Source organism: Triticum urartu, chromosome 3A, assembly GCF_056163025.1.
Source record: "Triticum urartu cultivar PI428250 chromosome 3A, HENAU_Tu73, whole genome shotgun sequence".
Taxonomy (NCBI): Eukaryota; Viridiplantae; Streptophyta; class Magnoliopsida; order Poales; family Poaceae; genus Triticum; species Triticum urartu.
Genome location: NC_141875.1, coordinates 697889580 through 697961668, shown reverse-complemented (window position 1 = coordinate 697961668; position 72089 = coordinate 697889580).

Here is a 72089-nt window from a genome sequence, read left to right as displayed (position 1 = left end):
TGGTTTTGGAGTATTGACGACAAACCTAGTTGAGGGACTAATGTGTTTGTGAGAATTGCAGGATAACACAGGTAGAAGTCCCTCATTGATTCGGTTTTCCTACCAGAGATGACCCCTAAAAATGTATGAAGACATTGATGTCAAAGGTGGTATGTGAAGACATTCACATTGAAGACTATGACAAGAGAAGACATCGCGTGAAGACTATGGAGCGCGAAGACTTAGCAGTTTCGTCGTTCTGTGTTTTTCTTTGTTGAGTCATAGGAACCACCGTACTGTTAAGTGGGGTCCAAGAGAACCAGTCAGAATGACTGAAGTGATGCTTAACCAAAATCCTATGTCTTCGAGTGAAGACTTTGATAGCAAATCTTGTCCAGAGTTGGATAAGTCAGCTTTGCTTGTAGCCCAAGTAAAGTTGTCGTGTGTGTTTGAAATCTGACCGTTGGAACACGTGTCAGTTCCTTAGTGACCCAGGGTCATTTCGGACAAATCAGGTCGGGTTGCCTAGTGGCTATAAATAGCCCACCCCTACAACCATAAACGGTTGGCTGCTCAGAGTTAGAGTACGGCTTTTGTCGTTTGAGAGCAACCCACCTCGAAGTCTTTGAGAGAGAATTCCTTGCGAGGATAAAGCCCTAACCACCTAGAGCCAAAGAGTGTTAGGCATCACTGAAGTCTTCCTGTCTGTGTTATCTGAAGACTTATTACACTTGAGGACTGTGAATCCTCCAGCCGGCTAGGCGTCGCGTTCTGAGCATCTGTAACGCCCTCGATGCGGCTATATCTCCCACGTGTCGAAGCACAACTTAGAGGCATAACCGCATTGAAAGCAATGTCGCAAGTGAGGTAATCTTCACACAACCCATGTAATACAATAGGGGAAAAAGATACATAGTTGGCTTACAATCGCCAGTTCAAACAATTACATGAATAAAGCATTACATCAACCAGATACACACAAGGTCCGACTACGGAACCAAAATAAAAGAAGAACCCCAAATGCGACAAAGGTCCCCGATCGACCCCAACTGGGCTCCACTACTGATCAACTAGAACGAAACATCACAAAGGACAAGATCTTCATAGAGCTCCTCCTGAGCTTGGTTGCGTCATCTGCACGGACTCATCGGCACCTGCAAGCTGGTTTTGGAAGTATCTGTGAGCCACGGGGACTCAGCAATCTCGCACCCTCGCGATCAAGACTATTTAAGCTTATGGGTAAGGTAAAGGTATGAGGTGGAGCTGCAGCAAGCGACTAGCATATATGGTGGCTAACATACGCAAATGAGAGCGAGAAGAGAAGGCAAAGCACGGTCGATAAAAGTATGATCAAGAAGTGATCCTAAAACAACCTACGTCAAGCATAACTCCAACAACCGTGTTCACTTCCCGGACTCCGCCGGAAAGAGACCATCACGGTTACACACGCGGTTGATTCATTTTAATTAAGGTTAAGTTTAGGTTTTCTACAACCGGACGTTAACAAATTTCCATCTGCCCATAACCGCGGGCACGGCTTTCGAAAGTTCAAATCCCTGCAGGGATGTCCCAACTTAGCCCATCACAAGCTCTCACGGTCAACGAAGGAATAGACCTCCTCCCAAGATATTCCGATCAGACTCGGTAACCCCGTACAACAAGACATCCTCGAAAATGGTAAAACAAATCCAACAAGACCGCCCGATGCGCCGACATCCTGATAGGAGCTGCACATATCTCGTTCTCAGGGCAACACCGGATGAACACTACGTACAGCTAAAACCAGTCCTCATGTTTCCCCGAGGTGGCGCCGCAAGTGGCTCTAGTTTGGACCAACACTTAGACAAGCACTGGCCCGGGGGGGTTAAAATAAAGATGACCCTCGGGATGTGCGACTCCCATGGGAAAAAGGCTAGGGGGCGAATGGTAAAACCAAGGTTGGGTCTTGCTGGAGGAGTTTTATTCAAAGCGAACTGTCAAGGGGTTCCCATTATAACCCAACCGCGTGAGGAACGCAAAATTCGGGAACATAACACCGATATGACGGAAACTAGGGCGGCAAGAGTGGAACAAAACACCAGGCATAAGGCCGAGCCTTCCACCCTTTACCAAGTATATAGATGCATTAATTAAATAAGGTATATTGTGATATCCCAACAAGTAAACATGGTGCAACAAGGAACAACATCTCCATGTTCCAACAAGGAACAAAACTTCAATCTTCACCTGCAACTAACAACGCTATAAGGGGGGCTGAGCAAAGCAGTAACATAGCCAAACAACGGTTTGCTAGGACAAGGTGGGTTAGAGGCTTGGTTCAACAATATGGGAGGCATGATAAGCAAGTGGTAGGTATCGCAGCATAGGCATAGTAAAAGAGCGAGCAACTAAGCCAGCAAAGATAGAAGTGATTTCGAGGGTATGGTCATCTTGCCTGAAATCCCGCAAGGAAGAAGAACGAGTCCATGAAGAAGGCAAGCGGAACGTAGACGAACGGTTCCTCACAAACACGACGTTATCGGAACCAACCCGAAGAAGCAACACCGGAAAGAAACAAACAACATAGTAAACAACCACCACATAGACATGGTATGATATGCGGGATGCGGTATGCGATGCATATGCATGATTGGACAAGGAATGCATGAACCTGGCCTCAACTTGGAAAACCAAGTGTACCACTAGAAAGATGAGATGAAATCGCTTGAAAACGATATAAAGAACGCCGGAATCGGAGTTACGGTTTGGAAATGGCAAGCGATTCAAATATGACCGCGATCTGCAATTTATAGCAAGTAGTCATCTAAATGCAGCGAAATGAACATGCTACAGCACTCAAACATGACAACAAAATACATGGCAGGGATGCATTCAAGATGCTTAACAAAAGTCTAGCACTGAGTCTCGGCCAAAACATCCCTTAACAGATTCAAACAAGCATGGCAAAAATGCAAATGGCAAACAGATCTCAGACTTAGTGAAATTAACACTTGTCTGGAATTTCAGACCAAGTAGCTCTCTTCAGAGCAACAAAACAACATGCTACAGGATCTGAACATGACAAAGTAAAACATGGCATGGAGCTAATCAAATAGCTTAACAAAATTCCCTTAGTGACCTTGAGCCAAAAGGAATCAAAAAATATACTAACAAGCACACGAACATAGCAAAAACATAATCAGTTTTCAGACTTAGTGAAAACTGACACATTCTAAAATATAACTCAAGTAGGCATGTTTACGAGCTCGATGCACTCACTACGGTGCAAGTCATGGCAAAAAAAGCATACATCCATTAAGAAGGCACAAAATGCAAGCTAGACATGGCAAGAACAATAGCATAGCATGCACGGATCAACTACAACAACAACGGCAAAATCGCAAACAAGTTGACGATCTGCCCAGATTCACAAAGTAGCAAAAGTAGAGCTCGATTGACTTAAGCTAGGATGCTCCATAATTGCAAACAAAGGCATGGATGGATAGAGCACTACAATATTAACAAAACTCCTTTACTGATCATCCTCAAAAGAGGCACGGATCACTAGGAAACAACATGAACATATGATAACATGAGATAAACAGGACAAGGACTTAGTGGAAATGCTAAGTCCCTGAAAACAGAATTAGCAAGTGCACCACTTTGCAAGCTTGCAATAGGCACCACACACCTCACAAAAATACATGGGTTGCACCTCTGGAAAGATGACAAAACTCTTAACAAAACATATGTAGAGCATCAGGGCATATCATGCACACAATAATCATGGCAAAAATGACAAAAGTCTAAGATGGAGTAGCAGATCTGACAATTAACTCAAGTAACCCTCTTATAACAGCATTTCGGGCATCAAGATGAACTCAAATGAAAATGATGCAATGGAATGAAATGATGTGCTCTCTGAGACGAACATTTTGATATGCTATATGCATGAATCGGAGCTATGGATGCAAAGTTACGATGCGATGAATAGAGGCACATGGATCTGGGATTTTTGGGACTTAGTGAAATTTTACCTCCGCGAAAGTCAACGCGGGACGGAGGTATCCGGGACGAGGTGGATCCGGACGAGGGGAGGCGTTTGGATCGAGGACCGGTGGATCTGGTCCCGATCCAGATCGGATCTGGCCGAAGCTCTGGCGAGGCGGGCGGCGACTCCGGCGAGGCGCGGTGGAGATCCGGCGGCTCGGTGGCCGGGAGACGGAAAGGACGGCGGCGAGGCGAGCTAACCGCGGCGGGGTGGCGAAGCCGCGCCGGCGTGAAGGATGGTGGTGCCGGACGGCGGCCGTGGAGACGAGGTGGCGGTGACGGCGAGGCGGACCGTGGCGGCGCCGGCGAGGGAGAAGGGCGGCACGGTGGTTGGCAGGCGGCGGGGTGAGGTGCGGGCTCGGCGGCGTGGCGTCGACGAGAAGAGCGCGCGGCGGCGGGAAGAGGCGGGGCTGGCGCGGGCGCGTGAAGCTCGCCGGCGGCGTCGGGCGGCCGCGCTAGGGCGGTGGTGGTGAAGTCCGGCGAGCAGCGGTGCCGGTCGGCGTTGGAGAAGGCGACGGAGCAACGCGGGTCGGGCGGCGGCGAGATCCGGGCTCGCGCGGGCCCCGGATGGGCTCTGCGGGCCGCGGCGGCGGTGGGGCGGCGGCGTGACAGGTGGCGCGACGCGATTGGTGCGGACGGCGGCGGAGGTCGAAACGGACATGTCCGCCGGCGATGTTTTTGTCCGGCGCGCGAGGAGAGAGAAGGATCTAGGGTTTTATCCGAAATTTCGGAGGGGAAGGTGTTTATATAGGTAGAGGGAGCTAGGAGAGTCCAAATTGAGCACGGTTTGCGGCCACGCGATCGTGATCGAACGCTCTAGATGATGGAGCAGGCTTAGGTGGGTTTTGGGCTGAATTGGAAGGGTGTTGGGCTGCAACACACACGAGGCCTTTTCGGTCCCTCGGTTAACCGTTGGAGTATCAAACGAAGTCCAAATGGCACGAAACTTGACAGGCGGTATACCGGTAGTAAACCAAGGCCTCTTGGCAAGTCTCGGTCCAATCCGGAAATGTTTAATCCCCACACATGAAATGACCACCGGGGGAGAACGAAGCGCCGGAATGCAAAACGGACAACGGGGAAAATGCTCGGGTTCAAGAGATGAACACGTATGCAAATGAAATGCACATGATGACATGATATGCAATTCATGACCCACAAGCAATGAAAATGCAACAACAGCGAATAACTGGACGACACCTGGCACATCGGTCTCGGGGCGTTACAGCATCCAAGAGTCATTGTGGATCGCCGGTGAACGAAGTCTGTGAAGGTTTGGAAGTCTACCTTGAAGACTTACCAGAGTGATTGGGCGAGGACTGGGTGTCCTTAGCTCAAGGGGAATAAGGTGAAGACGAGGTCTTCTGAGTTGAATCTTAGCCTCCCTAACCAGACGTACAGTTGTCACAGCAACTGGAACTGGTCCAACAAATCATTGTCTTCAATGAGTCACTGGTTTCATCCTTCCCTTCCCTTTACTTACTGTTGGTCCTTGTGAAGTCATTATACGATCGCATCACCATTTGGCTTCACTGAGTGATTACTTGTTCTGATTGACTTCACAATATCTTCCTACCTGATCCTTACTGCCTAGCTGCTATTAGTCATCGTGCTTTCACTTCATTGAATACTTGACTATGGTTTGCCTAGTGTAGTCTACCTTCCGCTGCATGGTAATAGGTTTATTTCTATCGTTTGTCTTCGAAGCTTACATGTTTTGAAGACTTCAATAAAAATCGCCTATTCACCCCCCCTCTAGTCGATCACTAGCACTTTCAATTGGTATCAGAGCAAGGTACTCCCTTGTTCCGTGTGATTCGGTTTAACCACCTGGAGTTTTAGCTGTGTCGACTGCAGGGATAATTAAAGTCTCCACTGCGTGCCCCGTCTTCGATGGAACTGAATATCCCTACTGGAAGAAGAAGATGCGCATGCATCTTGAAGACATTGATGTCGACTTATGGTATGTCGTCAAGAATGGCGTTCCCAAGACTGGAGAAGGTGTCACTGTTTCTGATGTCAAGAAGTTCGTTCAATTGGACTCTACTGCAAAGAATATCATCTGTGGTCATCTGACCAAAGGGCAGTATGGCCGCGTGAGTGCTTTGGAAACATCTAAGCTAGTCTGGGACTGGCTCTCCAAGGTCAACGAAGGCATCTCAACCCAGAGAGATCAGAGAATCAGTGTCCTTCGCAACCTCTTCAACCGCTTCAAGAGAAATGACAATGAGAATGTCCAGTTCACATTTGATTGACTCACTGACATCACAAATGAGCTTCAAGCCCTCGGCGCTACTGAGATCACCAAGCATGAAGTCGTCAAGACACTCCTGAGATCACTTGACAGTTCGTTTGACACCCTAGCCCTGATGATTCAAGAACGTCCTGATTTCAAGACACTCGATCCGTCTGACATACTTGAGAGGCTCAACACACACGAGTTTCAGCTTTCTAAGAAAAGAGACATCTACGGTCCCAACTATGGGCGAACTCGTGCCTTGAAGGCAAAGGTTGTCTCCTCATCTGAAGAAGAATCTGACAGCAGTTCTGATGATCCTGAAGACATTGGAAAGGAGCTTGCTATGCTTGTGAAGAAGTTCCAAAAATTCACCAAGAAGAAAGGCTTCAGAAAGTCTTCATGATCAAGCTCAAGGAATGATGAAGCTTCTGCTCATGACTACAAGAAGAGAACATGTCACAAGTGCAAGAAACATGGCCACTACATCTCTGAGTGTCCACAGTGGGACAATGAGAACAACAAGAAGAAGAAGAGAAAGGAGTATGACTCTGATGACAAGAAGAAGAAGAAATACTCAAAGTCTTCTTCCAAGTCTTCCTCCAAGTCTTCATCACACAAGAAGAGCTCATCTGGCAAGGCACGTGCGTTTGTTGGCATGGAAATGGATTCCGAGGAGGAGTCCGCTTCTGAGGAGGCGGAGGTGGAGTCTGAGGAGGAGTCTGATTCTGGCGTTGCGAATCTGGCTACAACATACGTTGCCAAGTCCATCTTTAACACTGAAGACAATGACTTCATCACCGACACCGATGCAAATGACAAGGACTACTCCGCTCCTTCCTACTGCTTCATGGCATGCGGTGCCAAGGTAAACACACGCACTACTCACTATCAAACATCTAGTGACGATGACTCTGATTGTGGTTCCAAACCCAGCTACAAAACACTTGCTAAAATTGCAACCGAACAACAGAAAGCTATGGAACATATTCAAAAACTGTTAGACAAAAGCGATGATCTGTTAGACGCTGAAATGACTCGATCTCAGTCCTTAATTGAAGACATAAAAAATCTTCACGGTAAGTATGAGGAACTTGAAAGTTGTCATGAAACGCTCTCAACAACTCATGAAAGGCTTTCCTATGATTATCTTCAAAGGAAGCAAGATCTTGAGAAATTGAGAGAGGCTCATGAAGATCTTCAAGAGGAAAATGAGTCACTTCGCGCCGAACAGATCAGTTCAGCTCAGGAAGGATTTGAACCACCATGTCTTAAATGCATTGAGCGTGATAACGCTACTTATGTTGCTGAATGTTCTACTGCTGCTACTATTGCAATATCTTCAACTGTTGATGTGGTAACTAACCCCTCTGCCGAGGATACCACTGCTATTGCTGATGAGAATGCTAGGTTGAAGACACTGCTTGAAACAGGGATGTACAAAAGTCTCAAAGGGCATCAGACACTATGTGATGTCCTCAAAAGGCAGATCCTGAACCGAAACCCTAGGAAAGAGGGTGTTGGGTTCGAAAGGAAAATGAATGATGATGGCTCTTACTGGAAACCTGAGCAGTACCCCAAAACCACATGGGTTGCTGCAAAGGAACCTTCAGCGGATCCATCCACCCTATCTGGCTTCACTTGTGCTAATCCCATTGTTATTGATGAATCCTTTGATGCAAACTATAAACTGTTTAAGAATCAGAATGGTGAAGTGTTTGCCAGGTATATTGGTACTAACTGCAGGAATGGACCGCCTATGAAGAAGATCTGGGTGCCGAAAAGGTGTTTGGAGAATCTTCCTGTGAATGTCATCATGACACCACAGGTGAAGAAGACAAACCCCAGACCACAGGCTTCATACGGTCCAAAGGCTTCATACAGACAGAGGACTCACCTGAGTCGCACTAACGCAAATGTTTTGCAGGGAAACCATACTCAGGCCTATGAATATGAGCGCGTTTCATCAAACCGCCATGTTCATAAGACCAAGAACTATTCTGCTTATTCTTATGAGTTCTATTGTCCACCTGCAAGACTTTTTGCTAGGGCTCCAAAGCCAAAGTTCTCAGATGCTGCACTTAGACTCATTGCTTCGAAGCCACCCTTGAAGATGTGGGTGGCTAAGAAAGCTTAACTCTCTTTTGCAGGGAAAGGTCTCCAGCCGAAAACCAAAATCGTCTGACACTATTGCTGGGGACCTTAAACATCTTGTAGGGCGCAAGATCAAATGCCCAAATGGTCTTATTATGTACTTTGTTTCTGAGTCGCTTGCTACTTGCCCTATCAATCCTAATCTCGATCTAAGCTTTAATAATCCACTGGTTCGTCAAATGTTTTTGCTTCACAATTCTCTTCGTGAAGCCTATCCCCTAACTGCACTATAGGGTACAACACCAGCTGCTTCAGAGTGGATTATTGATAGTGGGTGTACAAATCACATGACTGGCAAGTGAAGCCTTCTCATGGACTCAACTTTACCTCCATCTGACAAAAGTCACATCACATTTGCTGACACTGGTAAAAGCAAGGTATTGGGTCTAGGTAGAGTTGCAATCTCAAAGGATCAACACATGGATAAAGTCATGCTTGTTGAATCCCTTGGCTTCAACTTAATGTCTGTCTCAATGCTTTGCGATTTAAACATGATTGTGATGTTTGGAAAATATCGTTGCCTTGTTCTAATGGAATCTGACAAGTCTCTAGTGTTTGAAGGGTGTCGGAAAGATGATTTGTATGTGGTAGATTTCTCAGTAGGACCACAACTTGCAGTATGTCTTCTAGCAAAAGCTTCTGAATGCTGGCTCTGGCATCGGAGGCTAGGGCATGCTGGCATGAGGAACCTCCACACCCTTGCAAGGAAGAAGCATGTCATAGGCATCGAGGGCGTCAAGTTCAAGAAGGATCACTTATGCGGTGCCTGTGAAGCAGGAAAGATGACGAGGGCCAAGCATCCCTCAAAGACAATCATGACAACGACTCAACCCTTCGAACTGCTCCACATGGATCTTTTCGGCCCCACTCATTACTCAACTCTTACTACTACTGCTTATCTCTATGGCTTTGTCATTGTTGATGATTATTCAAGATATACTTGGGTGCATATAATCCTCTACAAGACTGAAGTGCAGGATGTCTTCAGACGCTTCGCCAATCGAGCAATGAACAACTATGGCGCCAAGATAAAGCACATCAGAAGTGACAATGGCACTGAATTCAAGAACACCGGCCTAGATACATATCTTGATACCTTAGGCATCACACATGAATTCTCAGCTCCGTACACGCCATAGCAGAATGGCATCGTCGAACGCAAGAATAGAACACTTATTGAGATGGCCCGGACGATGCTTGATGAATACAAGACTCCAAGAAAATTCTGGCCAGAAGCCATTGATACTGCATGTCATATCATCAACCGTGTTTATCTTCACAAGCTTCTGAACAAGACATCCTATGAGCTTCTTACTGGCAAGAAGCCAAATGTCAGTTACTTCAGAGTATTTGGCGCCAGGTGCTGGATCAAGGATCCACATCACACTTCAAAATTTGCACCAAAAGCACATGAGGGTTTTATGCTTGGATATGGAAAGGATTCGCACTCCTACAGAGTCTTCAACCTTTTTCACTATAAAGTGGTTGAAATAGTGGATGTACGGTTTGATGAGACGAACGACTCACAAAGAGAGCACCTGCCAAATGTGCTAGATGAAGTTCCGTCCAGTGAATCAATCAAACTTATGGGAACTGGAGAAATCATACCGTCTGAAGCTCAGCCTAAAGAGGAACTTATCATCTCCGCACTTGATCAACCTGAAGACAATGCTCAGCCTGAAGACAATCCCTCTAACAATGATAATGATCAGCAAGAGCAAAATCTTCGTCCTGTACATCCTCGTGTTGCAAATGAAGTACAGATTGAGAGAATAATTGATAGCATCAATGCACCAAGTCCACTCACTCGTTCAAGGGCAACACGGCTAGCAAATTTATGTGGGAACTTCGCATTCATCTCAATATCTGAACCCAAGAAAGTTGAAGAAGCCTTCATGGAACCTGAATGGATTCAAGCTATGCAGGAAGAGCTTCAACAGTTTGAGCTGAATAATGTATGGGAACTGGTTAAGCGTCCTGATCCTCGCAAGCACAATATAATAGGCACCAAATGGATATATCGCAACAAGCAAGATGAGCATGGTCAAGTTGTTAGAAACAAAGCTCGTCTCGTTGCTCAAGGGTACACTCAAGTTGAAGGGATTGACTTCGATGAAACATTTGCTCCTGTGGCTAGACTTGAAGCCATGAGCATACTGCTGGCCTATGCGAATCATCATAACATACTTCTATATCAAATGGATGTGAAGAGCGCTTTTCTCAATGGCAAGATTGAAGAAGAAGTGTATGTTGCACAACCGCCTGGCTTTGAAGATCCAAAACATCCTGACATGGTGTACAAGCTCAACAAGGCACTGTATGGCCTCAAACAAGCCCCTCGGGCTTGGTATGACACACTCAAAGACTTCCTGAAGAGCAAAGGCTTCAAATCTGGTTCCCTCGACCCCACTCTCTTCACGAAGACATATGATGGTGAACTGTTTGTGTGCCAAATATATGTGGATGACATTATCTTCGGCTGCACCAATCAGAAATACAGTGAAGAGTTTGGATATATGATGCAAGAGCAATATCAGATATCCATGATGGGTGAGCTGAAGTTCTTCCTTAGTCTTCAAATACGTCAGCAACGCAACAGCATCTTCATATCTCAAGAGAAGTACCTCAAAGATTGCCTGAAGAAATTTGGTATGCAAGACTGCAAATGCTTCACGACGCCAATGCCAGCCAAACATCATCTGGGTCCCGACGACAATGGTAAAGAGTTCGATCAAAAGACTTCTTACAGCATCATATAAATTCTCCCGAAGCCAGTTCCTGTTTGTCCAGCAAGCGAAAGCCTTTGAAACCTTTGAACGTGTTGAAGCCATTCAGTTTGAAGTTCATGGCTGCAGAGAAATCAGTAAGGAAGGGTGGCAGACAGCGTCCTGGGGGAACGTCAAGAGATTTGCCCGATGACCTCTCAGAGCTTTACAAGACAGATCCTGAAGAGGATTACAATCAGCGCAAGACCCAAATCTAATGGATTCGAAGATATTGGGCTGAACAATGGTTCAAGTACAGGTTTGTGACACAGGAATATGCTGAGAAAAACGCCATCAAGCGACCATGGGGAGACATCCTATACAAAAATCTTCAACCCAGGTCCAGAGATGAAGCCATTGAACAAGACTTCTATCCTTGCATGGTCCGTGGACCACAGCCTGCGGATGCACACCCATCGTCATTGCTATGGTGTCGTGATGACAATCTGTTCAAACGCAACTTCCAATTTGCCAAGAATTCGTCTAAGCAAAACAAGAAGTCATTGGGACTAGACTTCAACCCTGGCCCTTCTGCTCCCCGTGCCGATGGCACCCACGAAGCTGAACCCAATCTTGTTGGGCCCTTCTACAACCTGGAAGGTCTCATCACTCATATCATGGTTCAAGGGACAGCCGTGGATGAGCCTGCAGATGACGCTGAATCTGATGAAGCGCCTGCACCGCCGAAGCCACAGAAACTGAAGAAGCCTAAAGCTTCAATGCCTGCCTCAGCACCAAAAATCTCACGGGCAAAGCCACTGGCTACCGCACCTCCTGAAGACAGTGTGCAGTCTGAAGATTTGTCACGCATCTCCAAGCCCTCGAGAGTCAAGATGCCTTTGCAACACGCCAGCCAAGAACTGACTGCTACTGCTATTCTGCGCAACGACGCCATTGATCTGTCCAGCGATGAAGATCTTGCAGATGACGCTCTTGAGCAACTGATCAAGAGCAAAGAAGAAGCAGAAATCTTCAATGATTTGCCTCTCTTTGACGTGGCAATTATCCACAACTTCATTGATGAGTGGTTTGACACGCCCAACCTCAGCTTTGAAGATCTGCAACTTCCAATTGGCCTCAGTGTCGCCTTCCATGGCGCCATTGCTTCAGAGCTAGCTCTAGCTCAGCGCATCGTTGAACTGAAGCAAAAGATTGACTTTGAGAAAGCTCAGTTCAAGAAGCACATGGCCAAGCTCAGCGTGCAAGAGGTCAAAATTTCAAGATCATGCTGCACGAGCTCAAAGAAGCCTTTCTCAAGAAGCGTGAAGAAGCTCAAGGTTCTTGTGAGCGCATGAAGAGCCTGGCTGACAAGTGTGTGCAACCCTACAATGAGGGTGAGAAGCACAAGGCCCTTGGTCGTCCTGGCATCGATCCCAGGATGGCTGCAAAGAAGAAGAAGAAGCCAGCTGTGGCCGAACCCGACGCACAAAGGCAGGAAGCACATCCCATTGTCTTCCCAGCCAACATGACTGGCTTGAAGCCAAAGGTCAGGTCAACCGCTTCAGAACTGAAGAAGACGAGGACTGCTGAGGCTGAAGCCAGAAAGAGGAAACATCCTGAAGCCTCTGATGCTGCTCCCTCCAAGAAGAAGCGCAAGACCAAGAAGGATCGGCTGCTCCCACAGAGCCCTTAGTTGTTGAACCTATCTCAATGGTTCGCCCTGCATCTACACACCAAGAGCGCCAATTGATTTTCCATGACCCCGCTTCCACAGAGGCTCATGCAGCTGAAGACATTCTAGCAGTTGATCCCACCGCTGCTGAAGACATTGGTCACCATGACAATGTTGAAGATGATGTAGTTCTTCCTCAGATCGAGCACCAACAGGTATCATCGCCTGTGCTTACGCACAGCGAACTCATCAGTATTGGTCGTCCTCTGATGCCAATTACCCAGGATGCATCATGGGCTGACCACCCACAACAACAAGTCACACCACCCCGGCAAGAAGAAGAAGATGACTTTGAGACCCAGCCAACTCCGTCTCTAGAGGCGTCGCCAGCGTTACGCAGGCTTCGCAAAGGACCAAGGTCTCAAGTCCCTCTTTTGAGCGTTCCAGAAGGAGAAGTGCCCCACCAATCTGTTGCATGTCAAGTGTTTCCAGTTGCCACTCCTACTGTGAATGTCTCCGAGTCTGAGGCTAAAGCTGCTGAAGACATTCCGGCTGCATCAGCCAATGACACACAAAAAGAAGAACGTGTCCCTACTCCCCCCCATTACTGAAGAAGCCGTTCTCGAGGAGAACGTGTCTGTGCCCGACCCTCCAGCTCATCAAGTGGAGGTTGAGAATCTTGAGGCTGCCACCACCAACATAAATGAAGCCAATGACGTAGTCATGGCTGAAGCAGATGTGGAGCCTGCACCAACAAATGTGCCAGAAGTCAGTGAAGCCAATGATGCTACTGCTCCTGTTCCTGCGCCTGCTGCTGGTCCTCAGTTTGACTATCACGTTGAGCATAGGCCTCAGGTACAGAAGCCAATGCCAAGGTTGCCCAGGTTTCCAGGTCCTGCATCAGCACCCGGATCCTTTAATGTCAACGGCTTCAAAGCAGACAACACCTTCTTCAATAGCGCCAAGAACCCCTACTCAAGGGAAAGAATATCTTCTGATCGGTTCTGGAGCTATCCGTAGCAAAGTTATTACTCATGCATTCTGTACAATTAAGGTCGCATTTTCCCTCATATGCGTCTTGACACTGAAGCCATAACTAGTCTGCCTTGCTTGGAAGAAGCTCTGGATTGCTTCAAAGAGTCTGGACTGTTGCCTTTCGTCACCGACCAAGAGCACTGGAACGAAGAGTTGCTGCTCCAATTCTATGCCACTCTTCACATTCGTGGCTACAACAGACATCTGAAGACTTGGGTCCTTGAGTGGATGACCGGTAATGTTCATCACGAAGCCAAAGCCTTTGCAATCATTGAGCTCACTGGTCTGTCCACTCCTGGAGATCTTTATGAACCTGGTTGTCAGCTTCACAGTGCAGCTATGGAGAGCATCTTTCAGAAGCCTGAACCGAACATGATTCAGATTCTTAGCATGATGAAGCCTTTGCCTCCAGATGCTGCATATCCTAAGGAGTTCTTTGTTGAAGACCTTGAGTATCTGCCACGCACTATCTATCACATTATCAGGCGAACTCTCTGGCCCATCAAAGGACATTCTCCACATGCAAAGCTGGAAGGTGCAATGAAGACTTTGGTCTTTTATATTCTTCACGGCAAATGCTTCAATGCACAAGACTTCTTCATCCGCCAACTTGCTGCATCAGGATCTGATGTTTTTGGCTTGAAGTTTTACGCTCCATGGATAATGCGGCTGATCAAACTACACTCAGCAGTCTCATATCAGCCATCTGCTCGCAATCATCGGATCTTTCTGCCTGACATTGATATGTCCGTTGAAGCCATCTATCCAGAGCCAGCCAACGAGCCTCTTAGTCTTCAGAATGCTGAGCATCAAAGTTTCTCTCAAAACATTGAAGGAGTTGAAGCAGTCACTCGTGTTTATCCTCTGGCTGGTACTACACGTGCACCTCATCGTGCCCTCACTGAAGCCATTGAAAGCACTATTTCCCAATGCCCCAAGAAGCGATCTCGTGTTCTCAATGACCGAGAGCTTCTGGTTGCCCTTCATCAGAAACAAGATAGGCATCATGACTGGCTGAAGCGCCAAATGCAAAGCCTCTTGGTGGATGTCAACCGCATTCGCAATCTTGCCACCAAGAATGCCTTTGTTGCCCATGAAACCTGTCGGCGTACATGGAAAGGGCTGATGCTTATGTGTTCTGAAGATGATCTTCAAGAGGATGGCTTCTCTGAACATTTCAAGTTTGACTCCACACCTCCAAGAAGGACTATACTGCGACGAACTCCGTCTCTTGAAGACTCTGAGTTCTCTTCCTCCACGGAAACTGTGAATGCCAGAGTGATCGAGGATGAAGACGATGCCACTTCACCGCTCCCTACTTCTGCACGCATCGACACTGCCTCGAGTTCGTCTGCACCGCCGAACAACACCGACGACCTTGCTGCTTCACCTACTCCTCATGGGAACGAGTAGACGCTCTATGTCTTCAAACCTTTTTGGTCCTTACTGACAAAAGGGGGAGAAGCATATGAGTTTGATAGTCTTCAAGCGGGTCCATATGGGCGGTTGCTTTATGTTTTGCCTAGTGTTTACAACTCTCGTTTTGATACATTTGGTTCTTTGAGTTGTAACACTTAAACTCGATGGTCGTCTGCTACTTATTTGCTATTCTGTGATGCGATGATAAATTCCGCATGTGCGATGATAAATTCCGCACTTAGATCATTTTGCAGACGTCCATTTTTCATTATGCATGTCATTATCTTCACATACTTTTCATGCATGATGAATTGTCATCATAAGTTGAAGAGGATCTCCACAAGTACAACCTGCCATGTGCATTTGCATTCCAAAAGCAAATTACTTATACGCACATCTTCAGGGGGAGCCCTTGCAACTTATGAAGACAATTCCCTATCCTTTACAATTTCACAGATTATATTCCCCGTTGAAAACTTCAACTAGTTTGTCATCAATCACCAAAAAGGGGGAGATTGTAAGTGCATCTAGTGCCACCCCTAGTTGGTTTTGGAGTATTGACGACAAACCTAGTTGAGGGACTAATGTGTTTGTGAGAATTGCAGGATAACACAGGTAGAAGTCCCTCATTGATTCGGTTTTCCTACCAGAGATGACCCCTAAAAATGTATGAAGACATTGATGTCAAAGGTGGTATGTGAAGACATTCACATTGAAGACTATGACAAGAGAAGACATCGCGTGAAGACTATGGAGCGCGAAGACTTAGCAGTTTCGTCGTTCTGTGTTTTTCTTTGTTGAGTCATAGGAACCACCGTACTGTTAAGTGGGGTCCAAGAGAACCAGTCAGAATGACTGAAGTGATGCTTAACCAAAATCCTATGTCTTCGAGTGAAGACTTCGATAGCAAATCTTGTCCAGAGTTGGATAAGTCAGCTTTGCTTGTAGCCCAAGTAAAGTTGTCGTGTGTGTTTGAAATCTGACCGTTGGAACACGTGTCAGTTCCTTAGTGACCCAGGGTCATTTCGGACAAATCAGGTCGGGTTGCCTAGTGGCTATAAATAGCCCACCCCTACAACCATAAACGGTTGGCTGCTCAGAGTTAGAGTACGGCTTTTGTCGTTTGAGAGCAACCCACCTCGAAGTCTTTGAGAGAGAATTCTTTGCGAGGATAAAGCCCTAACCACCCAGAGCCAAAGAGTGTTAGGCATCACTGAAGTCTTCCTGTATGTGTGATCTGAAGACTTATTACACTTGAGGACTGTGAATCCTCCAGCCGGTTAGGCGTCGCGTTCTGAGCATCCAAGAGTCATTATGGATCGCCGGTGAACGAAGTCTGTGAAGGTTTGGAAGTCTACCTTGAAGACTTACCAGAGTGATTGGGCGAGGACTGGGTGTCCTTAGCTCAAGGGGAATAAGGTGAAGATGAGGTCTTCTGAGTTGAATCTCAGCCTCCCTAACCAGACGAACAGTTGTCACAGCAACTGGAACTGGTCCAACAAATCATTGTCTTCAACGAGTCACTGGTTTCATCCTTCCCTTCCCTTTACTTACTGTTGGTCCTTGTGAAGTCATTGTACAATTGCATCGCTATTTGGCTTCACTGAGTTTACTTGTTCTGATTGGCTTCACAATATCTTCCTACCCGATCCTTACTGCCTAGCTGCTATTAGTCATCGTGCTTTCACTTCATTGAATACTTGACTATGGTTTGCCTAGTGTAGTCCACCTTCCGCTGCATGGTAATAGGTTTATTTCTATCGTTTATCTTCGAAGCTTACATGTTTTGAAGACTTTCATAAAAATCGCCTATTCACCCCCCTCTAGTCGATCACTAGCACTTTCAATAGTTTGAGAAGTAACATATTTAAGGTGGTAAACACCCTGTTCGCTTAGCAGTATGGGACTAAACTTAATTAGTTGCGGGAGGGATGATACTTAGCAGCAACGAGTGTTGGAGAAATCGTTGCTACTAAATTCGTTGGCAGTAGCGCATCCATGTAAAGGGCGCTACTACTATACCTAGTCTGGAGGCAACGCCCTAGCAATTATAGTAGTAGCGCTCTTTCCACCTAGAGCGCTACTGCTATGGAGCTATTAGTAGCGCGGTCTCCTGCAGTGCGCTACTGCTAAGTAGCAGTAGCGTTTGTTTTTAAACCACGCTGTTGGTAAAATTCTATGTATAAGGTTTTTCCTAGTAGTGGTGGTATATTCTCTTTTAAAACTATCTGTTGCATTTCGTGTTTATGACAAATTATGCCCATCAAGTTGACATAGATATTTTTATCTAGGAGGTATGTGAACCGGAAATTCCAACCAACCCTATTTTCGAGAGGTTAAATTTAGTTGAAAGAGAAAACGAGTATTTGAAAGAAAAATTGAAAAGAATTGAGGGGGAGAAGATGGAATTGGAGTTGCATGTTGCCGATGTCGTCGATGATCACAAGATCAAGATGGAGAAAATGCGGTTGAAGATTAGAAAGATTAGAAAATATGCCATTGATAGTGAGGCTTGGTATCATTATGCTGTTGGATCAATTGTTACCTTAGTTGCGATCTTGATCGCATTTGTTGTTGCATTTAAATGCTTTAGCTAGAGAGTTATTTGTATGTTGCATTTAAGTGTTGTATGAACTTTATGTATGGACTTTTATTAATTTGGTCTATTCGGTGGTGTGTAATCAAGATGAGCCGGCAATGGATGTACGATGACCGATGCTCTCCCCAGTTCGTTGATGGCATGTATACTTTTCTGATTGCGGCTCAGGAAAACAAGCGGGCGGATGGTTTTATGCCCTGTCCATGTGCTGGCTGTAAGAATGATCACAATTACTCTAACTCAAGAACCATTAACGTCCACCTGTTTGAGTCCGGTTTCATGCCCCACTATAATATTTGGATCAAGCACGGAGAAAGAGGGGTTATGATGGAAGACAATGAAGAAGAAGAGAACGACGATAGCTATCCTGGCCATGGGTTCCCTGAATACGATGATACAACAATGGGGGAAGAAGCTAAGCCGGCAATGCGAGAAGAAGCTGAGCCAGCAATGCGGGAAGAAGCTGAAGAAGAGGCATCAGATGAGCCCGCTGATGATCTAGCTCGGGCCATTGCCGATGCAAAGAGAAACTGCGCACGTGAAAATGAGAAGAAGAAGTTGCAGCGCATGTTAGAGGATCACAAGAAATTGTTGTACTTGAATTGCGAAGCTGACAAGAAAAAGCTGGGCACCACACTAGAATTGCTGCAATGGAAGGCAGAGAATGGTGTATTTGACAAGGGATTTGGAAAGTTGCTGGTAATGATAAAGAATATTCTTCCAAAGGACAACGAATTGCCCGAGAGTACGTACGAAGCAAAGAAGGCTGTCTGCCCTCTAGGGTTAGAGGTGCAGAAGATACATGCATGCCCTAATGACTGCATCCTCTACCGTGGTGAGTACGAGGATTTGAACGCATGCCCGGTATGCGGTGCATTGCACTATAAGATCAGCCGCGATGACCCTAGTGATGTCGAGGGCGAGCGCCCCGGGAAGAAGATTCCTGCCAAGGTGATGTGGTATGCTCCTATAATACCACGGTTGAAACGTTTGTTCCGAAACAAAGAGCATGCCAAGGTGATGCGATGGCGCGGAGAAGACCGTAAGAAAGACGAAATGTTGAGAGTACCCGCTGACGGGTCGCAGTGGAGAAAAATCGAGAGAAAGTACATGGAGGAGTTTGAAGGTGACCCAAGGAATGTATGGTTGGTCTAAGCGCAGATGGCATTAATCCTTTTGGGGAGCAGAGCAGCAACCATAGCACCTGGCCTGTGACTCTATGTTTGTATAACCTTCCTCCTTGGTTGTGCATGAAGCGGAAGTTCATTATGATGCCAGTTCTCATCCAAGGCCCTAAGCAATCCAACAACGACATTGATGTGTACCTAAGGCCATTAGTTGAAGAACTATTACAGTTGTGGAATGGAAAAGGTGTACGTGCGTGGGATGAGCACAAACAGGAAGAATTTGACCTAAAGGCGTTGCTATTCGTGACCATCAATGATTGGCCTGCTCTCAGTAACCTTTCAGGACAGACAAACAAGGGATACCGTGGATGCACGCACTGTTTGGATGATACCGACATTATATATTTGGATAGTTGTAGGAAGAATATGTACCTGGGACATCATCGATTTCTTCCAAGCAGGCATCCCGTAAGAAAGAAAGGCAAGCATTTCAAAGGTGAGGCAGATCATCGGACGAAGCCTCGCCACCGTACTGGTGCTGTTGTACATGATATGGTCAAGGATTTGAAGGTAATATTTGGAAAGGGTCCTGGCGGACAACCTGTTCCGAAGGACACTTACGGACGCGCACCCATGTGGAAGAAGAAATCTATATTTTGGGACCTGCCCTATTGGAAAGACCTAGAGGTCCGCTCCGCAATCGACGTGATGCACGTGACGAAGAATCTTTGCGTGACCCTGCTTGGCTTCTTAGGCGTGTATGGGAAGACAAAAGATACACTGGAGGCACGGGAGGACCAGCAACGTATGCATGGAAAATACGGCATACATCAGGGTCATGCCAGCTACACTCTTACCAAGGAAGAGAAGGAAATCTTCTTTGAAAGCCTGCTCAGTATGAAGGTACCATCTGGCTTCTCGTCGAATATAAAGGGAATAATAAATATGTCAGAGAAAAAGTTCCAGAACCTAAAGTCTCATGACTGCCACGTGATTATGACGCAACTGCTTCCGGTTGCATTGAGGGGGCTTCTACCGGAAAACTTTTGATTAGCCATTGTGAAGCTATGTGCATTCCTCAATGCAATCTCTCAGAAGGTAATCAATCCAGAAATCATACCAAGGTTACAAAATGATTTGGTGCAATGTCCTGTCAGTTTCGAGTTGATGTTCCCACCATCCTTCTTCAACATCATGACGCATGTCCTAGTTCACCTATGCGAAGAGATTAATGTTTTGGGTCCTGTATTTCTACACAATATGTTCCCCTTTGAGAGGTTCATGGGAGTCTTGAAGAAATATGTTCATAACCGAGCTAGGCCAGAAGGAAGCATCTCAAAGGGCCATGAAAATGAGGAGTTCATTGAGTTTTGTATTGACTTTATTCCTGACCTTAAGCCGATTGGTGTTCCTGAATCGCGGCATAAGGGCAGACTGGATGGAAAAGGCACGCTAGGAGGGGATCAAATAATATGTTGTTGGGGAACGTAGTAATTTCAAAAAAATTCCTACGCACACGCAAGATCATGGTGATGCATAGCAATGAGAGGGGAGAGTGTCATCTACGTACCCTCGTAGACCGTAAGCGGAAGCATTATGACAACGCGGTTGATGTAGTCGTACGTCTTCACGATCGGCCGATCCTAGCACCGAAGGTACGACACCTCCGCGGACTGCACACATTCAGCTTGGCGACGTCCCGTGAACTCACGATCCAGTAGAGCTTCGATGGAGAGCTCCGTCAGCACGACGGCGTGATGACGGTGATGATGAAGTTACCGACGCAGGGCTTCGCCTAAGCACCGCTACGATATGACCGAGGTGGATTATGGTGGAGGGGGGCACCGCACACGGCTAAGAGATCAATGATCAACTTGTGTGTCTATGGGGTGCCCCCTCCCCCGTATATAAAGGAGTGGGGGAGGGGGAGGGCCGGCCCTCTACTATGGCGCGCCCTGGGGAGTCCTACTCCCACCGGGAGTGGGATTCCTCCCCCTTCCAAGTAGTAGGAGTAGGAGAGAAGGAAGGGGAAGAGAGAAGAAAAGGAAGGAGGTGGCGCCGCCCCTCCCCCTAGTCCAATTCGGACTAGGCCTTGGGGGGTGTGCGGCCTGCCTCTCTCTCTCTCTCTCTCCCCTAAAGCCTAATAAGGCCCATATACTCCCCGACGAATTCCCGTAACTCTCCGGTACTCCGATAAATACCCGAACCACTCAGAACCTTTCCGATGTCCGAATATAGCCTTCCAATGTATCGATCTTTACGTCTCGAACATTTCGAGACTCCTCGTCATGTCCCTCATCTCATCCGGGACTTCGAACAACCTTCGGTACATCAAATCACATAAACTCATAATACAAATCATCATCGAACGTTAAGCGTGCGGACCCTACGGGTTCGAGAACTATGTAGACATGACCGAGACACGTCTCCGGTCAATAACCAATAGCGGAACCTGGATGCTCGTATTGGCTCCCACATATTCTACGAAGATCTTTATCGGTCAAACCGCATAACAACATACATTGTTCCCTTTGTCATCGGTATGTTACTTACCCGAGATTCGATCGTCGGTATCTCAATACCTAGTTCAATCTCGTTACCAGCAAGTCTCTTTACTCGTTCCGTAATGCATCATCATGTAACTAACTCATTAGTCACATTGCTTGCAAGGCTTATAGTGATGTGCATTACCGAGAGGGCCCATAGATACCTCTCCGACAATCGGAGTGACAAATCCTAATCTCGATCTATGCCAACTCAACAAACACAATCGGAGACACCTGTAGAGCACCTTTAGAACTCCGGTATTCGGGAATTGCATAATCTCATTGTCATAGGAACATGTATAAGTCATGAAGAAAGCAATAGCAACATACTAAACGATCAAGTGCTAAGCTAACGAAATGGGTCAAGTCAATCACATCATTCTCTAGTGATGTGATCCCATTAATCAAATGACAACTCATGTCTATGGCTAGGAAACTTAACCATCTTTGATTCAACGAGCTAGTCAAGTAGAGGCATACTAGTGACACTCTGTTTGTCTATGTATTCACACATGTACTAAGTTTTCGGCTAATACAATTCTAGCATGAATAATAAAAATCTATCATGATATAAGGAAATATAAATAACAACTTTATTATTGCCTCTAGGGCATATTTCCTTCAGTCTCCCACTTGCACTAGAGTCAATAATCTAGTTCACATCGCCATGTTTAACACCAATAGTTCACATCACCATGTGATTAACACCCATAGTTCACATCATCATGTGACCAACATCCAAAGGGTTTACTAGAGTCAATAATCTAGTTCAGATCGCTATGTGATTTAACACCCAAAGAGTACTTAAGGTGTGATCATGTTTTGCTTGTGAGAGAAGTTTAGTGAACGGGTCTGCTACATTCAGAGCCGTATGTATTTTGAAAATATTCTATGTCTACAATACTCTGCATGGAGCTACTCTAGCTAATTGCTCCCACTTTCAATATGTATCCAGATCGAGACTTAGAGTCATCCAGATCGGTGTCAAAGCTTGCATCGACGTAACTCTTTACGACGAACTCTTTATCACCTCCATAACCGAGAAATTCCTTAGTCCTCTAAGGATAATTTTGACCAATGTCCAATGATCTACTCCTAGATCACTATTGTACTCCCTTGCCAAACTCAGGGCAGGATATACAATAGGTCTGGTACATAGCATGACATAGTTTCTAGAACCTATGGCTGAGGCATAGGGAATGACTTTCATTCTCTCTCTATCTTCTGCCGTGGTCGGGCTTTGAGTCTTACTCAACTTCATACCTAGCAACACAGGCAAGAACTCCATCTTTGACTGTTCCATTTTGAACTACTTCAAAATCTTGTCAAGGTATGTACTTCATTGAAAAAACTTATCAAGCGTCTTGATCTATCTCCATCAATCTTGATGCTCAATATGTAAGCAACTTCACTGAGGACTTTCTTTGAAAAACTCCTTTCAAACACTCCTTTATGCTTTCCAGAAAATACTACATCATTTCTGATCAACAATATGTCATACATATACTTATCAGAAAGGCTGTAGTGCTCCCACTCACTTTCTTGTAAATACAGGCTTCACCGCAAGTCTGTATAAAACTATATGCTTTGATCAACTCATCAAAGCACATATTCCAACTCCGAGATGCTTGCACCAATCCATAGATGGATCGCTGGAGCTTTTCACACTTTGTTAGCATCTTTAGGATTGAAAAAACCTTCTGGTTGCATCATATACAACTCTTCTGTAAGAAATCCATTAAGGAATGCAGGTTTAACATCTATTTGCCAAATTTCATAAAATGCGGCAATTGCTAACATGATTCGGACAGACTTTTAAGCATCGATACAAGTGAGAAAATCTCATTGTCGTCAACATCTTGAACTTGTCGAAGACATTTTGCGACAAGTAGAGATTTGTAGATAGTAACACTACTATCAGCATCCATCTTCCTCTTGAAGATCCATTTTATTCTCTATGGCTTACCGATCATCGGGCAAGTCAACCAAAGTCCATACTTTGTTCTCATACATGGATCCTATCTCAGATTTCATGGCTTCAAGCCATTTTACAGAATCTGGGCTCATCATCGCTTCCTCATAGTTCGTAAGTTCATCATGGTCTAGTAACATGACTTCCAGTACAGGATTACCGTACCACTCTGGTGCGAATCGTGTTTTGGTTGATCTACGAAGTTCTGTAGTAACTTGATCCAACGTTTCATGATCATCATCATTAATTTCCTCACTAATTGGTGTAGGGATCACAGGAACTGATTTCTGTGATGAACTACTTTCCAATCAGGGAGCAGGTATAGTTACCTCATCAACTTCTACTTTCCTCCCACTCACTTCTTTCGAGAGAAACACCTTCTCTAGAAAGGATCCATTCTTAGCAACAAAGATCTTGCATTCGGATCTGTGATAGAAGGTGTACCCAACATTTTCTTTTGGGTATCTTATGAAGACGTACTTCTCCAATTTGGGTTGGAGCTTATCAGGCTGAAACTTTTTCACAAAAGCAACACAACCCCAAACTTTAAGAAACGACAACTTTGGTTTCTAGCCAAACCATAGTTCATCCGGTGTCGTCTCAACGGATTTAGATGGTGTCCTATTTAACGTGAATGTAGCTATCTCTAATGCATAACCCCAAAATGATATTGGTAAATCGGTAAGAGACATCATAGATCGCACCATATCAAATAAAGTGCGGTTACGGCGTTCGGACACACCGTTACGCTGTGGTGTTCCAGGTGGCATGAGTTTGTGAAACTATTCCACATTGTTTTAATTGAAGACCAAACTCGTAACTCAAATATTCGTCTCCGCGATCAGATTGTAGAAACTTTATTTTCTTGCTACGATGATTCTCCACTTCACTCTGAAATTCTTTAAACTTTTCAAATGTTTCAGACTTGTGTTTCCATTAAGTAGATATACCCATATCTGCTCAAATCATCTGTGAAGGTCAGAAAATAATGATACCTGTCGCGAGCCTCAACACTCATTGGACCGCATACATCAGTATGTATTATTTTCAGTAAGTCAGTAGCTTGCTCCATTGTTTCGGAGAACGGTGTCTTAGTCATCTTGCCCATGAGGCATGGTTCGCAAGTATCATATGATTCATAATCAAGTGATTCCAAAAGCCCATCAGCGTGGAGCTTCTTCATGCGCTTTACACCAATATGACCTAAACAACAGTGCCACAAATATGTTGCACTATCATTATTAACTTTGCATCTTTTGGCTTCAATATTATGAATATGTGTATCACTACGATCGAGATCCAACAAACTATTTTCATTGGGTGTATGACCATCGAAGGTTTTATTCATGTAAACAGAACAACAATTATTCTATGACTTTAAATGAATAAACATATTGCAATAAACATGATCAAATCATATTCATGCTCAACGCAAACACCAAATAACATTTATTTAGGTTCAACACTAATCCCGAAAGTATAGTGAATGTGCGATGATGATCATATCAATCTTGGAACCACTTCCAACACACATCGTCACTTTACCCTTAAGTAGTCTCTGTTCATTCTGCATCTCCCGTTTCGAGTTACTACTCTTAGCAACTGAACCAGTATCAAATACCAAAGGGTTCAACACTAGTAAAGTACACATCAATAACATGTATATCAAATATAACTTTGTTCACTTTGCCATCCTTCTTATCCGCCAAGTATCTAGGGCAGTTCCACTTCCAGTGACTATTTCCATTGCAGTAGAAGCACTCAGGCTCAGGCTTAGGTCCAGACTTGGGCTTATTCACTTGAGCAGCAACTTGCTTGCCGTTCTTCTTGAACTTCCCCTTCTATCCTTTGCCCTTTTCTTGAAACTAGTGGTCTTGTTAACCATCAACACTTGATGCTCTTTCTTTATTTCTACCTTCGCCGATTTCAGCATCGCGAAGAACTCAGGAATTACTTTGGTCATCCCTTGCATATTATAGTTCATCACGAAGTTCTAGTAACTTGGTGATGGTGACTAGAGAACTTTGTCAATTACTATCTTATTTGGAAGATTAAGTCCCACTTGATTCAAGAAATTGTAGTACCTAGACAATCTGAGCACATGCTCACTGGTTGAGCTATTCTCCTCCATCTTATAGGCAAAGTACTATTAGAGGTCTCATACCTCTCGACACGGGCATGAGTATGAAATACCAATTTCAACTCTTGGAACATCTTATATGCTTCGTGGCGTTCAAAACAATTTTTTGAAGTCATGGTTCTAAGCCGTAAAGCATGGTGCACTAAACTATCAAGTAGTCATCATAACGAGCTTTGTCAAACGTTCATAACGTCTGCATGTGCTCCTGCAATAGGTATGTCACCTAGAGGTGCATCAAGGACATAATTCTTTTGTGCAGCAACGAGGATAATCCTCAGATCATGGACCAAGTCCGCATCGTTGCTACTATCATCTTTCAGCATATCTTTTCTCTAGGAACATATCAAAAATAAACGGGGAGCTACATCGCGAGCTATTGATCTACAACATAGATATGCTAATACTTCTAGGACTAAGTTCATGATAAATTAAAGTTCAATTAATCATATTACTTAAGAACTTCCACTTAGATAGACATCCCTCGAGTCATCTAAATGATCACGTGATCCAAATCAACTAAACCATGTCCGATCATCACGTGAGATGGAGTAGTTTTCAATGGTGAACATCACTATATTGATCATATCTACTATATGATTCACGTTCAACCTTTTGGTTTCCAGTGTTCCAAGGCCATATCTGCATATGCTAGGCTTGTCAAGTTTAACCCGAGTATTCTGCGTGTGCAAAACTGGTTTGCACCCATTGTATGTGAACGTAGAGCTTATCACACCCGATCATCACGTGGTGTCTCGGCACGGCGAACTTTGGCAACGGTGCATACTCAGGGAGAACACTTGTACCTTGAAACTTTTAGTAAGGGATCATCTTATAAAGCTACCGTCAAACTAAGCAAAATAAGATGTATAAAAGATAAACATCACATGCAATTAAAATATGTGACATGATATGACCATCATCATCTTGTGCTTTTGATCTCCATCTCCAAATTACTGTCATGATCTCTGTTGTTACCGGCATGACACCATGATCTCCATAATCTTGATCTTTTATCAATGTGTCGTCACATGGTCGTCTCACTAGCTATTGCTTTTGCAACTATTGCTATCGCATAGCGACAAAGTAAAGCAATTACATGGCACTTGCATCTTATGCAATAAAGAGACAACCATAAGGCTCTAGCCAGTAGCCTATAACTTTAACAAAAACATGATCATCTCATACAATAGTTTATATCTCATCATGTCTTGACCATATCACATCACAACATGGCCTGCAAAAACAAGTTAGACATCCTCTACTTTGTTGTTGTAAGTTTTACGTGGCTGCTACGGGCTGAGCAAGAACCGTTCTTACCTACGCATCAAAACCACAACGATTTTTTGTCAAGTATGTGATGTTTTAACCTTCAACAAGGACCGGGCGTAGCCACACTTGATTCAACTAAAGTTGGAGAAACTGACACCCGCCAGCCACCTGTGTGCGAAGCACGTCGGTAGAACCAGTCTCGCGTAAGCATACGCGTAATGTCGGTCCGGGCCGCTTCATCCAACAATACCGCCGAATCAAAGTATGATATGCTGGTAAGCAGTATGACTATTATCGCCCACAACTCTTTGCGTTCTACTCATGCATATAATATCTACGCATAAACCTGGCTCGGATGCCACTGATGGGGAACGTAGTAATTTCAAAAAAATTCCTACGCACACGCAAGATCATGGTGATGCATAGCAACGAGAGGGAAGAGTGTCGTCTACATACCCTCGTACACCATAAGCGGAAGCGTTATGACAACGCGGTTGATGTAGTCGTACGTCTTCATGATCGACCGATCCTAACATTGAAGGTATGGCACGTCCACGGACTGCACATGTTCAGCTCGGCGATGTCCCGCGAACTCACGATCCAGTAGAGCTTTGAGGGAGAGCTTCGTCAGCACGACGACGTGATGACGGTGATGATGAAGTTAGCGACGCAAGGCTTCGCCTAAGCACTGCTACGATATGACCGAGGTGGATTATGGTGGAGGGGGGCACCGCACACGGCTAAGAGATCAATGATCAACTTGTGTGTCTATGGGGTGCCCCCTCCCCCGTATATAAAGGAGTGGAGGAGGGGGAGGGCCGGCCCTCTATTATGGCGCGCCCTGGGGAGTACTACTCCCATCGGGAGTAGGATTCCTCCCCCTTCCAAGTAGTAGGAGTAGGAGAGAAGGAAAGGGAAGAGAGAAGAGAAGGAAGGAGGGGGCGCCGCCCCTCCCCCTAGTCCAATTCGGACTAGGCCTTGGGGGGGGGCGGGCGGCCTGCCTCTCTCTCTCTCTCTCTCCCCCCTAAAGCCCAATAAGGTCCGTATACTCCCCGGCAAATTCCCGTAACTCTCCGGTACTCCGATAAATACCCGAACCACTCAGAACCTTTCCAATGTCCGAATATATCCTTCCAATATATCAATCTTTATGTATAGAACATTTCGAGACTCCTTGTCATGTCCCTGATCTCATCCAGGACTCCGAACAACCTTCGGTACATCAAATCACATAAACTCATAATACAAATCGTCATTGAACGTTAAGCGTGCGGACCCTACGGGTTCGAGAACTATGTAGACATGACCGAGACATGTCTCCGGTCAATAACCAATAGCGGAACCTGGATGCTCATATTGGCTCCCACATATTCTACGAAGATCTTTATCGGTCAAACTGCATAACAACATACATTGTTCCCTTTGTCATCGGTATGTTACTTGCCCGAGATTCGATCGTCGGTATCTCAATACCTAGTTCAATCTCGTTACCAACAAGTCTCTTTACTCGTTCCGTAATGCATCATCCCGTAACTAACTCATTAGTCACATTGCTTGCAAGGCTTATAGTGATGTGCATTACCGAGAGGGCCCGGAGATACCTCTCCGACAATCGGAGTGACAAATCCTAATCTCGATCTATGCCAACTCAACAAACACCATCGGAGACACCTGTAGATAGTCCTGGCCATCTCAGGCCTGGCCCTGTCGGCCCACCCAGGCCCGGCCCTAAAATCAAGGGCCTAGGACCGATGGGCTTACTCATGGGCCGGGCTTGGGCCTGAGTTTTGAGCCCACCAGCAGGGCTTGGACGAGCTTGGGCTTGGCATATTGGCATTTTAAGCAAGACGCCCGGCCCAAGGCCCTAAGCCCTAAGGGCTTATCAGGGCTTTTTACCAGATGGACTGGGCTTGGGCTTGAAAAGTAGGCCCGATGATAGGGCCTGGGATTGCCTGGGCCTTAGTTTTCTGCTATGGGCTTTTTTAGGCCCGGCCCATGCCCAGCCCGGCCCATGGCTAGATATACCTGTAGAGCACCTTTATAATCACCCAGTTATGTTGTGACGTTTGGTAGCACACAAAGTGTTCCTTCGGTATTCAGGAGTTGCATAATCTCATAGTCATAGGAACATGTATAAGTCATGAAGAAAGCAATAGCAACATACTAAATGATCAAGTGCTAAGCTAACGGAATGGGTCAAGTCAATCACATCATTCTCTAATGATGTGATCCCATTAATCAAATGACAACTCATGTCTATGGCTAGGAAACTTAACCATCTTTGATTCAACGAGCTAGTCAAGTAGACGCATACTAGTGACACTCTGTTTGTCTATGTATTCACACATGTACTAAGTTTCCGGTTAATAAAATTCTAGCATGAATAATAAACATTTATCATGATACAAGGAAATATAAATAACAACTTTATTATTGCCCCTAGGGCATATTTCCTTCATATGTATGGACGGGCATTCTCTCACTGAAGCACACTACACTGTTCTACAGAATTCCGCCTTGGTGGCTCCGTATATGGAGGAACACAAGAATTTTCTAAGCTCCAAACACCCAGAGCAGTCTCACGACTGGATTACACGTGAACAAACGGGGACTTTCGCCGGTTGGTTGCAGACACATGCCATGCATGACGGCGATATTGAAGATGACATGTACTTGTTGTCCCAGTTACCATCTTCGAATATAATGACTTTCAAAGGGTACGAGATAAATGGGAATACATTTTACACGACCGCCCAAGATAAGAAGAGCACAACCAAAACAGTGGTGTCCGCTTTGATGCAACAACCAAGACAGGAAAGGAAACATATTATGGTTACATAGAGGACATATGGGAACTTGACTATGGATGTGGTTTGAAGGTCCCTTTGTTTTGGTGCAAATGGGTCAATATGACACGAGGTGGGGTAATGGAAGACCCGCAGTACGGAATGACAACAGTGGATCTCAACAATCTTGCGTATGCAGACGAACCATTCGTCCTAGCCAATGATGTGGCGTAGGTTTTCTATGTGAAAGACATGTCTACCAGGCCGAGAAAAAGAAAAGATAAGGAAGCGAATGCATCATACGATGAGCCAAAGCGCCACATAGTTCTTTCAGGGAAAGGAAACATCGTGGGAGTTGATGACAAGACAGACATGTCAGAAGATTATGAAAAGTTTGATGAAATTGCTCCATTCACAGTGAATATTGACCTGAGCATCCAGTTAAATGATGAAGATTGTACATGGTTACGGCGCAAAGGGACACACACGAAGAAAAAGTTTCACACCCAAAGATCCCACTCTGGGATGTGATAGGCTTCATCGTCATCACTTTCTTCTCTAGTGACTTTCCGGACTTATATATCTAGAAAGTGTCGCTTCGAACAAAACAGAGGGTATCTTTGTAATAGTTAGGGTACTTATGTGTTTTGGCATTTGAAACGCGAAGAAATTTTATGTGCAAACAAATTCTTTCATGCATTTACGGCAAAAACTGGATGCACTTCATCAACAAAGTTTGTCAAATAATTCAAATTTGAACTATTCAAATTTGAAAACTACTGGCACTAACAGAAAGTTTGTAATTTTTTGTACCTAAAGAAAAAATATTCAGAAATAAATAAATGAAAATAAATAAAGCAGAAAAGAAAAAAACTAATTTTTTTGAGACAAAAACTAAATAAAAGCCCACCTACTGGGCCACAGCGGCCTGCATACGACTAGAAACCCAACCTGTAGTTGGGCCAGGATGCAGGCCCGCAAGGCCCAATAGGCCCACAGGGCAGAGCGGCAGAGTTAGGCCCAAAAGCCTGCTATAGAGAGGAGTTCAACAGAGCTGCCGTGCCGGGGCTTTTAAACAGGTGCGGGCGCCCCTCGGCTAGCGAGGTGGGACTAAACTTGCCCGCACCGAACCTGCGCCAGCGCACACCTTTAGTATCGGGTGGTGGCTCCAACCGGTACTAAGGGGGGGGGTCTTTAGTACCGGTTGTAGCCACCACCCAATACTAAAGGGGGTGCGCTTCCCGCCACTTCGCCTGGCCAAAACAGCCCTTTAGTACCGGTTGGTGGCTCCAACCGGTACTAGGGGGGGTTCTATATAAGAAACACTTCAAAAAAATTCAGTTTCTCATCTCTCCCTCTGCTTCTTCTCCTCTACCCCGTCGCCGCCGCCCCTCGTCGCCGCCCCCGTCCCCGTCGCCGCCCGTCGCCGTTGCCGTCGCCGTCCGTTGCCGCCCGTCGCCGTTGCCGTCGCCGTCCGTTGCCGTCCCCGTCGCTGTCCGTCTTCCCCGTCGCCGTCCCCGTCGCCGGCCCGTCCCCGTCGCCGTGCCGGCCTGTCGCCGTCCCCTATGCCTCGTCGTCCCCTCATCTCGCCATCGCCGTCGCCGTCACCTCGACCTCGCCCGCGCTGTGAGCCCCCTCTCCGGCTCCTCTCCTCCCTCCAATCAAAGCCGCCGCACCGCCGGCGCCGTAGGTGCACACACGCACGCACGCGCGCGCACACACACACACGCGCACACACACGATTCTATTTTTAGTTTTTAGTTTTTAGTTTTTTTTTCTATTTTTTCTGTTTTTTATACAAATGTTTTAGATGAATTAATTAATTAGATTAGAGTAATGTCAAATAGTATATAGAAATGTTAGAAATTTTAGAAATGTTAGTTTTAGCTAGATGAATTAGATTAACTAGTCGTCAACCCGTGCATTCGCACAGGTTAGTCCAGTTCTACATAGCATTATTACTTGGTCGTATATAAAATAGCTTTGTGTTGCTTTTTTATTTTCTATGCAAAAATGATTATATAAGATTGTTAACTTGTGAGCTAACTTTCGAACTTTAGCTTTTAAAGGATATTATTGAAAACATGTAATTGTTTCCCTTCATATAAAAGAGCATGGAGGAATACCTTTTGGAGCCCAATCCCTATTCTCAATTAAATGGGTTAAACCTATATAGGTTTGCATGCCAACTTATATGACCGGAGCTTTTGTGAATGGGTTAAACGAAGGATGTAATCGTTAAACATATTGCCCTTATTGTGACCTCGACAATGGTGTAAAATTCAATGCTGAGTCCGATAGTTAAATGTACTCGTATTAAAATTTAGAGAGTCCTTATCTCTTTTATGCAAATAAAATAGAACAGTCCATGACACCAGTGAGGGAAACAAAGAAATCAAAACATCAAATGTGTTCTTGTATGCCAATTTATTATTCAGGAAATAAAAATTGCATAATTCATCTTTCTCATCTTCAAAAACCCAAGGAGCTAGAAGAGAACTTTTTTTAAAGGAAGCATCTCCCTGACGTACACAATGATTTTAATTAATAAGCAAAGGAGAAGTCGACATTGGTCCTCAACATAGAATCTCCTTAATATTAGACCGGCCATTCTGGCCTTTGTACCCCACGACTTAGAGGAATTGATTGCCACCATGAACATACATTTGTGTCCCCTTATAAATTATGAGATACTTGATACGTAAACAACCATCTGTAGCTGGGTGTCTTGCCAAATAACTGGCTTTTGTTCATCTAAGTCAATGCCTAAGCATGTCAGAACAAACCTATAGTAGGAAAGCAGTCATACAGGTTACAAACCTGGCTATAAGTGTAAAGAAATTATAATATTCAGATAGTGAATACCTAGAATTTTAGAAGATATATACTATGAAGAGAAGAATGAACCTGACCAAACCATGAACTATTTAAGCGTCGCACTTTAGAAGAAATCAGATCAAAGTATAATGGGACAAAAAAGAACTTATATAGCTGCTTGCTCTTGAACGTTTCCTTCAAAATGGAAAATGTTAGAATTTAGTGAAGTATAGTTGGTGAGGAAAAAATGTAACAACTACTTGGCCGATCATGTACATGCTCAAGAAGAAACTAATAAATGGGATCGAGAGCCGGAACTTACGTGCATCAATTTTGGAGCAGTAAACATGAGAGAGATAAGAACCGATTTTGTCTAAAGTACATATAAGAAAATAGTTGCTGGTAGACAAACTGTTTAAACTACACACAACAGAACAACTACTATTACTGTTACTTGATGAGTCCAAATTATTCTATGCAATTCACTTCAGCGATAATAATCTGCATGTATAATATCTAGCATGTAGGAAAACTACCTGCACAACAGAAGCTACTCTTATACCATGTAATGCCACTGTGTCCTAAATTTAGGAGTTGACCATTGGTTCAGAGGATATATCGTTACCTTACATATGTAAATTTATCCTTTTCAACTTTAAAACTCCACAATCATCAGAAAAGAAAATGTCCCATTCATAGCTATTTTCTCCCAGCATTACCTGAATGGCTCAACCAAATGGATGTTGAGTAGGTCACACATAGATAGAGGAATGTTTGAAACTGGCTAGAGAAAAGGGGTATATGCTGCAATGTTTATTGTATTGTGCCGCTTGAGTCACGCATGCAGATGGGAGTTGGTTTTGTCCTTGTTATGTCGATGGATGGCAAAGTCAAGCTGTTGCTGCTTGCAAGCACATGCATGGTGGGTGTCTCCCTGTGGTTGCATGACACGCTGACATTTAACTGATGCCCAGTCTGGGACCTTCTTGATCATCCTGGAAGACAAATATGAAATACATCACCCGTAGCTACTGCAGGAGATAACAGGAAAAATCAATCTATAAGTAGTTCAAAACTCCAAGAAGAAATTGAAGCACACCACGTACCTCTTTCTTGCTGGTCTTCATGCTAGTGATGTGGTCATCGCTGTTTCAGCAAGGGCAATACGAAGCACTAAGGTACGTGCTCAGCATATGCTGCAGGAGGTAAGGGTGCAACGGGGGTGATGTCCGGGCTGAGGGGCATCACAGTTACTCGGGAGATGGCAGCCTTGTAACGTGCGAAAGAATCTGCAGTAAATAGCCAATGAAGGAGCTTGGAGAGAGATTCAAGATTCAGTCCGTGGACACTAACCATATATAGTAAAAACATGGAAATTTCTGCAGATTAATTTACAATTACCTTGTAGCCAATAACCTTTAGGTCGCAGGTCATGGTGTGATTGTTGTGGAGGTCAGGGATGGGGTGACGCCACACTGATACTTGTAGATTTATTTTGATCGGTGCTTGTCAGGAAAAAATTGCTGGACTTGAAATCCTCTCCACACAAATCTTGCTACCCTACTGGAAAGACTTGAAGAAAAAATCTGCACCATCATCCAATTCTGTCAAGATCCAGGTTGGAGAAAACATTGAGAATCTGGGCGGAACGCATATATGCCCTTGCGATGCGGCAGCCAGGTAACGTGGGAAAGAATCAGTGGCAGAAATCCGACCAAGGAAAAGACCTTGTGGAGGTGTTCGAGATTCAATCGTGGAAAGGATTAAAAATATAGAATCCCAAACCAAAGGAAAACCTCATCTTGATGCAGAGATTTGTTTCTCACGGGGGAAGGCGTTGACAGTTGAGATGTCCTTTTTTTGCGGGGACATAGTTGAGATGTCATGCCGCAAGATCTGTTTCAGATTGTTGTTGTTTTTCTAATGGGGAGAGAAGGAGCCGGTGGATTACGTAGGTAGTTTGAGATTTACATGGCTCTTTTTGATTTCGATAAGAAAAAAATAGGCTGAATTTAGCACAATTAAGTCGGGGTTAGCTGGGTTAATCTACACCGTAATAATACGGTCCCACTGGATTAACGGCTCCTAATTACTGATTAACATGGTAATTTCTAGGGAGTTCATAATTAGTATAGGTATAGATATAGATAGATTTCAAATTGTTATAGAAATGTTAGTTTTTAGTTTCTTATAATTTTAGTTATAGAAATTTAGAATTTGCATATAAGAAATCACAATCCAATCATTTAAAAAATGTTACTTTTGCGGCGTATAGTATTTGTTCTCGACGATGTCCGGCCCGCATCCTCGCCGTCGACCCGTTCGCGACAACGTACTGCTTCAGAGGACCCATGTCCGGTTCTGGGCTCCGCCGGGCTGGCACTGGGAGGTGCTACCTTCAGGGGCTCACCGCTTGGTGAGGAACCCGGGTCCTGTCGTCGACCCTGAGCTCCTTTGGTGGCGTTCCCATGGGCCACTTTCGGTGCGGAGGGAGCCGGCCCCACCGGAGGTGGTGCGTCGCCATGTCAGGGAGGAGGACGAGCACGTCCGTCGCTACATGGCTTCTATGGACGTCAGGTTCTCCAATACCTGGCAGGTTTTTTGGGGAGATGACCGGAGTTATGATCCTGTGATGGTTCCTTCTCTTTGGGTGTCCACCGCCCGCACCTCAGGAACCGCGAGTGGCCTAGATTATTCTGTAGTATTCGATCTTTATTAGCTAGCTAGCTAGTGATGTATCCGATATATAATATTCGAGACGATGTATTCTAGATTATATATTATTCGAGACGATGCATATTATGTACTATGATTCAGGATTTCCTTATTGATTGCATGCATGCATTGTAATTTGAATACTAAATTGTTTTATATTTCTTCTGGATTAGTTAAATAAAAGCTATGGCGGCCAATACCGACAGAGAGGGAGAAGAGGCCCTGTTCGAGATCATACGCTCCCCTCGCGCGCCAGATGATCGAAATGAACAAGATGACGGCTCCCAATATCTGAACAATACCGGGGAGGGTGATGATATGATATTCGATCGCGACGACCGAATTGATGAAGTCATGGACGATGACTATGATTATGATGGCGAAGAAAATGTTGATGTTGAAATAACAGAGACTGGCGAGGTATATTTATATAAGCAGGCATCTAGTGATCATCACATGTTTTAAATGATTTGAAGATATATTAACGAAACAATCTTTCTTCTTTCAGCCCTCTGGGTCGAGCAAATCTTCTACAGGCAGAGTGCGAGGCCCGGGCAAAAAGTTGAAGGAGGGCGTAAAGTACAACATCGATGCCATCAAAACTAATGGCGAACCACTAGCGCCTAAGAACATTGCGAACAAGTTCGTTCGTCAGTGCGGAGTTCTTGTGAAGTACCAACTACCAATCTCCCTTCAAGAATGGAAACAGCCAGCAAAGAAACGTCCAGATCTTACTTTTGTCGACGACAGAGCAAAAACTCTGCTTTGGGAAAAACTCATGGAACATTTCACCCTACCAGATCATTTCACAGCTATAGATGTGGAGATAGTCAAGGACGCTGCTCTTAGGAAGATGGCAATTGCATTCAACAACCACAAGAAAACTGTATGGAATAACTACGTCAAAGGAGGAAAGAAGACTCCAGAATTCAAGGGAACACTGGAGAAGCAAAGAGAACACGGGCCCGCTTCCGTGAAATTCAAGGAATCAGAATTATCTAAGGAACGGTCCAGAAGAAACAAGGCCAATGCCGCAAAAAAGGAGCAATTCCATAGGTTGGGGCCAAGTGGCTACGCGGTGGCAATGCCTAAGTGGGATAAGTCTGAGCAAGAGATGCAGGCTGCACAGGTCACTCCAGTTACATTGAGCTGGCCCCCCAGGTGCAGAACTTGGTTCTATGCGCATGGGGGGGGGGCGTTGGACCCGAAGACAGGCCAGGTTTCGAAGAAGGCATGTCTTAAAGGAGCCGATGTTAAGTTACTTGAAGCAATAGAAGATGCTCGAAAGGGGGTGTTCACGCCCAACAGAGAGAACGACGAGCTTACGCGCGCCTTGGGAAATCCTGAACACCTGGGAAGAACACGAATCAAGGGCATTGTTCCGTGGTATGAGGGCTTTTCGGACTGGAACACCGACTACAGAAGCCGTGCGAGAAGGAAGATGGAGGAGGAGGAGAAGAAGCAGTAGGATGAGCAGAGGAAGCAGGAAGCAGAACGCCTTCAAGCCTAGAATCAGCGCACGCGGACTTGGCACTCAAATTCTTGCGGCAGCAGCAGCAGATCGACTCACTTAGCCAGGAAAGGGGGTCTTAGTAGCGGCAGCACCTAGCGGATGATCCAACATTGGCTAGCACCGTCCCGTCCATGCCAAGAAGCAGCGTGGGTTCCGCCCCGGGCGATGCACTGCTGGATAGATACCCTGTGGATGACATCATGGAGAACACTAACTGTGAGCTACACTTCAAAATAAAGAACATATCCATGAAGGTGGTGAACGCCGTTGCTAATACAAATCCCCCCGGAGCAACCATCCATTGCAGCCCGATTCCAACCGGCTATGCTCGTGTCGTGGTTGATGAGGTGGTGGACCAATATTCGGGGCTACAGCTTGAAATTCCTGGAGGTGACGAGGAGCACACACTGGGAGAGGCCATACATCGTATCATCCTATGGAGAAAGGATTTTAAAGTGCAACTATCCCTGGGTGGTTTTGGTAATGATTAACAACATATAACTCATTGAACTAATGCCATTACAAGATAAATATTTCAGGAAAGTTCAATGATCGGCATGGCATGGATAAGGAATGTGGACCCCTCAAAATGCTAAGTATAAATGATTGGCTCAAGCTTTAAAGTCCAAGACTCTACATTTTCTATTTTAGTGATCCAAGATCACATTGAGTCTATAGGAAAGCCAATACTATTAAAAGAGGATGAGGTGTTGCTTAATGGCTTGCTTGCTCAAATTGCTTAGTGATATGCTCCAAAGCCCTTAGCCACTTTCTCATATCCACATATGTCCCAAACCAAAAGTCAAACTCGGTCCAACCAATTTGATCCATCCGGCGCCACCGAGTTCATTTGACATAGCCACTGCCAGAAACCCTAGTCTTTTCGGTCTCACCGATAGGGATCTCGGTCTCATCGAGATGGGGTTGCAAACTCTTTGTTTCCCTTCGTAACGTTTCAGTCAAACCGAGATGAGCGATTGGTCCCACCAAGTCTGCAATGGAAACTCCCTGTTTCCTTTTCATAACACTTCGGTCCCACCGAGACGAGCGAATCGGTCCCACCGAGTTTGCCTGACCAACTCTCTGTTAGCTTATTACCAAATTCGGTCCAACTGAGTTTGAGTAATCGGTCCAACCGAGATCACGTTATGCTCTAACCCTAATGATATTGGTCCCACCGAGATGACATGTCAGTCCCACCGAAATTGCCTAGCGGTCACATATGTACTAAATCATTCCGACCGAGTTTTCTAATTCGGTCCCATCGAGTTTGGTATAATGTGTGTAACGGTTAGATTTTGTATGGAGGCTATATATACCCATCCACCCTCTCCTCATTCATGAGGGAGGCCACCAGATCGTGCCTACACTTCCACTACCCATTTTCTGAGAGAGAGCCACCTACTCATGTGTTGAGACCAAGATATTCCAATCCAACCATATGAATCTTGATCTCTAGCCTTCCCCAAGTTGCTTTCCACTCAAATCATCTTTCCACCAAATCCAATCCTATGAGAGTGTGTTGAGTGTTGGGGAGGCCATCATTTGAAGCACAAGTGTAAGGAGTTCATCATCAACACACCATCTATTACCTTTTGGAGAGTGGTCTCTCCTAGATTGATTAGGTGTCACTTGGGAGCCTCCGACAAGATTGTGGAGTGAACCAAGGAGTTTGTAAGGGCAAGGAGATCGCCTACTTCGTGAACATCTACCCTAGTGAGGCAAGTCCTTCATGGGCGATGGCCATGCTGGGATAGACAAGGTTGCTTCTTCGTGGACCCTTCATGGGTGGAGCCCTCCATGGACTCACGCTGCCGTTACCCTTCATGGGCTGAAGTCTCCATCAACGTGGATGTACGATAGCACCACCTATCGGAACCACGACAAAAACATCCGTGTCTCTTATTGCGTTTGCACTCTCCAAACCCATCCTTTTACATTCTTGCAAGTTGCATGCTTTACTTTCTGCTGCTCATATACTCTTTGCATGCTTGCTTGAATTGTGTTAAGATTGCTTGACTTGTGCTAAGTTGTTAAAATCTGCCAAGAACTAAAATTGAGAAAAGGTTAAGTTTTTATTTGGTCAAGTAGTCTAATCACCCCCCTCTAGACATACTTTCAATCCTACAGGATTGCATCAGCTTTCAAAGGCCACTAACACCGCGTCAGCTAGAGCTTGACATTCCAAGAGGTGATGAGGAGCAGACGACTCCCGCTCCTCCAAGTCCGGCACAACTTCAGGCCACTCCTCCTGCTTCAACTCGGCCAACGCGTGAGGCCACTCCTCCCGCTTCAAATCAGCCAATGCGTGAGGCCACTCCTCCTCCTCCAAGTCCACCAACGCATGCCACTCCTCCTCCAAGTCCGACACCGTGTCTGCCGTCTCCGCTGCCTCAGCAATCGCGGAAGAGAGCCGCCGCATCTATGGTGCGTAGTGCTACAAGTCGAGGTAGTATAGGAGGTACAGGCGGAGGCAAGCGATTTCAATATGGTCCAAGCCTCGGGCCTCTTCCGCAGAGGCCTCTTACGCCCATTTTGGACCGAAACCGCCACCGCCGCCAAGGGAGAAAGTGCCTGAGGCTAAGATTGACCACTTTATTCGTATGGCTAAAGCTCCAGCTCCCAAGCCTGTTGACTCAGACTATGAGCGCCAAATCAGGAAGGCACATCGAGCACGACAAAAGGAGTCGAGCTCGAGCTCGAGCCAAGTAGCTGGCCAAAAATGCGGGAAAACCGTTCCTCAGCTAGGAGAACAGGCGGCGCAATCGATCCCCCCGCTTGTTGTACCAACACATGAGAGTACCGGCACCGGTCAGCTGGTAATTACCGACGAGCATAGAAGGCAGGCTGAAATGCTCGGTATCACTGTTGGACAACTCCTCGAGATTGAGCCCATGTCTCCGCTTAAAGAGGAGGACATAAAAATGAAATATGTCCACGGCCAACCTTCGGTCAAGCCTGAGGAGATCAAGAACCTCCCAACGAGAATGTATAATTGCATGATTGGTACATGAAAATTACCAAGAGTTTCAATCGAGAGTCCCTCATGGTGAAAGTCAAGGAAGAGCATTACTTCCATAAGCTAGCTCTAACCGTTGAGTATTCAGAACTATGGCAGTTATTCAATCAAGAAGCACTCGACAAAGCTCTCATCAGTTGCTATTGTCTGTAAGTGATTTCTCTTTCTGTAATTTAAGTCTCAAGCTAGCTGTAGTGCTCATTGATTGATAATTACCTATAATTATCCTCACTATATTCTTTTCTGTGGTATTATGCAGGATGAAGATGTATGAAATGAAAAAAGCGGGACGCTATGACATTGGGTTCATTGACCCTAATACCATTAATGAAGATACATGGACATTTGCATGGTATAAAAACGATGGGGAGAAAAACATGCTAGAGTTCTTGAAGCGCCTCAATACCAATAAAGATATACTACTTCCTTACAACTTCCGGTGAGTCAAACTGTCTTGTACTACAATTTCTGTTTTTGCTTACTAGCTAGCTAGATGTTAAAAAACATGCCCGCTTAATTAAGACATGCAAACGTGTGTGCATGCAGTTACCATTGGGTCTTGTTAATCATTAAAGTTGATGAAGAAACAGTTGAACTACTGGACTCACTACTGAAAAGACAAAGTGACTACTCAATCTTGAAGCGGATAGTCGACACGTAATTTCAATCATTATTAACTATATGCCGGCCTCTTTAGTTTGTCATTTCCTGATATCAACTATTTAATAACTCGTTTATTCATTTTCTTTGCCGGCGGGCAGGGCTTGGGCAAATTCAGGAGAGTGGTTCCAGGCGAATGGAAAGAAAAATTGTATTAGTTTCGACCCAAGGTATAATTAATTAAGTAGTACTAGCTAGCTACCATCTCTTTAATTCTAGTTTCAATACCATTAATTATATATCATGCTTGATTAATTATTATCTGATGAAATTCTATTCTCGTAAAGGCCCTGAAGCAGGCGCAGGGGACTGAAGTGTGTGCATACTACGTTTGCGAGAACATTCGCATGATGGCGTTCCGAAAGGACCAAATCTGATAGACAGCTATGGGTACATTTGCCAGAACACTATTCACAATGTTTACATCATTATCGATATCTAGTCACAGAACTAACACACATGCATATTGATCTTCTTCTTAAAAGTTCAGTGAGGTGTGGGGGACGCTCCTACCAAAGGAGTGCATACGAGCACTTCAAGAGGAAATACCGGGATTTTTGCTCAAACAGGTCATAGATCCCAACGGAGACTACTATTACCCGCTACCGCCCCCATGAATCACTCCCAATTGTCATCGTGCTCCGAAGGCACCAAGGCAAATGCCACTGGCTCTGAAGGCAACATGTAGGAGAAATTGTATATCTATATCTATATCTATATTTATACTAATTAAGGACTTTCTAATAAATCCCATGTCAATTAAAAATTAGGAGCCGTTTATCTGGTGGGATCATGTTATTACGGTGTAGATCTCTCGATTTATCTTCACGTCTAAAACATTACTTAGGAAAAAAAAGGTGAACCGAGAAGACTCCTTGCATCATAATCTTCCTCTAGAGTTTGGATATAAAAAAAAGATGAATAGTTAGAAGATTCCTTTCATCATAATCTTTTCATAGGGTTCGCAAGCTCTGGGCACGCATGAGTCGTTGGAGCCATTAATGGACAGCGCATCCTCCTAAACAAATCGTGCATGTATACCTTGCGTTGTGTTCCTGGCCGGCTAGCGTACCATGTAGCAGACGCGGCTCCTATCTCTCTCCTTTTTCTCCTAATAAAAAATACAATGGATCTGCCATGATCCTATCATCCGGCCTGCTCCAATTGGTTTGTGCTATGCCGGAGGAAGGTGGAGATGCGGATCTTTTATTGTTTCTTCCTTCTCGATCTGGTGCAGACGATCTACCTGGTGCCCAGCAGTATGGACACGAGCCCAAGATCGTGCGGCTCTCTCAGAGCACATCTCACCATGCGAAGTACGCATCATGTGAGGATGAGATGCATTCGTCGCTACTGCCGTGTTCTTCTCCGCTTGAAACATCGTAGCTCTCCTTCGCGGCAGGCACGAACACAAGCAGGATGATGCATGTTGCGTGACAAGCAGAAGGCGAATTGCATGGCCCATGCCCCATGAGACACACATGAGGTGGAGGCGTGGAAATAGCTAGCACGTGTGTGGGAAAGCTTCAATGGTGATTGGAAGATTCCTCCCCATGCACTCTGGGTCAATTTTGAATCAGAGATGTCATGACTCTACATGATCTAAGGTGAGCACTTTGGTTTGATTCGACTAATATTGTTAGTTAAGGGTGATTGTACCTGTTGCCGCTACAGATCGTTGTCAGCTTTGCAGTCTATTTTGTCTGTAGTAAATTAGGAAATTGTCAAGTCTTGAAGATGAATCTAGCGTAGTATTGAACAATGTAAATTAGGCCAGGCGGTCCCACTGATTTGGCAGGGCGATTAGAGAGCACTGGTAGAAAAAGAGCCTGTTGTCCCGGTTCGTAAGGGCCTTTAGTCCCGGTTCCTGAACCGGGACTAAAGTGTCGGTACTAATGCCCTGTCTCTTTAGTCCCGGTTCAATCCAGAACCGGGACTGATGGGCCTCCATGTGGCCTGTGCATGGAGCCCAGGCAGGAGACCCTTTGGTCCCGGTTGGTGGCACCAACCGGAACCAATAGGCATCCACGCGTCAGCATTTCTGTGGCTGGGGTTTTTGTTTTTTTAGGGGGGGGGGGGGTTGGGGGTTTTGGGGGGTTAATTTAGGTGTTTCATATATTGTGTTAGCTAGCTATAATTAATAGAGAGAAGTGTCCTCTCTTATGTCCGTGCTTGGTCGACGCTACGTACTATACATACGTATAGAGAGGACTAGACACGCTAGCTAGCTAGTAAGCAAACGAAGGAAACAGAATATCGTCATGAACATATATGTATACAGAGAGAAGTGATATCAACCACCTCTCCTTCTCCGACAGATTGGTCGAACAACAAGTTCTCGTATATCTATCCGACACTACCGGCTACATATATACAATAATTATCTCTTACAAATATAATCATACGGACTCATGGTCCACATAGTATTCTCCGTCTTCAGCGATCACGTGGTCAAGAAAGAATGCCGCCAATTTCTCTTGAATTGCTCGCATGCGAGCTGGTGCTAGGAGTTCATCCCACTTCCGAAACATCTAATTTGAAGAAGGGGGTCAATACATATATATATATATATATATATATATATATATATATATATATATATGAATGAATGAATGAAACTCAATACAAATGATGGTAATAAAATAAAATTGTGAATGTTGTTATTTACGTACTTCATATTGTTCGTCAGAGTACCCGCCCCGCTCACAGGTCGTGTGGCGGATGGACTCGCAGACGTAGTATCCACAGAAATCATTCCCTTATTCCTACCACAACCACTTTACAAGAAATAGAGGTCAATCAAACTGATAAGCAAGAATGCTAAATGGTATTGATGAAACTAGCGCTTGAATCACTAGGAGATGCGCGGAACATGCTACTATAGTACTTACTTTCGGGTGTCTAAATTCCAGCTCCTTCGGCAGTCCCGGAACTTTTCTGGTGAATTTTCTCCAAACCCTGCCGGACAAAGAAAACAATTACTTGATATCAGGAAATGAACAAAGTTGCTGATATGGTGGATAATGATCGATTTAACTTACTTCTTGAGGATTTCAGTCATGTCCGCATACTCTTGGGGATCTTTTCGTTTAGAGTCCAAGACGGTTACTACTCCCTGCTCAAGCCTAATCTCTAAGAGAATATAGTGGAAACTGCACATGCATGCATAACTCATCAATTACATTACTATAACCTGGACTAATATATAAGGGAAACCGAATATGCACAAGACAGTAACACTCACTTGAAGTTGTAAGGAAAGAGTATTATATCTTTGTTTTCATTTTTTTTGAATGGTCGTAGCAAGTTGGCCTCGGTATCTCCGGGACGATGTTCAACCTCAGTTGCATCTATGAGATATGTGTTAACGAACCCAATATCACCGATTTGTCTTTTCTTCAATTCGGCGATCTTCATTCTGCATAATATAGCGAGGATAATTATAAATACATGCAATGAAAGAGATGAGCTATATAGAGAGACTTAATGACAGAAGTAGTAGTACTTACAGACAGTAGCAGGTGATCATTGTTTTATCGAGGGCCAATTGATTGAAAAACTGATAGAACTCCTCAAATGGAATAGGCAACAGTTCAATTCCAACGAGGTCATGCTCCGGTTTAACTCTCGCATACAAAGTACTCCTCCCCCCGGACTCTCTGCAGATTTTCAAGTACCAATCATGTAATCTTCGCATCATCGTTGTTAAAGATTTTTCATCTTTGATGAGAGGCTTCCCGTACTCGTATCTGTGTATCTGCACCTCCATGGGATCATAATATACATCGTCGGGCAGGTAATCGTCAACATTGCCATAACCGGGCACCATCCTCGGATCGACGATGTCGCTAGGCACCTTGAGGGGGGGGGGCACGATTGCTTCGCTTGTTCGCCGAGTTGGGCAATTTGTTTCCCAGCTGCTCGTCGTTCTTTCAGCCTTTGATCACTGACTGTACTTCCCGACCGCTCCGCTTCGGCCCATGTCTTTGCAATAATGCGCTCATAGTTGCCTTTCGGCGGAGACTTGGGTGGTTTTGCCAGGGCAGCCAGAGTGCGCTTCACTTTCACCATATCTACCTTCTCCTCCGGAGGTGGATGTCTCTTTGCTCTCAACCCTTGAAACCAGTCATCCACTTCGGTTCACGCGATCTTCGCGTTCTCCTCCGGGGTCCTCTCGTATGGTAACTTCTGTGGACTCTTTAGAGAAGGACCGAATCTGTATGTCCTCCCGCCTCTGGTTGTACTGCTAGACACCGGCCGAGCAGATGAAGCGGTTGTCTTCTTTACTTGCTTACGAGGCGGAGGAGAAGGACTACGACGCGCCGGAGTGGCGGCGGGTCTCTTCCGCCCTTGCTGACGAGGCAGAGAAGGAGGAGGCTGGCTGCTCGGGCGCGCCGGCGCGGGCGAAGTGCCGCCACGTGCCGGATAAGGAGCCGGCCGAGGGCCCTGATCATCACTCGCCGGAGGAGGAGGCGGTGGAGGAGGCGGAGTGCCCTGACTCACCGGAGGAGGAGGAGGAGGCGGAGGCGTCCAGTTCGGAAGGTTGATGAGCTCCTTCCGCCATAGGCATGGAGTCTTCAGAGCAGACCCCAGCCGAGTCTCCCCTTCACCGGTAGGATGGTCAAGCTGGAGGTCCTCAAATCCCTCCGTTATTTCATCCACCATCACCCTAGCATATCCTTCTGGAATCGGCCGGCAGTGAAAAGTTGCGCCGGGTTCAGTAGGATAAACAGAGCCAACAGCCGCCTTGACCTTCAAATTCATCCATTGCGTCATAAGGTGGCAATTTTGAGACTCCGTGATAGCATCCACGGGATAGCTGGCAGGAGCCATCAAGGCATGCTCCGGCTGAAGCAGCTCGGTGGAAGCCACGCTGCTTCTGCGCTGAGATGGCGGGGTAGCTTCGGGGGAAGCTTCGGCAGTACATTTGCTGCGATTTGCTTCTCGTTCCTCTATCGCGTCTACCCTTGCTTGCAGCGCCTGCATTTGGGTCTGCTGCACTTTTTTCCTCCTCTCATGGGATTTGTAACCGCCTGCATCCGGAAACCCAACCTTCCACGGAATGGAGCCTGGCGTGCCTCGTGTCCGTCCAGGGTGCTCAGGATTCCCGAGGGCCATTGTGAGCTCGTCGTTCTCTCTGTCTGGAAAGAACTTCCCTTGTTGCGCTGCTTCGATATACTGCTTAAGCTTCCTGACTGGTATGTCCATTTGATCGTTCGTCCAAATGCACTTCCCTGTTACAGGGTCCAAGGTTCCGCCAGCCCCGAAGAACCAAGTCCGGCAATAGTCCGGCCAGCTAATTGTCTCTGGTTCGATCCCTTTATCAACCAGATCATTCTCAGTCTTGGCCCACTTAGGCCGGGCTACGAGGTAGCCACATGACCCCGTGCGATGGTGAAGCATCTTCTTCGCAGCATTTTGCTTGTTTGTCGCCGACATCTTCTTACTCTTTTCCGATGTCTTGTGGGCCACAAATGCGGGCCAGTGATCTCTGATCTTCTCATATCTGCCCTTGAATTCTGGTGTCTCATTATTTTTGACAAACTTATTCAGCTCTTTCTTCCACCTCCTGAATAGTTCTGCCATCCTCTTAAGAGCAAAAGACTTGATTAATTGCTCTTTAACTGGGTTCTCTGGATTATCCTCTGGCGGTAGGGTGGAATTTGACTTCAGCTCAGTCCAAAGATCATTTTTCTGCATATCATTGACATAAGACACCTCAGGGTCTTCTGTAGCCGGCTTAAACCATTGTTGGATGCTTATCGGGATCTTGTCCCTAACCAGAACCCCGCACTGAGCAACAAATGCGCTCTTTGTCCAGAGGGGTTCAATCGATTGGCCGTCGGGCGCGATTGCTATGATCTCAAACTTTTCATCCGAGCTCAACTTTTTCTTCGGGCCTCGTCTCTTTACCGAAGTTGTGCTCGATCCGGAGGGCTAGAAAAAAGAACAAAGACTTAATTAATATGTGTACATACCAAAACAATGAATGCATCAATCAGCTAGTCAGCACAGGTTTAACTAATATATATACCTGGCCGGACTCGGTTCGGTCACCGGAGCCGTCATCACGGTCTCCTTCTTGCACCGGCATTGGGTCACCGGAGCCGTCCTCATGTTCTTCTTCTTGCACCGGCATTAGGTCACCGTAGCCAGCTTCTTCACCCTCTCCTTCCAGACCATCGGTGTCGTTGAGAAACAACGAGACGGCATCACTTCCTTCTGCGATTATGTCCCTCAACAACGCTTCATTTGCTTCATCTCGGGCGGTGTCCATAGTTTCTACAAATATTTACAACATGGCAATTATTATTCAAACATGACAGATGGATATATTAGTGCCAAACATAGAACTAGCTACCTAATCATAGTAAGGAATCATATATATTAATTAGTGGCCTCGACCCCCCCCCCCCCACGTGTTGAAGCTATCGGGAGGGGGTATATATCGACAACGATGACACTACATCTATATGTCCCTCGACGACCCTCGTTCCCGATAAAAAAGAGGAAGAAGAAAAAAAAAGAGGAGAAGAAAGAATAGAGGAGAAGAACTCCTCTATTCTTTCTTCTCCTCTTTTTTTCTTCTTCCTCTTCTTTTTTTATCCTCTTCTTCCTCTCATGTTCGAGAGGATCGCCGAGGGGTCGGAAGGTTGCCTAGTGTCAAAGGATTCAACAAAACCATGTCTTCATCATTAGGCGAAAGTAACATGTGCATGATGGTACGAAGCTCTCCAAAGTTATTTTGGAACGGAGTCCCAGATAAGATAATTCACTTTTTGGTACAAAGTTTAGCAACACCTTCCAAATATCGTTATTTGGAAGGCCTTTGCTGAAATTCATACAAAAAGGCAAATTATCCTATCCGGGACACCATTCCAAAATAACTTTGGAGGACTTCGTCATGCCCTGGTTACTTCCGGCTAATTATGAAGCCATGGATTTCTTCAATACTTTGACACTAGGAAACCTCTCTCGACCCCTCGGCGATCCTCGACCCCTCGAACCCTCGACGACCTTCGAACCCTCGACCCCTAGACGACCCTGGAACCCTCGACCCTCGATCCCTCAACCCTATAGAACCCTCGAAGAAAGGAATAGCTAGAGGAGAAGATCGAAGAAAAAAAAGAAGAAAAAAAGAGGAGAAGAAGAAAGGAATAGTGGAGAAGAAGAGAAAATAGAATATTCTATTTTCTCTTCTTCTCCACTATTCCTTTCTTCTTCTCCTCTTCTTTTCCTTCTTTTTTCATCTTCTTATTTATTTCTCCTCTTCTTTTCCTCTCCTCTTCTTCTTTCTTTCCTCTTCTTATTTTCTTCTTTCCTATCCTCGACGACCCTGGAACCCTCGACCCCTAGACGACCCTGGAACCCTCGACCCTCGATCCCTCGACCCTATAGAACCCTCGAAGAAAGGAATAGCTAGAGGAGAAGATCGAAGAAAAAAAAGAGGAGAAGAAGAAAGGAATAGTGGAGAAGAAGAGAAAATAGAATATTCTATTTTCTCTTCTTCTCCACTATTCCTTTCTTCTTCTCCTCTTCTTTTCCTTCTTTTTTCTTCTTCTTATTTATTTCTCCTCTTCTTTTCCTCTCCTCTTCTTCTTTCTTTCCTCTTATTATTTTCTTCTTTCCTATCCTCGACGACCCTGGAACCCTCGACCCCTAGACGACCCTGGAACCCTCGACCCCTAGACGACCCTGGAACCCTCGACCCTCGATCCCTCGGCCCTATAGAACCCTCGAACCCTCGACCCTGAAACCCTCGACCCTTGACCCCTTAATGACCCTCGACCCTCTACCCTAGTTCCCGACCCTCGACCCTCTACCCTAGTTCCCGACCCTCGACCCCTCGGCGATCCTCGACACCCTCGTTCCCGATAAAAATTAAGAAGAAGAAGAAGAAGAAGAAGAAGAATAAGAAGAAGAAGAAAGAGGAGAAGAAGAAAGGAATAGCTAGAGGAGAAGATCGAAGAAAAAAGAAGAAAAAAAAGAGGAGAAGAAGAAAGGAATAGTGGAGAAGAAGAGAAAATAGAATATTCTATTTTCTCTTCTACTTTCTCTTCTTCTCCTCTATTCCTTTCTTCTTTTCCTCTTCTTTTTCTTTTTTCTTCTTCTTATTCATTTCTCCTCTTCTTCCTCTCCTCTTCTTCTCCTTTCTTCCTCTTCTTATTTTCCTTTTTCCTCTCATTCTTTTTCACATAAATTTTTGACATTTTTGACATATTTAGCACATTCTAAATTTTCCTAACTCTTTTACAACCGCAAAAATTACTCCAACTTCATGACAGTACCCACACTCCATTTCACCAAAAACCTTCTGATCCATAGTTTAAATTTTTTAAATTTCATTCAAATGAAATTTGAACCAGATTCAAATTCCTTGCTGAAAACCTATTCTAAACCAATCAAAAAATTCTGAAATTTTGCCATCACCTTTGTCTTCCATCAGTACCTCACCACAAAAAATATCATAAATCCTAAAAATGCCCAAAGCCATCTAGCATTTGATCAAACACCCTCTATATGCACTGTTCATATCTGTAAAAAAATTCAGAAATTTCAGAAAAGTTTGCTGCTGCTCCACTCCTTCTCCTCTACTCTCCTTCTCCTCTCCTTCTGCTCTTCAATGCGTCGGGGCTGGCGGCGACCATGGAGCAGGGGCAGAGAGCAAGGGCCGCACTCGATCGGGACCATGGGAAAGGGGGGGATCACTTCGAGGGGGGCGGCGATGGCAGGAGTCCGGCGACAAGGACGGCGGGCTCGGGGCGGCACGCGTTGACGTGGACGGTGCGCGGCCGACGACAGGGACGAGGAGGGGTGTGCTCGGGGAGGCACGCAGCGACGGGGACGACGAGGATGGCGGGCTCGGGGATGCCGGCGATGAGGACGACGTGAGCTCGTGGAGGCGATGACGTTGGCGGCGGCGGCGTAGACGGCGAGGTGGAGCAGCCTGACGGCGTCGTCGGCGGGGGAGGGGGGAACTGGCGATGCAAACTGAAAATTTTCACAAGTGTTTGTTATATAGTCCAAGCTTTAGTCCTGGTTGGTGGCGTAAACCGGGACTAATTCCCCCTTTAGTCCCGGTTGGTGCCAACAACCGGGACCAAAGGCCTCTTTTCAGCAGCCCAAAGGGCGGGAAGCGGCGGCCTTTGGTCCCGGTTGGTGGCACCAACCGGGACTAAAGGGGGGCATTGGTCACGGTTGGTGCCACGAACCGTGACCAATGCCCCCTTTAGTCCCGGTTGGTGTCACCAACCGGGACCAATGGCCTTATGTTGCCCCGCGCCCAAAAGTTTAGTCCCACCTCGCTAGTTGAGAGGGCTCGGGAGTGGTTTATAAGCGCTGCTGCGCCCACCCTCCCGAGCTCCTCTCAACTGCAGGCTTTCGGGCCTAATGTGTCACTGCAATGCCTATGGGCCTACTGGGCCTGCTGCGGGCCTGAATCCTGGCCCATGGTAGGGTTTCTAGTCGTATTAAGGCCGTGGTGGCCCAGTAGGTGGCATTTTTTTGTTTTTTTGTTGCTTTATTTATTTTCTTTTGTTTTTTGCTTTATTTTTTAACTCTTTATGCTTTTAGTTTTAGAAAAATTATAAACTTTTTGTTAATGCCATTAGTTTTCAAATTTGAAAATAATTTTTTTGTTTTCTTTGTTGCTTTGTTTATTTTATTTTGTGATTAACTTTACTATAAAAATAGTTTTTTCTGTTTTTTTATTTGTTTTTTGCATTATTTATTTTCTTTTGTTTTTTGCTTTAATTTTTAATTCTGTTTGCTTTTAGGTTAGCCAAATTATAAACTTTCTGTTAGTGCCATTAGTTTTAGAAAAATTATAAACTTTCTGTTAGTGCCATTAGTTTTCAAATTTGAAAACACTGTTTTAGTTTTTTTGTTTTCTTTGTTGCTTTATTTATTTTATTATGTGATTAACTTTACTATAAAAATAGTTTTTTTCTATTTTTTGATTTGTTTTTTGCATTATTTATTTTCTTTTGTTTTTTGCTTTAATTTTTAATTCTGTTTGCTTTTAGGTTAGCAAAATTATAAACTTTCTGTTAGTGCCATTAGTTTTAGAAAAATTATAAACTTTCTGTTAGTGCCATTAGTTTTCAAATTTGAAAACACTTTTTTAGTTTTTTTGTTTTCTTTGTTGCTTTATTTATTTTATTCTGTGATTAACTTTACTATAAAAATAGTTTTTTTCTATTTTTTGATTTGTTTTTTGCATTATTTATTTTCTTTTGTTTTTTGCTTTAATTTTTAATTCTGTTTGCTTTTAGGTTAGCAAAATTATAAAATTTTTGTTGGTGCCATTAGTTTTAGAAAAATTATAAACTTTCTGTTAGTGCCATTAGTTTTCAAATTTGAATAGTTAAAATTTGAATTCTTTGAAAATTGTTTGAATCACAAGTTTGTGATTAACTTACTAAAAAAATGAGAATAGATGCGCTTATAGAGAAAATTCAACCTAAATTCCTAGTAAATTTCTATGAATTTCAGAGAAATTCACTATGAATTTAGGTTAAACTTTTCTCTATTAGGGCATCTATTTTCACTTTGAGAGGAGCTCAACAAGGCAGAGAGGGAAGGGCTTATAAACCGGTGTGAGCCCCCGTCGGTTGGCGAGGTGGGACTAAACTCGGCCCGCAACGAGGACCAACCCTTTAGTCCCGGTTTGTGGCACAAACCGGGACTAATGGTCATGGGCCAGGGGCGAGGAGCAAAATTATAAACTTTCTGTTAGTGCCATTAGTTTTAGAAAGTTGAAAGTTGGCATGGGCCAGGGATTAATGGTCATGGTATTACGAGGGCCGAACCATAAGACATGAAAGCATTTCAAATGAACTCTGAAAAAGTTGAAAGTTGGGATGGCATCATAATTTCACCCACATAGCATGTGCATGTACAAAACGGACAATGGTAGTATGTTCGTGTGTTACAAAGTTGCGGGAGAAAGTCTTCACTTTTTCTTCGCTTGTGTCATTTGCTTATTGCGCCGTAACCATGGATAATCTTCATTGTTTATCAGGATGCTTGGGTCAGCCTTGACATTGAAGGGAGGAATTTCATGAAACTTTTCATAATATTCAGACATGTCTGTCTTGCTGTCCACTCCCAGGATGTCCCTTTTTCCTGAAAGAACTATGTGGCGCTTTGGCTCATCGTATGATGTATTCGCTTCCTTATCTTTTCTTTTTCTTGGTTTGGTAGACATCTCCTTCACATAGATAACCTGTGCCACATCATTGGCTAGGACGAACGGTTCGTCAGTGTACCCAAGATTTTTCAGATCCACTGTTGTCATTCCGTACTGTGGGTCTACCTGTACCCCGCCGCCTAACAGATTGACCCATTTGCACTTAAACAAAGGGACCTTAAAATCAGGTCCGTAGTCAAGTTCCCATATGTCCACTATGTAACCATAATATGTATCCTTTCCGCTCTCGGTTGCTGCATCAAAGCGGACACCGCTGTTTTGGTTGGTGCTCTTTTGATCTTGGGCGATCGTGTAAAATGTATTCCCATTTATCTCGTATCCTTTGTAAGTCAATACAGTCAAAGATGGTCCCCTGGACAACAAGTACAACTCATCACAAACAGTGCTGTCACCTCTGAGACGTGTTTCCAACCAACTACTGAAAGTCTTGATGTGTTCACATGTAATCCAGTCGTCGCACTGCTCCGGGTGTTTGGAGCGCAGACTGTTCTTGTGTTCATCGACATACGGGGTCACCAAGATAGAGTTCTGTAGAACTGTGTAGTGTGCTTGAGACCAAGAATATCCGTCCCTGCATATTATTGAGTCTCTTCCAAGAGTGCCTTTTCCAGTCAGTCTCCCCTCATACCGCGATTTAGGGAGATCTATCTTGTTAAGGCCAGGAATGAAGTCAACACAAAACCCGATAACATCCTATGTTTGATGGCCCATGGAGATGCTTCCTTCTGGCCTAGCGCGATTACGGACATATTTCTTTAGGACTCCCATGAACCTCTCAAAGGGGAACATATTGTGTAGAAATACGGGCCCCAGGATGACAATCTCGTCGACTAGATGAACTAGGACGTGCGTCATGATATTGAAGAAGGATGGTGGGAACACCAGCTCGAAACTGACAAGACATTGCGCCACATCACTCCTTAGCCTTGGTACGATTTCTGGATCGATCACCTTCTGAGAGATTGCATTGAGGAATGCACATAGCTTCACAATGGCTAATCGGACGTTTTCCGGTAGAAGCCCCCTCAATGCAACCGGAAGCAGTTGCGTCATAATCACGTGGCAGTCATGAGACTTTAGGTTCTGAAACTTTTTCTCTGGCATATTTATTATTCCCTTTATATTCGACGAGAAGCCAGTCGTGACCTTCATACTGAGCAGGCATTCAAAGAAGATTTCTTTCTCTTCTTTCATAAGAGCGTAGCTGGCAGGACCTTTATACTGCTTCGGAGGCATGCCGTCTTTTTCGTGCAAACGTTGCAGGTCCTCCCGTGCCTCAGGTGTATCTTTTGTCTTCCCATACACGCCCAAGAAGCCTAGCAGGTTCACGCAAAGGTTCTTTGTCACGTGCATCACGTCGATTGAGGAGCGGACCTCTAGGTCTTTCCAGTAGGGTAGGTCCCAAAATATAAATTTCTTCTTCCACATGGGTGCATGTCCCTCAGCGTCATTCGGAACAGCTAGTCCATCGGGACCATTTCCAAAGATTACGTAGTGTAAATCATTGACCATAGCAAGCACGTGATCACCGATGCGCATGGCGGGCTTCTTCCGGTGATCTGCCTCGCCTTTGAAATCCTTGCCTTTCTTTCGACATTGATGGTTGGTCGGAAGAAATCGACGATGGCCCAGGTACACATTCTTCCTGCATTTGTCCAGGTATATACTTTCAGTGTCATCTAAATAGTGCGTGCATGCGTGGTATCCTTTGTTTGTCTGTCCTGAAAGGTTGCTGAGAGCAGGCCAATCGTTGATGGTCACGAACAGCAACGCCTTAAGGTTAAATTCCTCCTGTCTGTGCTCATCCCATGTACGTACACCGTTTTCATTCCACAGCTGTAAAAGTTCTTCAACTAATGGCCTTAGGTACACATCAACTTTGTTGCCGGGTTGCTTAGGGCCTTGGATGAGAACTGGCATCATAATGAACTTCCGCTTCATGCACATCCAAGGAGGAAGGTTATACATACATAGAGTCACGGGCCAGGTGCTGTGATTGCTGCTCTGCTCCCCGAAAGGAATAATGCCATCCGCGCTTAAAGCAAACCATACATTCCTTGGGTCCTTTGCAAACTCATCCCAGTACTTTCTCTCGATTTTTCTCCACCGCGACCCGTCAGCGGGTGCTCTCAACTTCCCATCTTTTTTTCGGTTCTCACTGTGCCATCGCATCAACTTGGCATGCTCTTCGTTTTTGAACAGACGTTTCAACCGTGGTATTATAGGAGCATACCACATCACCTTCGCAGGAACCCTCTTCCTGGGGGGCTCGCCGTCAACATCACCAGGGTCATCTCGTCTGATCTTATACCGCAATGCACCGCATACCGGGCATGCGTTCAGATCCTTGTATGCATCGCGGTAGAGGATGCAGTCATTAGGGCATGCATGTATCTTCTACACCTCCAATCCTAGAGGGCATACGACCTTCTTTGCTGCATATGTACTGTCGGGCAATTCGTTATCCTTTGGAAGCTTCTTCTTCAATATTTTCAGTAGCTTCTCAAATCCTTTGTCAGCCACAGCATTCTCTGCCTTCCACTACAGCAATTCCAGTACGGTACCGAGCTTTGTGTTGCCATCTTCGCAATTGGGGTATAACCCTTTTTTGTGATCCTCTAACATGCGATCGAACTTCAGCTTCTCCTTTTGACTAATGCATTGCGTCCTTGCAACGACAATGACCCGGCGGAGATCATCATCATCGGGCACATCGTCTGGTTCCTCTTGATCTTCAGCAGCTTCACCCGTTGCAGCATCATTGGGCACATCGTCTGGTTCCTCTTGATCTTCACCAGCTCCCCCATTGCAGCATCACCGTATTCAGGGGCACATAGTTGTCATCGTAGTCTTCTTCTTCGCCGTCTTCCATCATAACCCCTTTTTCTCCGTGCCTCGTCCAAACATTATAGTGTGGCATGAAACTCTTGTAAAGCAGGTGGGAGTGAAGGATTTTCCGGTTAGAGTAATACCTCGTATTCCCACATTCAGTGCATGGACAACACATAAAACCATTCTGCTTGTTTGCCTCAGCCGCATCGAGAAATTCATGCACGCCCTTAATGTACTCGCGGGTGTGTCTGTCACCGTACATCCATTGCCGGTTCATCTGCGTGCATTATATATAATTAAGTGTCCAAATTAATAGAAGTTCATCATCACATTAAAACCAAAGTGCATACATAGTTCTCATCTAATAACATATAGCTCTCCAGAGCATCTAATTAATTAAACCATACATTGAAACTATGTAAAACATTTCAATGTGAAAACAAATGCGATCATAATCGCAACCAAGGTAACAATTGATCCAACAGCATAATGATACCAAGCCTCGGTATGAATGGCATATTTTCTAATCTTTCTAATCTTCAAGCGCATTGCATCCATCTTGATCTTGTGATTATCGACGACATTCGCAACATGCAACTCCAATATCATCTTCTCCTCCTCAATTTTTTTTATTTTTTCCTTCAACAAATTGTTTTCTTCTTCAACTAAATTTAACCTCTCGACAATAGGGTCGGTTGGCATTTCCGATTCACATACATCCTAGATAAATGAAATCTATGTCATGTTGGTCGGCATAATTTTCATAAACAATAAATGAACCAATAGTTATAAAGATAATATACATATCACATCCGAATCATAGACAGGACGAGGGCCGACGGGGGCGGATACCAAAACCATCGCACTATATAAGATGCAATAATAAATGTAAGAAAATGATAGAAGTATCTATCTAAACATACAAGTAAGAATATTTTTCCTTTCAGAAAGAAGATAAGAACAAGAGTCTCACCACGGTGGTGTCGGTGATGAGATCGGCGCGGGTGATCGACGGCGGTGAAGACGGGGACGGGGCGTGACGGACCGCTAAATCTAGACAAATCTCGAGGAAAATGGAGCTTGGAGGTCGAGCTTCGAGAAGAGAAAGCTTAAGTAGTGTGGCTCGGGCATTCCATCGAACACCTCATGTGCATAGGAGGTGAGCTAGAGCACCACAAAGCCCTCTCCCCCTCGGCCAGAAAAAACAGAGCACTGTGCTCTGCTCTTGCGCGAGGTGGTATATATAGGCACCTCATTGGTCCCGGTTGATGACATGAGCCGGGACTAAAGGGGAGCCTTTGGTCCCGGTTCAAGCCACCAACTGGGACCAATGGTGGTGGGCCAGGAGCGAGGCCCATTGGTCCCGGTTCATCCCACCAACCGGGACCAAAAGATCCAGATGAACCGGGACCAATGGCCCACGTGGCCCGGCCGGCCCCCTGGGCTCACGAACCGGGACCAATGCCCACATTGGTTCCGGTTCTAGACTGAACCGGGACTAATGGGCTGACCGGGCCTGGACCAAAGCCCTGTTTTCTACTAGTGAAGGATTTAGTGAGGGAAGGAGAGAGCAATGATTGCGTTGCCACTTGCCACGTCAGCCTGCGCTGATTACGTCGGGAAGAAACACCGACAGTTAGATGATGCATTGACGGGATGAGAGCCATGATTGCCATGCCACAACAGATCTACCCAAATGCTGCAGATGGAAGAAGAGTGGATCATCAGGGCCAGAAGTTATATAGTACGAAGGTAGCTGTGTGCTAGCCTCCGGCAGCGGCGACGGCTGCATGTTCCGAGCAGACAGATCATAATTCCCCGTAGGCTGCCGAAAAGATGTTCTCATGCCCTACTTCTTCTCTCCATGCCATCCTCGGATTCATGTACGATCCAGTGAAGCCTGTTGCAAGTTCTGTTCATGCTAGAAGTGAAACCCAACAACTATTCTTAATCCACTGGATGAAACAATCCTGCAATGGCTGATGTTGCGTACTGGGAGGTGTACAAATATCAAGAATATAAGCAGGTGTGCCAACAGTCCGCCTTAAGTAGTTCCTTCTACCGGGAGCTCATGACGAACCCAATCTAATTAAAACTGAGGCCTCCTTTGGTTTGAAATTTTTTTGTAGGATTTTCATAGGATAGGATTTTTATAGGAAAAATTCCTTCAGAGTTCTTTGGTTTGTAGGAATGAAATCCTATTCCTATGGAGGAATTCTTCCTATCCTTCACATTTCATAGGAAAATAAACATTAGCCTAGACTCAATGGAAAAAATCCTATGGTGTGAATAAGGGCATCTCCTTTTCTATTCCTATGCATAGAATTTGAGATGCATGTCATCTCATTTCCTATGACTTTCCTATTCCTATGATTTTTTAATCCTATGAACCAAAGGAGGCCTGAGCTTTTTTATGGTACCCTATACTGCTAGGAGAAGGGATATATCTAATCTCACCGTTGATTTCTCAAGGGTAGTTTAGACCCTAATTTTCACATTAAAACGCTTCATTTGTATCTATTAAGAGAAAACGCCGCCGCCTAGCAATCTCACCTCACGCCACGGCCCCAAGGAGTCACGCTTCACCTCAATCCCAACCCGTCGTCCCCACGCGCCCAGCTGGCCGTCCAACTCCCCTCGGCCCCCTTGCCGCGGCCGCTGCCGCTGCCACTGCGTTAGTTGCCTCCGTCCAATCGCCATGCTCCTCTTGTAGTTAGACCTTGCAAGCTCGCACATATCGGTGACCTTGAGGCAGGCCTCGACATCCGCTGCCTTCTTATGGATTAGAATTTAGAAGTTCAGTTATCCATGATTGGGTATATCCGTATATGTGGTATGCTTGCATCATAAAATTTTCTTGCAGGTGCTAACTGCCGCTCCTAGGAAATAACCAAGCATCACTCGATTGCCAACAGACTGAACTAATATACTTTACAACTTAAAACCTGAATTTGCGTTGGACATGGACAACTCAACGAAGGTGAATACTAAACTATCCGTGAGCACCTGTCGCCTACATACTGCTGCCCGGGAGCCGAGGCGGGGGATGATGTATTTCTGTATGGCCTTCTCTTCGACGGCGGCGAGCTCTTCAGCGGCGTCCGGTGTTTTTGCCACCACCGCCATGAATCAGGCCACGATGAGCAGCCTAAGCCAGCTCTCCTCACATACGGCCAGACGAGGAAGAGGAGGACGGGTAGGAGACGTCAGGTGAGACCTGCTCCAAGCCACCGAGCGTCTGGTCGACGAGCACGGGTTGATCGAGGAAGGGACGGGAGATGGGCCCGCGGAGATGCGTGTGTGCGACGGCGGAACAGAATGAGAGGGAGAACGAGTGGGTCGCAACAATCCATCGGACGAGCTGAAAATATCTTCCCAAATTGCCCTTGGATCTCGTATACTGCTCGGGTTAAACAACCAGTGCACGCTGTACTGCTAACGCAATTCAAGCAGTATACACCCCTTTGGGACGTTAGATCTTCAGGAATAAACGGCCAATATTCATTTCAGGGTACCATAAAAGAGCTTAGTTTTAATTAGATTGGGTTCGTACATGAGCTCCCGGTAGAAGGAACTACTTAAGGCGGACTGTTGGCACACCTGCTTATATTCTTGATATTTGTCGTCAGTCATTCCTAGGCCCACTCAGCAGGCAAGCAACTCCATATCGTTCAATTCCCTGCTCCAGATGATCTGTACTCATATAACTATCTCATATATGTTCAGAACGTTGATGTTCATGCAAAGTTTTAGAGCTAGATTTGTTGTGATTGCAATTGGACTAACATGAGTTCTTCAATGAGGTTTTATTACTTTAAATCTTGAATACAAATTGTACAGCAAAAACAATTAATTTTGATATGCCTGAAACATGTACGATCAGTTTTCTATTATAAAAAAACATTCCATGGCTAGATATACAAGAAAATTATATGTCAAGCGAGCAGCACAAAAATCATTGTAAATCAAAGCTTTCTTATGGCTGCATTTGAGTGTACTTTGGTGCGGCTGTGTGAATCGGAGCATTATGAGTATTTTGAATTTTAAATGACAATATACAACTGTTTGTGTATTATTCATTTAATTTTTGTAATGGTCTACCGTGCAAGAGAGCTCTCAATTTTCCATGATTGCAAATGGTGTTTTATGAAAGCAGTCAATATATAAATCGAGCTGTGTCTTTCTAATGTCCTTTTGTAGAAAAAATGTTATTTTGTAATCTTATTTACTTAATCAGTACCACTTTTTTTATTTTACATTTACTACTTGCACCATGTTTCAAAATACGACGTCCACACACTACGATACAACCATACTATACATGAATTTCTCTTGACGCTAGAAGATAAACTGCCAATTGTATTCGTGGCTATTTATGGTTCTATTCACTGTATATATATGAAGTTTATGATGAGTATTAAAAACAATTTTGTATATTTATTTACTTGATCTGTTCTATGGATGCTAGATTAAACGTAGCACAAGTACTTTAATTATTTTAATTCTAAAGGCGACTATAGGAGCACAAGTTAATGATTGTCATGGCACTATTCTGAATCTGCTCTATCCATCTTTTCCACCCACTATATTGTGTCTCCCTTTTCTTCCATACCTATTATTTATATATGGTTTATACGTTTAAATTATCTATATTACGATATTACCTTTTATGTTGGTCGGAATGTTTAATACCTGGCCCTGTACTACAAAACGAATGCACAAGATATCCAGATTGATCTGAATTGAATACTTTTAAATTGGACAAAATATAACTTAATTGACAGACAATTTTCAGTATTCATTTTACTCTTTGCTGAGACACATGTTCTAATATACTCCATCCGTTCCTAAACATAAGTCTTTTTAGAAACTCCAATATGGACAATGTACAGAGCAAAATGAGTGAATCTACGCTCTATAATATGTCTATACATCCGTATGTAGCGCATATTGAAATATCTAAAGAGGCTTATATTTAGGATTGGAGGGAGTATATTTTTGGATATTCTTACGGTGAGAGAGACATAGGTCAAACCCTCGAAGAATTTGTCGTCGACGATGATTCCTCTACATAGTGCACATGTGAAACATGACTCCTTTGGTTATGTACATCACCGTGAGTATATGATGCAGAGAATAAAGTGCTCTCCATTAATCTGTTGGTCTGCAGCATACATGTTGTACTAGCTACAAAATTGTAATTAGAAAAGGTTCATTCTTACGATCTGATATCACCAGCTGATGTTAGTAGTACAGTAAGCCTTAGACATTTCACTATCATTATTACCTATCATGTAAATTAGTTCTAAGATATTTAACAATCGAGAACATAGTATATGATAATAAAAAGTATATCCCATATTGATCCAACATTAAGTCCTTTACAAAATATCAATTGAATTCTAAACCCATCTCATAGTTAAGCATTTTTTTGCCAATTACCGAATATATTATTTAGCTAATTCAAAATTAAGTTCTTTATATTGTTGTGAAATTACATATATTTATTGTAATCAAATTAACTGGCTAATTGAATTCAATTTTTCATGGTATAACAAATTAGAAAGACTAGCCCGTGCGTCGCACGGGTCGTCGACTAGTATACCTAATTGCATATATATACATGTGTATGTGTGTGAATAATGGTGGTTGTGAGACATTCGATGATATATATATGATCGGTTCTACGAGAAATTCTGTTTATATATATGCATAACGTGTGCAATATGTAGTATCGTAAAATACCAGCAAACGAAAAAGAATTAAATGGAAAACAAAAAATTAAAGGGAAACTAAATAATAAACCCCAAACCCCCCAAACCTTTTGGTACCGGTTGGTGTTACCAAACGGTATTAAAGGGCTCCCCGCCCCCGGCGTTTAGCGGCGGTTCGTGCAGAACCGGTACTAAAGGGGGGGACCTTTAGTCCCCACACTTTAGTGCCGGTTACAGAACCGGCACTAAAGGGCCTTACGAACCGGTGCTATTGCCCGGTTCTGCACTAGTGATACAGCTGGTCTATTTTGCTAATATTAGCAGCATAACTATTCTGATAATACTTTCGCACTGCACGCTCAAGGCAAGTGCATGTCATTGTTTGAACCAAGTGTGCTACAGTACTTAGGCGAGTGAACTTCCCGTTGCAACAAAACCACACGCTGTGTTTTTTCGGTACCTTTTTCACTCTAGTTTTTAAACCGCTTATCGGAATGAGACGTGTAATATACGGTTCAAAAACTATGGATTAGGCGCAACTTCGTTATGTTGAACACCTTTCGAGATTCCTCGCGGTTTAAGAGCAGTTTTGAAAACGGTGCGGCGCACGACGAGTGGCAGCGAGCTTTTTTCGCGTTTTTTTTCTAAACCGCTCGTTGGAAGGAAGCAAATGATACACCATTGGAAAGATATCATCGAGGCGCCTCTTTTTCATATACATTATTTTCTCTAATTCGTTACGGTTTAAGAGCAGTTTTAAATTTAATAAATCGCGGAATTGTGTTTTTTTGAATTTTTTTCAATTTTTGGTACTGTTTTTTTTCTCGAATACGCAAAGCTTGTGTATCATTTCATTGATAGAAGGAAGCATAATGAGTACAGAGGAGGATACAACACATGACACAAACGCAAGAAGGTGTGAACATGGCACCCAGAGCAGAGACAAGGGATGCTCAACCCAAATAGAGAAAAACACTGCCTAACCCACAAAGCCAAGAACTAGGGAGGCAAGCCAAACTAGTGCGACATCCAGCATCTCAAAAGCCAAACATTGGGGACGCCTAGAGAAAACATGATGGCGCCTTCAAGAAGGGGAACGACGTCGTGACGTCGCCGCCATCCGATCCGAAGAACCGGACCTGAGATTTCCCTCGTTGCTCGAATAGGGGCATGGATAAAGGCCATGGCAATGCCTCCAAGAAGGGACATGACACCGGCGAGTGCCGCCGCTGCCAGCATCGGCAAGCCAAGCACGGATTTCGCCCTGGCCTAGGTCCGAGCAATCCCATTTGTCACCAAAGCAGGATACGAAGATGATGAAGTCAAGCCACTAGTCAAGGCCGCCACCCAAGGAGGAGTGGGGCTGCATCTGCTGTCATAGGGTGGCGTAGGGCATCGACAAAAACGCGAGCTTTGGATCTGGCTCAAGGACGAGGCGCCAATGTGGTCAGGGGCAGGATGGCGAAGCAGAGAGCCAACGTGGAGGAGGGGAGGCTACCGGCAAACCCGACAAGCTGGAGCCGGAGAATGCAGCTCCGAGCTGCCGGGGATGGAGCCGCCGAAACACCAACGGGCAAAGGAGCTGGAGGGGACGCAGCAACCAAAACGCCGGGGGCAGATCTGCGCCGGCAGAGGCTCCGGTGAGCCGCGGACGGTGGAGGACGCAGGTCTAGGGCCGCCGGGAACGGAGCAGCGCCGACGGGGAATCTGCCACGGGCCTCAAGCACACGCCGAGAAAACCACCATGATCACAGGAACATCTCGCCTAAGCCATCACCGCAGCTCGGAAGACGATGATACGTCTCCAACGTATCTATAATTTTTGATTGCTCCATGCTATATTATCTACTGTTTTGGACCATATTGGGCTTTATTTTCCACTTTTATATTACTTTTGGGACTAACCTATTAACCGGAGTCCTAGCCCAGAATTGCTGTTTTTTGTCCATTTCAGTGTTTCGAAGAAACGGAATATCAAACGGAGTCCAAACAGAACGAAACCTTCGGGAACGTGATTTTCTCACCGAATATGATCCAGGAGACTTGAACCCTATGTCAAGAAAGCCACGAGGTGGGCACGAGGTAGGGGGCGTGTCTACCCCCTAGGGCGCACCCCCCACACTCGTGGGCCCCATGAAGCTCCACCGACGTACTTCTTCCTCCTATATATACCTACATACCCCCAAACGATCAGATACGGAGCCAAAAACCTAATTCCACCGCCGCAACTTTCTGTACCCACGAGATCCCATCTTGGGGCCTGTTCCGGAGCTCCGTCGGAAGGGGAATCCACCACGGAGGGCTTCTACATCATCATCATAGCCCCTCCGATGAAGTGTGAGTAGTTTACCTCAGACCTTCGGGTCCATAGTTAGTAGCTAGATGGCTTCTTCTCTCTTTTTGGATCTCAATACAATGTTCTCCCCCTCTCTCGTGGAGATCTATTCGATGTAATCTTGTTTTTGCGGTGTGTTTGTTGAGACCGATGAATTGTGGGTTTATGATCAAGATTATCTATGAACAATATTTGAATCTTCTCTGAATTCTTTTATATATGATTGGTTATCTTTGCAAGTCTCTTCGAATTATTCGTTTGGTTTGGCCAACTAGATTGGTAGTTCTTGCAATGCGAGAAGTGCTTAGCTTTGGGTTCAATCTTGTGGTGTCATTTCCCAGTGACAGTAGGGGCAGCAAGGCACATATTGTATTGTTGCCATCGAGGATAACAAGATGGGGTTTTTATCATATTGCATGAATTTATCCCTCTACATCATGTCATCTTGCTTAAGGCGTTACTCTGTTTTCATTAACTCAATACTCTAGATGCATGCTGGATAGCGGTCGATGAGTGGAGTAATAGTAGTAGATGCAGGCAGGAGTCGGTCTACTTGTCTCGGACGTGATGCCTATATACATGATCATACCTAGATATTCTCATAACTATGCTCAATTCTGTCAATTGCTCAATAGTAATTCGTTCACCCACCGTAAAATACTTATGTTCTTGAGAGAAGCCACTAGTGAAATCTATGGCTCCCGGGTCTATTCTCATCATATTAATCTTCCATCACTTTATTATTGCTTTCCTTTTTATTTTGCTTTTTATTTTACTTTGCATCTTTATACTAAAAATACCAAAAATATTATCTATCATCTCTATCAGATATCACTCTCGTAAGTGACCGTGAAGGGATTGACAACCCCTATTCGCGTTGGTTGTGAGGAGTTATTCGCTTTGTGTAGGTACGAGGGACTCGCGCGTGGCCTCCTACTGGATTGATACCTTGGTTCTCAAAAACTGAGGGAAATTCTTATGCTACTTTGCTGCATCATCCTTTCCTCTTCAAGGAAATCCAACGCAAGCTCAAGAGGTAGCAAGAAGAATTTCTGGCGCCGTTGCCGGGGAGCCTACGCAAAAGTCAACATACCAAGTACCCATCACAATCCCTTATCTCTCGCATTACATTATTTGCCATTTGCCTCTCGTTTTCCTCTCCCCCACTTCACCCTTGCCGTTTTATTTGCCTTCTTCCCGTATGCCTTTCTGTTTGTGTTTCCACGTGCCTTCTATTTGCTTGCATCTTTGCTTGCTAAAAATCTATTGATATGGATCCACTTAAAGTGTTCTACTTGGATAATCTTCGATCCTTATGCGCTCGTGCTGAAACCCCAACTAGCCTAGTTGATGGGAAATCTTTTGATGAGCATGCTCATTTTGTGTGTCATCGTTTGTCCGAAAAAGGGAAGCTCTTATGGTATCATATAAATAGTTTGCTATGCTATGCTTGGAATCTTTGTGAAATTTATGATTTTACTTGTTGCACTAAAAACCCTAAAAAACACCTCCCCTACTTATGTGAGTTTAATGAAAATGAAATCTTATCTTCTTATGCGAAGGGTGTTTATAGTTACTATGATATCGAACATACTGAAGAATTTGTTGCTTTTAAGGGTTCTTATGAAGTTGCTTCTTTGATTGAAAAGTATGATATTACTATCTACGAATCTGAAAACTTTGACATACTTAAATATTGCTATGAAAACTATGCTCATAATGTCTATGTCAAAGACTTTATTGAGAGAATGACCGTTGGTTTGGAAGAAAATAATGATTTGCATGAATCTATAGATAATGATGATTCCGATGATTTGATTGAAATATCCCTTGATGAACATGATGCTTGCTATTCTTGTGGCCATGATGCCAATATTTATGAAGATGGATTTGCTATAGTTCCTTATGTTAAGCATGAGATCGTTGCTATTGCACCCATACTTGATAGTTCCTTCGATGAAAAGCATGATTGCAATGATTTTACTATGAATTCTCTTGATGTCAATTGTGCTAATAATATGCAAAACCCTAAGCTTGGGGATGCTAGTTTTGCTATTTCTACTACTTGTTGCAATGATCATGATTGGGGTGATTCTTCTTATGATCTTGAAAATTTATTCAAGCCCCATGATGAATATAAGATTGATAATAGTGTTTGCAAGAATATTGAAAGTGGGTTTGGAAGAGTGTCAACTTCAGATCCCACATATTTGGATAATATTCAATCTTATGAAATTTTTGATAAAAGTGGGTTTGGAGAAATCATGACTTTAGTTAATGATAATCCCACTATTTTGGAAGAGTGTCAACTTCGCATGCATGTGGATCGTGTTGAGAATATGTTATGTGATGGATATATTGTTGAATTTTCTTATGATCCTACGTGTAACTATTATGAGAGAGGAAAATATGTTTGTAGAAATTTTCATGTTACTAAATTACCTCTCGTCATGTTGAGATTGCTATTGTTTCTTTCTGCTTCCTTGCATATGCTAGTTTTCGCTTTCTATGATAATTTGTTTGCCTATAAGATGCCTATGCATAGGAAGTATGTTAGACTTAGATGTGTTTGTCACATGCTATTTGATGCTCCCTTTTGCGCTTCAATTCTTGTCTTTCATGTGAGCATCGTCAGATCTATCCTTGCTTTTATGCCTAGTTAAGGGCGTTAAACGATAGCGCTTGTTGGGAGGCAACCCAATTTTATTTTAGTTTTTTTCTTTTTGCCTCTGTTTAGGAATAAATAATTTGTCTAGCCTCTGGTTAGATTCATTTTTGTGTTTTAATTAGTGTTTGTGCCAAGTGAAACCGTTAGGATAAACTACGGTAGTAGTTAATTTGATTCTGCTGTAGGAAACAGAAACTTTGTGCGCACGAGATTAGTTTTCATAAATCACAGGCACGTGCTTTGTAGTTGATTCTTTTTGCTGTATATCAATAAACAAATTATCTAGAACTTCCTAATTTGGCTGAATTTTTCACGTTCCAGAAGTTTGGTTAGTTACAGATTACTACAGACTGTTCTGTTTTTGACAGATTCTGTTTTTCGTGTGTTGTTTGCTTATTTTAATGAATCTATGGCCAGTAAAATAGTTTATAAATCATAGGGAAGTTGGAATACAGTAGGTTTAACACCAATATAAATAAAGAATGAGTTCATTACAGTACCTTGAAGTGGTGTTTTGTTTTCTTTCGCTAACGAAGCTCATGAGATTTCTGTTGAGTTTTGTGTTGTGAAGTTTTCAAGTTTTGGGTGAAATCTTTTGATGGATTATGGAACAAGGAGTGGCAAGAGCCTAAGCTTGGGGATGCCCATTGCACCCCCAAGATAATCTAAGGACACCAAAAAGTCAAAGCTTGGGGATGCCCCGGAAGGCATTCCCTCTTTCGTCTACTTCCATCGGTAACTTTACTTGGAGCTATATTTTTATTCACCACATGATATGTGTTTTGCTTGGAGCGTCTTGTGTGATTTGAGTCTTTGCTTTTTAGTTTACCACAATCATCCTTTCTGTAAACACCTTTTGAGAGAGCCATACATGATTTGGAATTTGTTAGAATACTCTATGTGCTTCACTTATATCTCTTGAGCTATGTAGTTTTGCTCTAGTGCTTCACTTATATCTTTTAGAGCACGGTGGTGGAATTGTTTTATAGAAACTATAGATCTCTCATGCTTCACTCAGATTATTTTGAGAGTCTTAAATAGCATGGTAATTTGCTTAAACAATCCTAATATGCTTGGTATTCAAGATTTGTAAAACTTTCTTTTGAGTGCGTTGAATACTAAGAAAAGTTTGTTGCATGATAATTGTTTTGAGATATGGAGGTAATAATATTAGAGTCATGATAGTTGAGTAGTTGTGAATTTGAGAAATACTTGTGTTAAAGTTTGTGATTCCCGTACCATGCACGTATAGTGAACCGTTATGTGATGAAGTTGGAGCACGATATATTTATTGATTGTCTTCCTTATGTGTGGAGGTCGGGATCGCGCGATGGTTAACTCCTACCAACCCTTCCCCCAGGAGCATGCGTGTAATATTTTGTTTTGATGACTTGTAGATTTTTGCAATAACTATGTGAGTTCTTTATGACTAATGTTGAGTCCATGGATTATACGCACTTTTCTTCCTTCCACCATTGCTAGCCTCTCTAATACCGCTCACTTTTCTCCGGTATCATACACCCATCATATACCTTCCTCAAAACAGCCACCATACCTACCTATCATGGCATTTCCATAGCCATTCCGAGATATATTGCCATGCAACTTTCCACCGTTCCGTTTATTATGACACGCTCCATCATTGTCATATTGCTAGCATGATCATGTAGTTGACATCGTATTTGTGGCAAAGCCACCGTTCATAATTCTTTCATACATGTCACTTTTGAATCATTGCATATCCCGGAACACCGCCGGAGGCATTCATATAGAGTCATATTTTGTTCTAAGTATCGAGTTGTAATTGTTGAGTTGTAAGTAAATAAAAGTGTGATGATCATCATTTCTAGAGCATTGTCCCAAGTGAGGAAAGGATGATGGAGACTATGATTCCCCCATAAGTCGGGATGAGACTCCGGACGAAAAATAAAAAAGAAAAGAAAATAAAAGTGGCCATAAAAAATAAGAGAAAAGGCCCAAATAAAAAAATGAGAGAGAAGGGACAATGTTACCATCTTTTTACCACACTTGTGCTCCAAAGTAGCACCATGATCTTCATGATAGAGAGTCTCTCATTTTGTCACTTTCATATACTAGTTGGAATTTTTCATTATAGAACTTGGCTTGTATATTCCAATGATGGGCTTCCTCAAATGCCCTAGGTCTTCGTGAGCAAGCGAGTTGGATGCACACCCACTTAGTTTCTTTTGTTGAGCTTTCATATACTTATAGCTCTAGTGCATCCGTTGCATGGCAATACCTACTCACTCACATTGATATCTATTGATGGGAATCTCCATAGCCCGTTGATACGCCTAGTTGATGTGAGACTATCTTCTCCCTTTTTGTCTTCTCCACAACCACCATTCTATTCCATATATAGTGCTATATCCATGGCTCACGCTCATATATTGCGTGAAAGTTGAAGAGTCTGAAAATTCTAAAGTATGAAAGAATTGCTTGGCTGAAACCGGGGTTGTGCATGATTTAAATATTTTGTGTGATGAAGATAGAGCATAGCCAGACTATATGATTTTGTAGGGATAGCCTTCTTTGGCCATGTTATTTTGAGAAGACATGATTGCTTTGTTAGTATGCTTGAAGTATTATTATTTTTATGTCAATATGAACTTTTGTGTTGAATCTTTCGGATCTAAATACTCATACCACAATTAAGAAGAATTACATTGAAATTATGCCAAGTAGCACTCCGCATCAAAAATTATCTTTTTTATCATTTACCTACTCGAGGACGAGCAGGAATTAAGCTTGGGGATGCCTGATACGTCTCCAACGTATCTATAATTTTTGATTGCTCCATGCTATATTATCTACTGTTTTGGACCATATTGGGCTTTATTTTCCACTTTTATATTACTTTTGGGACTAACCTATTAACCGGAGGCCCAGCCCAGAATTGCTGTTTTTTTTGCCTATTTTAGTGTTTCGAAGAAACGGAATATCAAACGGAGTCCAAACGGAATGAAACCTTCGGGAACATGATTTTTCTCACCGAATATGATCCAGGAGACTTGGACCCTACGTCAAGAAAGCCACGAGGTGGGCACGAGGTAGGGGGGCGTGCCTACCCCCTAGGGCGCGCCCCCACTCGTGGGCCCCACGAAGCTCCACCGACATACTTCTTCCTCCTATATATACCTATGTACCCCCAAACGATTAGATACGGAGCCAAAAACCTAATTCCACCGCCGCAACTTTCTGTACCCACGAGATCCCATCTTGGGGCCTTTTCCGGAGCTCCGCGGGAAGGGGAATCCACCACGGATGGCTTCTACATCATCATCATGGCCCCTCAGATGAAGTGTGAGTAGTTTACCTCAGACCTTCGGGTCCATAGTTAGTAGCTAGATGGCTTCTTCTCTCTTTTTGGATCTCAATACAATGTTCTCCCCCTCTCTCGTGGAGATCTATTCGATGTAATCTTGTTTTTGCGGTGTGTTTGTTGAGACCGATGAATTGTGGGTTTATGATCAAGATTATCTATGAACAATATTTGAATCTTCTCTGAATTCTTTTATGTATGACTGGTTATCTTTGCAAGTCTCTTCGAATTATCCATTTGGTTTGGCCAACTAGATTGGTAGTTCTTGCAATGGGAGAAGTGCTTAGCTTTGGTTTAATCTTGCGGTGTCCTTTCCCAATGACAGTAGGGGCAGCAAGGCACGTAGTGTATTGTTGCCATCGAGGATAACAAGATGGGGTTTTTATCATATTGCATGAATTTATCCCTCTACATCATGTCATCTTGCTTAAGGCGTCACTCTGTTTTCATTAACTTAATACTCTAGATGCATGCTGGATAGCGGTTGATGAGTGGAGTAATAGTAGTAGATGCAGGAAGGAGTCGGTCTACTTGTCTCGGAAGTGATGCCTATATACATGATCATACCTAGATATTCTCATAACTATGCTTAATTCTGTCAATTGCTCAACAGTAATTCGTTCACCCACCGTAAAATACTTATGCTCTTGAGAGAAGCCACTAGTGAAATCTATGGCCCCCGGGTCTATTCTCATCATATTAATCTTCCATCACTTTATTATTGCTTTGCTTTTTATTTTGCTTTTTATTTTACTTTGCATCTTTATACCAAAAATACCAAAAATATTATCTATCATCTCTATCAGATCTCGTAAGTGACCGTGAAGGGATTGACAACCCCTATTCGCATTGGTTGCGAGGAGTTATTCGCTTTGTGTAGGTACGAGGGACTCGCGCATGACCTCCTACTGGATTGATACCTTGGTTGTCAAAAACTGAGGGAAATAATTACGCTACTTTGCTGCATCATCCTTTCCTCTTCAAGGAAATCCAACGCAAGCTCAAGAGGTAGCAGACGACACTGTCGAAGATCGACCTACACCATGGCAGGGCCAGTCTCGGCCTTCCGGGCTGAAGCGCCTTCGCATCCACCCAAGCGCCTGAATCCAACCGGCAAAAACAAGAGGGAGAGCTGTACCAGGAGGCCAAGGGGCGGGTGAGGGAGGAGTAAGCGCGGGCCATGGCCACGCCGCCGAGCCGGATGAGTAGGGGACAAAGCAGCAGTAGGAAGAGAAGCAGCTCGCGTCGCGCAAAACGGATCTGGGAGGAGGGAAGGGGCGCCACGGCACGCGCCAGGGCCAAGACCGCCCCGCCACGACCATCCCCGGGCGGCGCAGATTTGCCGGCGGCCCTCCGATGGCGGCGATGCGGTGGGAGGCTGTGGAGTGGGGGACCTCTGGGCGGCGGCTAGGGTTTCCCCCGAGTCGTCGCGGGCGACGCGGGGGCGAGGGGGAAGCTCTCCAGAGTTTTTTCGCTCCAGTTTTTGAACTGTTTGTCAAAACAAGGCCTATGATACGCCGTTGGAAAGCTACAGACGAGGTGCAACTTTCATATGTTGAAATATTTTTGAGATTCCTTACGGATTTTTGTTAATTTTGAAAATTGTGCGGCTGACGACGAGAGGCAGCGGCCGTTTTTCGCAAATTTTTTACAAACCGTTAGTCGGAATAATTCAAATTATACACCGTTGCAAAGATATCGATGAGGTGCAACCTTTTCATGTAGAGCACTCTCTCTGATTCCTTACGGTTTAAAAGCAATTTTGATTTTAACGAAATGCAGACACTGTTTTTTTGCGACCAAAAATCGTCGTATGTACCGCATCAGACAGAAGAGCGCACTGCTTTAGACTGAAAACCACACTGCATCAGACAACCAAGTGACTTTCATGATTTTCTTTTTTCAGACGCAAATTTTTTCAGATGAGTTTTTGTTATTTTTTTAACATTTTTTCTATGAATGAGTGAACCGCAGAGACGAGGGAAGTGAACCACAACACTACTGAAAAGTGAACTCCATCTGACATCCAAGCGCACTTTAAGTGCTGATGCAATTAGCTGCTTTCGAAACACATGGTAGTCCATAAGACGTATGCAGTGCACATTGGGAGGAAAGTGAACCGCGCCACGAATAAAAGTAAACGACATGACTTTTTTTTGTCATTTTCAACCGTGTGGCGAGATGTTAACAGGGTGGAGAACTTCAAATCCCCGTGTCGTGAGCTGCGGGCTGCTGATAGAGCACACAACATTTCTCAAAAGAAAAAGATAAGAGCACACAACGAGATGTGACCATTGGAACAAAAAAAATCACAAAAGTGCACTGCATTGGAATCGCACAAGGCACACTGCATTGGAATCTTAGCGTTCGCTTGGGAAGATGAATGCCAACTCAGAAGAAAGAACAAAATGAACTTCCTTCGTTTTCTTTTCTTCTACATTATTTTGTTTTTTGAGTAAACGTAGATGCATCGCTTGGGAACTGCACGTCGGCGATGAACACATACATTTATGCGCAGCGGCCAAGGCCCATGTGGACCGCGACGCGGCCATTGTAGTGTCTGGCCTCCTGCGTAGCCACCATCTCCTGCAGCCATGGCCTACGCCACTTTTTCCTTCCTGCACAAATCAGTGCACTGAACCTCAAGAGGAAACAACATTGACTGCATTTGCAAAAGAGGGGAGAAATTGGGCTCACTGGAGTGCACTGCTACGTGACGGGCATGATGGAGAGGACCCAGAGGAGTCGTCCGAGTTGGAGAAGAGGGGCAACTGCCGCTCTGTCCATGGTGCTCGCGTGTCGCTTGGCTTCAAAAGTTGAGGGGAAGTGATGTAGGCATTGACGGCAAGCTAGACCTGCTCGAGCTCGACGGTGTAGAGGACCTGATGATGAACTGCACCCACACGCAAAAACACCAAAGCCTGCAAGTACATGAGCACTGAACCGCTGCACGCACGCGTTCGAGCTGCATGTCCACGCCCGAGACTGAACAGTGGCAGCCGAGCAGCATTGGGATAGCAACCGAGCTGCACTCGGGCGACGCCCGGGCACTCAAGCGAGGTGGATGAGCTGCTGCACGTGACGGCTAGGGGAAGGTCGACGCCTATGGCCCTCGTGAGTCCCGCATCCACTGCCTGATCGAGTAGCAGCAGATGGAAAAATGGCCTTGCATTGGCCGGAGTCGAAGGGGGGCTGGATCCGAAAATATAAAATAGAGCATGTGCATCCCGGCCTGCTTATCTGGTTCGTCCATATACCTTGGGATACGAGTCAGCCGTTTCCGTAAGATCGCTAGGCCACGGTTATATCGAGTGGGTTAGTAGTGCCTTCGTCCGTGATCTGCCTACTACATAGCTTATGGTACTGTTCAGCTAGAGACAAGGACAGACAACTGTCGGACACTCGAGGAGGCGGCCTGTGACTCTGGTCCATGTGCGTCCCCCTCGTACCTCCAGGAGGGCATCATGCACACGGATAAGACAGAATCCTGCCGAGCCCCCTGTGACTCTGTTCCACCTCCGTCCGACATTGGAGTGAAGTAGCTGTACACAGGAGTGTTGGAATTAAACCCGACTAATTCCCCCGGTGGCCCG